Source organism: Arctopsyche grandis, chromosome 6 (assembly GCF_051622035.1).
Source record: "Arctopsyche grandis isolate Sample6627 chromosome 6, ASM5162203v2, whole genome shotgun sequence".
NCBI classification, from domain to species: Eukaryota; Metazoa; Arthropoda; class Insecta; order Trichoptera; family Hydropsychidae; genus Arctopsyche; species Arctopsyche grandis.
In genome coordinates, this window is record NC_135360.1 from 20,698,532 (window position 1) to 20,770,620 (window position 72,089).

At 33.4% G+C, this 72,089-nt stretch overlaps 3 protein-coding genes across 4 annotated transcripts; 2 read left to right on the plus strand and 1 right to left on the minus strand.

Annotated features, from left to right (window-relative positions):
* Positions 1-18,510: 18,510 nt before the first annotated feature.
* Positions 18,511-33,771, plus strand: LOC143913339 (putative inorganic phosphate cotransporter). Its single transcript, XM_077433059.1, has 11 exons — positions 18,511-18,786; positions 27,902-28,038; positions 28,863-29,042; positions 30,351-30,489; positions 30,562-30,782; positions 30,856-31,005; positions 31,297-31,429; positions 31,516-31,640; positions 32,435-32,554; positions 32,631-32,760; positions 32,833-33,771. The coding sequence occupies exons 1-11, from the start codon at positions 18,729-18,731 to the stop codon at positions 32,895-32,897; spliced, it is 1,458 nt and encodes a 485-aa protein (XP_077289185.1). The 5' UTR covers positions 18,511-18,728; the 3' UTR covers positions 32,898-33,771.
* Positions 33,772-35,597: 1,826 nt separating this feature from the next.
* Positions 35,598-44,613, minus strand: Eb1 (microtubule-associated protein RP/EB family member 1). The gene is made up of 6 exons (XM_077433060.1): positions 44,508-44,613; positions 39,749-40,031; positions 37,361-37,595; positions 36,549-36,640; positions 36,320-36,475; positions 35,598-36,246 (listed from the first exon to the last, which is right to left on the minus strand). Exons 2-6 carry the CDS (start codon positions 40,013-40,015, stop codon positions 36,178-36,180), a joined length of 819 nt encoding a protein of 272 aa, XP_077289186.1. The 5' UTR covers positions 40,016-40,031; positions 44,508-44,613; the 3' UTR covers positions 35,598-36,177.
* An 8,561-nt stretch (positions 44,614-53,174) lies between these two features.
* LOC143912695 (putative RNA-binding protein CG14230) lies at positions 53,175-57,966 on the plus strand. 2 transcript variants are annotated; one of them, XM_077431993.1, is made up of 10 exons: positions 53,175-53,370; positions 53,517-53,712; positions 53,799-53,923; positions 53,989-54,447; positions 54,524-54,697; positions 54,772-54,987; positions 55,066-55,283; positions 55,356-55,627; positions 55,713-55,964; positions 56,036-57,966. In XM_077431993.1, exons 2-10 carry the CDS (start codon positions 53,520-53,522, stop codon positions 56,197-56,199), a joined length of 2,073 nt encoding a protein of 690 aa, XP_077288119.1. In that variant the 5' UTR covers positions 53,175-53,370; positions 53,517-53,519; the 3' UTR covers positions 56,200-57,966. The 2 variants fall into 2 exon arrangements, with proteins under 2 accessions (XP_077288119.1, XP_077288120.1); XM_077431994.1 differs by having other exon boundaries at positions 53,299-53,374; positions 56,036-57,960.
* Positions 57,967-72,089: the final 14,123 nt, after the last annotated feature.

Below are 72,089 nucleotides of genomic sequence, written 5' to 3' on the forward strand. Positions count from 1 at the left end.
CGAGAGCGGCTAATTATCCAGTTGTTTCCTGACTTCCAACGGCTAGAATGCATCCATTCAATTCGGAGATCACGTAGAAGAACGTTTCCTCAATATATTTTCACGTACTTATCTGCTGGCCGGATCTAAGAACTGGCCCATAAATCACCGTTCGCCAAACTATCAACCGCTCAATAGATTAGTGTTACTCGCGGCCATGATCTACGAACTGGGTTCAACCTAATGATATATGCTTTGTTTGATTTCGTTTATATATGAATAATTACAATAATAAGTCGGCGCATTATTTGCACCAATTGCTTGCACTTATTGAAATACAATTGAAAGTCTTAAAATAATAATTGTGTTTAAATTCCCATTATGGACTTATGTTATTGAATTTAATAAGCCACGTCAATTTAAATGCTGTACATAAGAACGGTTGAATGTGAATGGATTTATTGTAAAGGTAGATTGGGTATATTTCTATACATGGTGAAGTAAGATATATGTACATATGTACACACTGAAAATAACAAGCAGGTATGTATTGTATATTAAATTAACAGTGCAAGTATACAATTTTATTTGATACAATTAGATAATTCAAGGACGTTTTCAGTTTGGTGCACTTTTATAATTATTAAAAAGACAATGCGATTTCATGTCATTGTTTGAATATTCGCAAAATAATTAAATATATTTAGAGAAGAAAAAAAAACAGACACTAAAAGCGAAAGTATGCATTTTGAAATTTTATGTAAAGATAAAAAGTAAAATAGTCTGCGTTGTGAGAACCCGGAAAATTCTGAAAAAAATATATGAATGTATCCGAAGGTCTAGGCAGTCAGTCAAAAGTGCAATTTACCGTTTACTCGGCGATTGTTGTTAAAAATATGAGATAATTAAGTTTTTTCGTTAGAAAACTTATAAATCGTAACGTAAACCAGGAAGTCGAATACATGCATGCTGCGTTTAAAATATGTAGACTGAATCCTGTTCAATATTAATCTGTTGTTATTGACATATCTTGTATAGTCTTTAGACATTAGTATGTAATTCAAAACAGCAACACAGCTCAGTGGTAAACGAATAATGCTATGAACTAAGGGGTCATGAGTTCAATTTCTGGCCCGGTGTTCAATTTCTGGCCATATCTTGAATATATGTATGTATGTGACTTCAGGTCGATCGTTTCCTATCAGAGTTTGCCAATTTATCTGATTTCATTATTGAAACGGTTCCAAACAAATTGGCAACCTATCCTCATTTGTCACCATTATTTGAATACTAGTGTTGTACCCGATGACATATCATCGCATGGGTGTTGGCATATTAAGTTATTAAATAAAAAAAAATAATTGTGTCGGCTCGAACCGCACATGGTCGAGTTTATATCAAATACCTTTTAAATATATTTAATTGTTCAATAAAAATAAAAAAAAGGTTAAAACTACCTACCTACCCGTACCTACATGTAAACAATATAAAACACTAGTAGAAAAATTAAATAATTAATTAATTAATTAAATAAATTTTCAGTAGACGGTGGTAGATTACCTGTCAAGAAGAAAAATTGCTAGCAAATAGTATATATAGAAGTTTTTTCTTTCGTTATTGTATTCGTATATACGTTTTGCCAGTGGTTTAGCTGTGACGTACATACATATGTATGTATGTCGAATCAAAACGACTATTATAGTACGGTGAGTGTTATCTCAGACAGACAGACAGAATAGCGATATTATATATATGATAATTTCAAATTTATAACAGTAATTTCATAAATGAATTATGTATATGTACAAATTTGGTCATAGGTGTCACCTTGGGGCAAAACCTGTAATAGTACCATTGATAAATATAAATTAAAAACAAGTATAAATAAACATAACTTACATAATATTGAAGAGCCACTAAAATGTACTATACTTTATTTATATTTTATAAATAGAAAGCCTAACTCCAATTTCTTGGTCAATTATAACCATTGATAAAAAAATTACAGAGCAATTTTACAGAGCATCATAGAGACATACGGATAAATTAGACAAATATTTTTGAATTTTTGCAGCATTTTATAAATTTGAGATGCTGATAACTTGAATTTTGTGAGAAATAGGACAAGGTTGCCAATTTCTTGGAACCTTTTCAACGAAATCAGATAAGTTGGCAAACTCTGATAGGAAACGATCGACCTGGAGTCACATATCCAAGGTCTGGCCAGCATCGCCAGACCAGGGATTGAACCCGTGACCACTAAGTTCAAAACATTACCCACTAACCACTGATCTATTCTCCTGGTTACAACGTTATACATACATAGTTACAGCAGCTTATACTTTTCTGAAAAATTTGATAAATTTTTCTATTCTAAGTTTATCTATTTCCCTGTAAGGCAATCTAAGGAAATGTTGTACACAGAATCACAATTGAAATATAACGAGCGATATTTTAAATTTACACAATATGTACATGGTTGCTAATTTAATATACAATATGTTGAGTATTTGAAGTTAAAATATTTCATTGCACTTAATTATCTTTAAATAAATATTCGCATCAATTAGATTATTAGTGTGGGAATTAAATAATAAAAAAAAAAACAAAAGAAATCTGGTCTGTGAATTTCACGAGTCCAGAAAAAAATAGTTGCTCAATGGGGTTGGGAAATAAGGAATGTGAATTTTACATTATCCGAGGTTCAAACTAATCTACCACTGCGAAAAATTGATCAAAGATAAACAGTAAAACGTCATACCTTTCGAAATGTGTTTTATAAAAAAAAAATTGCTTAGTCATCATCAGTGAATGCACGTGATCGATCCACCTTTATATTATATGTAAATACAGTGAAAGGCTATCAGGCTTAAAATTAGAAAAGTTCTTATTGAGCGCACAGGTATTCCCTCTTTAATGACGCACGTCATTTGTGACGTAGGCGCAACCTCGAGAGTCATTAGACGAATTAAACGTCACCAGTCATCAGGCGCGCCTCTCGTTTCTATTGACGTATGCAGATACGACTGGTACAGTCGCGAACTGGTTATAGACTTAACAAATATATACATACTATATATGTACTTTTTCAAAATGGGGCAGAATACTAGCCACAGAATTAATGTGTTTTTAAGTAACTTTAAATATTGAACTGACTCAAATTCCAAGAGTTTAATTTTAATTCTTTCTTGTTTAAAGTATCGCACAGGTGTTTTGTAATTTCATCGTTAAATAAAACGATAAAATGACAACTTGAGACTAGTCAACCGATCTTTATGTAAATTTAATGGGGACGTATTGTTAAGGAATCTTTCACACACGAGTAAACTGATACAATACGACGAAGGACATATTACATACATATACGATGTATATTATATTTATGGACATATATTATGGCAATGCAATATTAGAGAGGAGAACGGGTGAATACAAAGTTTCGTAGGTATTCAGGTTGTAAAGGGCAAACCTTCGGCGGGAACCGTGTAAAGCTTCCGTAAGATAGGAAATGGAGCATGCGTCAAATCGGCTTACGGCCGGAGAGCAGTGTCAAACATTCGGCGTAACGGAAGTTCCACTATATCAAAGTCTAATTATGTGTAATAAATAAATAGATAAATGTATTAATAAAAAGGTCGACTTGTGGTAAAAGTGAAAAGCGACATGATTTCTGATGTTTCGGCCCTTGACCATTCGCCTCGTACGAAGGTCTTATAACAGGCATCAAAATACAATTTGAAGCTATGAGTAATATCTACCCTAATAAAACGGCAATTAGAACTTAATTAGGCAAATTATTCATACAATATATACATACATATATAGAATTGAAAATAATACTAGTACATTTATATGAGTTTCACATTGATTGCATTCGTTTTGAATCAATAAATGACTCTCGATGACACTGAGCAAAAACAAAATCACTTTTTTACTTATCGGAGCGGATACTTATCAATCATTACTAAGTTTAAAACACTAAATTCGAATATTACAATTATTTTTGTTAGTTTACTCTCATTTAAGAGTATAAAAAAATGTGCAATTTTTACAGATTTTTAGCTTTTGCAGTCTATTACTTAAAATCTAGTATTGCTGGGCCAAAAGTGAGTATTGGAATCAATAGTCAGATGTTTTTCCTATTGATTGTAGGTTTTTATTGGTTTTTAATACGTGTAATTGATTATCTAGCGAATTTTCAAAGTAAAAAAAAAAAAAAAAAAAAAAAAAAATATATATATATATACATATATATATATATATATATATATATATATATATATATATATATATATAAATATATATATATATATATATATATATATATATATATATATATATATATATATATTTAATAGCTAATTTTGCTAATTTTTTACTTTACCACTTTTATAAAGGTTGTATATATTCAAACTATATATATATGTACATATGTAGGTAGAAAAAAATTTGACTATTGTTTTCATTCTCACTTTTGGCACAGCAATACTAGATTTTAAATTAAGTTATGCAAATTATGCAAAAGCCAAAAATCTGTAAAAATTGTACATATTTTTGAACGTTCATATCTCTGAAATGAGAGTAAGCAAACAACAATTATTGTCATATTCGAATTCAGTGGGTCAAACTTAGTAAATATTGATAAGTTTACGCTCCGGTAATTTTTTTCTTTGTTCAGTGTTATTATTTAATTGATTAATATATCTAATAGCATAGGATGCATTCATACAGTTTGATTTCCATTTTAAAATTAAAAGCATCGTAGGAAAAAAATGCATCGTATAAAAGATTTGAAATAAATTAAAATTCGTTATTGCATTCGCGATGTTTTGAATAATAGGTAGATTTATGTATAAAAAAAACCGGATCCACTTTTTTCATACCAACCGGAATCCGATCCAAAGCGGACGAAACTGTTTGAAAAAAGTCGATTGTACGGATTATCGAATTTTTTTTATCTCGTTTTCGAATTTCCAGCATGAGTCATTTGTGGTAAATTTGGGCCAATGAGGGAACCACCGAATACAATTTGATTATTATCGCTTGAGGCGTTTCGTTGTCTGCAAATGTGCACTTCGATAACCTTTGAACAATTTTCCAGATCAAACCTTGGCCTGAAAATTCGGAAAATCTTTCTTTGACGTCGCCTTATTTCTACGACTTTTACAATGTATCGAAATTTTACATTAAATAATGATACTCAAAATCAAAATTAAAACTTGATTCATAGCATTATAAGTCAGCAGTATGGCTCTGTGGTTGCGTTTATCTTTAGTACCGAGAGGTTATCGGGTTCGATCCCGTGCTAATCTTTAATACCGATGTTCAGACAGATATTTGTGACTCCAAGTCGATCGTTTCCTATCAGAGTTTCCCAATTTATCTGATTTCATTGTTGAAACGGTTTCTCCATTGGCAAAAACCTGAATTTCACAAATATCTGAATTTGATTCATATGCAATATGTAAAAATTTATGTGCAAGCCTAATTCCATATATGTCTCTATGGATTATGTCATTAATTAATTAATTGTTAATTTCGTGTTGTTTAGTCTCTCGAAATACAGCGATTAATTTAATAAAAAATGCTGCAATGTTTGTAATTAATATTCTAGGATAGCGCGTTGGGGTTTACCTGTTAGGCCTTCTTGGTATATATATACATATGTAAAAATAAAATAAAATAAGTGAAGCTAAGAAATATTTAAACTACGGGTACGGTTGGAAGTGTATAAATTATCCTGTAAAATATTTGGAATGTGAAATTTTGTCAGTCATCATCTCAAGCATTTTGTCAGTCATTAATATGACCGACAAAATGCTTGAGATGATTTCTGAGATGTTATAATTGTAAAAATCATGCTTTTTAATTGAGAAAATTAATAATTATTTAATCTGCATTACAAAAGTTTGAACATGTGAGTTTCAAAAATCAAATTATAACTACATATTTGTATCAATTATAACTATGAATTTGTATTCATACTGCATACAAAAGTAAATTGAAACACTATTTTAACAATATGCAAATTACTTAAACCGCAACATATACACGAGTATACATAAATAACATTAGTAATGATTTGGATTTTCCCGTGAAAGTTCGTCGAACTTACATACATATGTACATACTTAGTTACCCATGTCCAAATAATATAAGTTTCAATGTGATTAATGATATTTTCGTAAATTATTTTGACATTTAAATACATGAGATTTCGAAAATCGGCAAACCACAAACCACATTTTCAAGTCCGTTTATATTATCCAGCACTACACGTCACCAACTTGGCACACTGCTGCACGGAAAAGACTACTTCTATTCATGCTATACAGCACCGCCCGTTTTCGATACGTTCATGCTTGTTTTGGACGATTGCAAGGCAAAATCGACTTACATATACATACATACATACATACATTACAGAGTCCAACAATACGGCGCAATATTGCCTGTGTCATATCGTCGAGTCGATATTGTCACAATATGACGTTTTCGAAATTATTCATATGAGCATGTCAACACTTTCTATAGTACGAGTGCACTCGCCACTTAGAAGTCACGTCAAGCGTGAATATACACTTTCCACAATGGCTAAAGAAAACAGATTCTGCCTGATACGTTTCAGTGACATGTACTGCTGTATAATATGAAAAGATCGTGTCGGTTGCTGCTGTTTCGATACGCCACATACACATATGAATGTGTCCATATAGAAAATACTAAAAAATATGTTCGTACTGTTGTTTACGTGCAGTTGCCGGCTTGTGATGTGCTGATATAATTGCACTTTTAAGTGCAAATTATATACATATATGTATATAAAAACACACTGGACTAATTGCCTGTGAACACAAAGGCAATCAGAGTCAAATGGTCGAAGAGACGCAAGGAAGTGGGGGGGGGGGGGGGGTGGATCATCATCATCTGAAGTCACACCGAGCGAAGACAGGCATGTGCTGCGTCAGACCGAGCGACGGGTAACACATATATACATCCACGTAGACACACACACACATTCATTCATCATTTCGAACGGGTGAACGGCGCATTAATACGCGTGTGCCCATAGATCTAGAATATACTAGATCCGCCCTCACGTGTTATACTTGTCTCCCTTTTGGCGCATGCAAAATACATGGCGCATACACAGTTTCTCTTAGTAGGTAGGTAGGTACCGCTGCGTCGTAGGAAAAAAAACCCAACTTCCCCGGTAGTTAAACCCCCCGCACCCCTCAGTTAGTGAAGACAAGATCTCCGACCAAAATAACACGTCTGGGCCCATTTGGTGTATTATACATCAATGCGTGTGCCCCTATAAATTACCTTACACTATATTTATATATAACATATACCTTTATTTTAATTCGTGTATCAATGACTCACCCGTTGAGATCAACGGGCACAACACTCGTACAGTTTATAGTTTTATTTGGTTTTTCTAATAATTACGAATATTTCGTTACATTTTTCCATAAAAAAGCATCATAAAGACATGCAAACTGTTTAATTGATGCAGTTATGGTTTCTGATTGCCTTGTATTTAGTATATAATATTTAGTATATGCAATTTTTTTCGCGATACATAATTTATTATGGATAACAATATTAGTTGTGCGAGGTAAGCGAGATGTCTGAGGCGTGCAATTATTAACGTTCTAAGCGGCACTCAACGGGTTAACACGACACGCGACAATGAAGGCTTCTCTCAATGAACTATGTATGTATGTGGTTTGTTTAGCATCTACGCACTAAGTCTCTAAAATAGACTATTGTTTGGAAATTCCACACACAATTGTGTCATTTTGGGTCAACGATCTCGACTCGACTTCAACCCCTCGGATCTAAACCTCGTCATGCAAATTTTAGCAATTACATTGAACACTTTGCGATGATTGAGTGTGTTTGCCTTCTGAAATCGCCAGTTATTTTACATAATTGAATGTTATGTACAACGTTTAAGCCGCAGGTAATTTTTCCTCACATACTGTAACTCTCAAGTGCTGGTGGTTTTTAAGAATGTGGGCGTATCGAATCAAGCGTCCTTCGCTTATTGATTTCATCTCCTGATGCTGAATTTGGCATCCGCTTCCACGTTGCAGCTTTCGTTGTAGTTTAGGAAGTTGGGTCGACGAGACCGGAGCTGATGGCGAGGTCAGTGTCCAAGAGATCAGGATGCTGTCCACTTTTCAAAATAGGATATCGCAGACGGTGTGACGTTATGCACAATGATAATTATTGTCTTTGGAGTGTTTGCGATTGCTCTGGATTACGTCAGCCGTGCGGTCGAGACCTCGTTTTGACCTCCTCTGGTCAATTTCTAGTCTGTTGAACCCATATATCGATACATTTTTGATATTGTATTATAATAAATCGATACCTTTCAAGGCTTCAAACCGTCTCAAGCGCTGCCTAAAACCCTAACTCTGTACTTAAGATTTTTTTTAAGATTCGATTTTGAGACCTTGCTTCATCTCTTGGCACTCATGTGCTGACCGCTCACCTCACTTTATTTATTACGTTTGTCCATTATTTTTATTGTCTTAAAACGTGGCATTGAAACGGAATGGTTCCTGTTCGGCCATCTCGGTACTTCCTAGACTTCCTAGTCACCGGTGGGCAGCTGGTGTAATTAAATTTAACGACATTCTGCTAAACGAAACCGAAAGTTTCTCGGAATACGTAGCACGGAAGAAAGTGAAAGGAAGACATGTCAAGCCAAGTTCCAAAGGCCAAGTTCAAAATTGAGACTGCATAGTCGGTAGTGAGTGAGGATCGTTGACCCAAAAGGTAACAGACGAGTCGGCGTGCTCAAGGGCGTTCTGGGTATATTTACACGTTGAGATCAAACTAGGAAATTCTGCAAAATACGGTAAAACTGCTTTTGAAACAATATCGTGAATTATTATCGTGAGTTATACTATATAATTGCTATACACATGTATATGAGGCTTTTGATGAATATTGCGTGGACGAGAACGGGAAATCACACATGCTAATTGAGGGAAAAAATCTCATAGTCGTATATTAATTGCCTATTCATAAATAATCAATACTTAAACAAACAGGGCATTAGAAGGAAGTGCGGAACTGGAGCATCGAGTAACATTTAAGGCTCTGCTTGAATATCAATCGTATGTATGATTTACATAAATATGTACACTAGTGTTGTACCCGATGAAATATCATCGCATGGGTGTTGGCATATTAAGTTATTAAATAAAAAAATAATAAAAGAAATGCGTCGTTACTGTGTTCGATCCACTCGCGGTCGATTTTTTTTCAAATACCTTTTAAATATATTTAATTTAATATTTATATTTAATTGTTTAATATGAAAAAAAACTGGTTAAAACTACCTACCTACCTTTATATAAACAATATTAAACATCAATAGAAAAAAAAATAATTAAATAAATTTTCAATAAATTACGCTAAATGCTCAAGACTTATTTCCCTAGAGGAAAACTTGGTAGGAAACAGTGTATATATAAGTTTTTTCTTTTGTTATTATATTCGTAAATTTTGTTGGCAGTGTTTTAGCTGTGATGTACATATGTATGTTATCACATATGTACATATTTATGGCGAGCGTTATCGCAGATACACATATATACAGTGTATCTGCGTGTATATTTTACATTGAACGTTCAAAATGCGTAATCGAATTTTTAGAAAATGAAAAAAAATATTAATGTATGAACATATGTACATATGTATGTATGTATGGTCGCGAATGTGTAGATGGATCGCGCTCTGCATTTGCGAATCGAAATGGAAATTCGGGCGAATTTTCAGAATTTTCATATTTTGAGGTGAAGTAGTTCGCCAAATATATATATACATATGTGGATATATTGCAATCAAATATTTGCTTGAACATACTGGTTTGTTCATATACGAACTATTGATTTTAGTTTAAGTGCTAACAGTTAAAAACCAAATATACTCACCAGGTGTTGCATAACACTTTAGCATTGCAATGTTGCTACATACATATGTATACATATAATATGTATAATTCCCGTGTCCGCTAATATTAAAAATATTGCAACCCAGGGTGCTTATACATACATAGAGGATGGAAAAAACGAATGAGAATGCTTAAACTGATGCCTAATCGTTTGTTCATGTACAAACTAGTTCGTTTGTACAATTCAACTAGTAAATTAAAGCTCTACAAGGGCAAATACACTTTCAACAATGTGCGCCAGTTGTAATATAACAGTTGAGTTTTGGATTTGGAATGCTTTAAAATTCAATAATTAGATAATATTTTCTAGGTATTCCGAATTATTGGAATGTGTGTTGTATTACGATAACTAGTATATACATACATATGTATAAGAACGTGTTCAAAACAAAAATGTCACTTTCTACTCAATTTACTAGTCCAGTGATGTTTTCATAAAAACTTAACGTCTCCATCTAATCATATACCAACTTATAGCTAAACTGTATTTTCAGTTGTAATATATGTACATTTTCACCAGTTGGAATATAATTCGCAATATGAATCAACTTATGTGGGTTAGACGGAGTATATTCCGACTAGTCAAAATATATTACAATTGAAAATACACGTGATTATACGAAACTGGCTAGATTGATTTGTGTATGAACAAACTAATGCATACATATGTTCATTAACGAACGAAATGTAGACTTGGACTGAGCCAGATACACATAATCACAATACATATTAATTAATATATATCCGTATTTCTTCAACGCTTTAAAAATATATGCATGTACATATATTATTTTAATTTTAATTGATAAACAAACGTATTATAAAATAATTAACTAAGCAACAAAAAAATGCATAAATGTGGACCGCAGTATCTGGAACGCCTAAAGGAAAATATAAAATCGAATGATTGAGGATAAATCTCGAAAAAAATCCGTCAGGTATTTTCCCTTCGAAGCACCTATTGTTGCGATATTGAGAAAGCGAGGTTCAAATGCATTTTTCTCTTTTACCTGTTTGCTTTTTAGGGGAAGTCCTTTTTTCGACACGTTGTTTCGCTTGCACCCATTTGTAAACTGCATTCTTAACCTTTACGGTGCGGTGAATACCCTTCGCTTTAAATAACGTAATGAACATCGGATAATCTTTAAATTGATCATATGAGCCGTTATATTTGAAAGCGGCAGAAGTCAAATTTTCAGTTCCAAAAACACTATTTATGTATGATTTAATCCACAAATTGTAGTCACTTATTTTAATTCGATATGTTCAGAATCTCAGAAAAGCAGAATAAAAATATTACATACAGGCCACCAGTATTTCTAAATATTGTTAAACGCAAAACATTATATTTAATGTTTTGCGAGATATTTCTCTAAATGAAGAAAAGCGGATTTACGCCAATTTCATATATGTATGTATGTAGGTACATAACTAGGTGGTTGTACCCGGCTTCGCTCGGTATTTGTAATATAAACCGCGTAAACATGGCTAATCATAAAACATTTTATGATCGTAATTTTATTAATCGTAAACATTTTATTTAATTTATTTGAAGTTTTATTTTATTTGAATATTCATTTGTTTTATTTTAATTAATTTTAACGTCACGGATTCTACGAACCAAGAATAGTTACATATGTACATACAAAATCTCTTTCGAAATGATATATTAGATATACCGCGGATAATCCGTCTTTCCGTTCTTTTGTTCGTCTGTTATTGACGGATTCGATGTAAATACTTTTTCATACTTGAATTTTGCATATCGTGTAATTATGCGAAATAAACCGGCAGAGCGAGAGAGACAGCACGAGACACGGTACGTGCTCTGGTGGGGATGTGGCGCGAAGCATGCGCGCAATCGGACGTGCTTTGCGCACAGCTATACACTACAAGCACCGATTTTTGTGCATCGCGTTACTAGTATTTAATAACATGATTTTGTTTGTATGTATCAAATCTTGCCACAATTCTCCTGAGCATATGTATAACCATGACCATATATTGTAAGAGAAGTAGAAGTAGTAAATAAATGTCCGATAGTAAAGAAGAAGAACTAAAGAGAAGTGTGAAATGAGGATGGAGTGCATTTGGTCGAATGAATGTTGTTTTTAAATCAAAAATGCCATTCTGCCTGAAGAAAAAGATTTTCGATCAATGCGTTTTGCCAGTGATGACGTATGGATGCAAAATTTGGATGCACAAAGTTCAATGCACTCAAAGAATTATGGAATGCTGTATGCTTGGCAAAACTAGGAAAGACAGGAAACGGAATACGTGGGTGAGAGTATGACAAGAGTAGTGGATAGAATGAAGAGATTGAAATAGCAATGGGCGGGCCACATAGTTAGAAGAATGGACGAAAGGTGGGCAAAAGGGTACAGGAATGATGCCCGAGAGAATGCAAAAGGGTAAAAGGAAGACCACAGGGAAGATGGGTAGACGGAATTAGGAAAATATGTGGGGTGACATGAATGAGAGTTGTGCAAAACAGTGAAGGCGTGTTGGAGAGGCCTTCATCCAGCAGTGGATGGTGAGCGGTTGTAGGTGATGATGATGTAAGAGAAAATTCGTGCCCGGTGGAAAATTTAATTTGGTGACCAAAAAAAATTATAAATGTTTCCCCTCCAACAAAGCTATCTTTAAAGTTTTTCAACGTCTTCTAGAGTTAACAGAAGGCATGGATGGAAGTGACTGTTTACTTGGTTACCATTTAAATTAATCAAAATTCAGTCCTTGTATAATTTGATAAAAGCGTAAGCAAATGTGTTATCTTTTCCAATAGGCGGCGAAGCAGCGAAAATTAAAGCTGTGTAAAGAAAGAGTGTTTTCTCTCAAATTTATTTACTATTATTAGTAACGTAAGTGGACATTGACTATGAATTTGAAGATTAATCATCATCAATTCAAATCTGATAACAAAAACTATTAAATGAAGACCACGTTTATCGTCGGCTCATTTTGTGTACGCAATTACAAATTGCACTGTATAGTTTGCCCTCAACCTGCTTTTTTACAGCGCTATCTTTTCTCGGAGTAATTAAATGCTTCTGTAGTATTTGTTGATTGATTATGAAACAGATTTGACGCAAACACTATGCGGACATTTTGATCATTATATTATACATATTAAAAAAAAAATCAATGAAAACGTTAGCACGCATTTAATTAATTCAACGGTGCAGATTTCAATGACCTTTTGGGCTGATTTGCGGTCGGGGGTTGTGAACTCGGTGTTATAAAAAAAGTGATATGTTTGCAATATATGTATGTATATGCAGTGATTTGCAAATCCACACACTATGTATTACATTGTATACATAGGTACGTACATACATACATACATGTGTAGTTATGTAAATGTACATATGCTATTTCGAAATAGTTTCAAATTGAAAATAACGTCAAAGAATGATTTATTGCGGTTATGCATAAGTTGTTTTTACATCATTTAGTGTCACATTAAAATATAATAGAATTCCTAGATATGTCGAATTTATTGTTGTCGTAAAATTGTGGTGAATTTTGATATCAGCATTTATGTAATAAATAATTGGTCTGAGGAGGTCTAAAGTCAATTTTTTGTTAAATTTTTAACAGTCTATTAATAATAAGAGGAAAATGTTTTCTTCGTAATCGGAAAAACGATAGATTACTAGTATTGTATTAGATTTTCTAAGGAAAATTTAGTCAACGTATATTTTTTTCAAATTATTTATCCTTTCATTCATACATATGTATGTATGATTATATTCATTTGGATAGATGTAGAAATATTAAACATAAAAAATTGAAAAATAAAACTTTTATGAAATGGATTTAATTTTCAGAATGAAATAGAACTAATGATTAATTTTTAAGATAAGAGACAAATCAAAATGGAAATCCCCGGATAGACAATGATATTCGTAACCTAAAGTATGTACGTAGCTGACATCAGTTATGTTTTACATATCAATTGTGCATTATAAATTCCATATAGAAATCGATAGGCTTCTTTGAATTATGTAGACATACATTTTCTGAATCAACACGCATTTATAGTAATAAATTGTTTGAAATCTGCTAGAAAAAAAATTCAAAACATAAACATAACCATATCTACAAATTCATAATAAATTTAGAATATTAAATGGCAATCGTCTTCTTGCTGCTGCTTTTGTCCTTTATTTACTAAATTTAAAAAGGAAAATTTACATAAAAATCATAATATACGATTTTCCAGACGACTAATGAGTTTCCACGGCCGAAGCCGAGAACATTCGAAGATAAGAACTAGTTTCAAAACAGTAATTTCTGACGATAATACGTTCATCGCGGTCGAGGGACTTTCCAAGTGGCACGCTTCCGAAATTCTATTGTGTAATTTTAAAATGTCGATCATCGTCAATAATTACATTCCTACTAACGTTGCCTATCGGCAATAACAACAGAAAAACGAAATGACGAATACAACATAGACGAAAAACGAAATGACGAATAACATAGACGAAAATCCAAATCGATCAAAAACACGTGCAGATACATATGTATTATAATGATCGTGACGCTAATCACGTTTCAGCACGCATTCCAATGATAGACTCAAATCTACGATAGAGACGAATGCAATCCTGTGCATTTGAAAACAACTTGTAGTATGGTGATTAGTTTCTAAATGGTAATTCAAAAATTCTTCTCAATTTTAGAATTTAAGTTAATCGAGTTTGGGAAGGCACTAGTAAAGATCTGAATTATTGAATTAAGTATTGCATCATCGGGTGCTAGATGTCCATAGTTCCGTGAACGAAAACCAATTTTCGGTTTAGAAACTGTGACCTTTCTCCAACAAGGCCGTTACAGCTTCTATTGAACTACATAAGCTTTATGAGGACTTCGATTGAGGTGATAACGCGTTGACATAATAAATTGAAGATTACTTCACAATTCATTTTTTATCTATAAATATATATGTAGTAGTAAACTCTTCGCCATTAAAAGATTAAAGAGAGTTTTTGTCACACATAATATATATAAATATGTACATATATTATACAAGGAATCGTCAGACTTGAAAAAATAAAATAAATGGATAGTTATTAAACTAATTAATGAAAGTTTAAATTATCTATGTGTGTGGGTCTGCCAATCCCAATAGCACAATAAAAAATAGCTTTTTTATTACATACATTAAACGTAAAATATTGATGGTATAATTTGATGTTAAAAATATATTACAACACATCTATTATGCATGTTAAATATATGGCACGTAATAGAACTTAATTTATACAAGATTTATGTATGTACATGTATAGATGTCAAAAGTGAGTTTTAGTTGCTAGTTTTCCTTACGGTAAATGCTTTTCATAATCATTTACAGTTTTTTATACATTGCAGATTCTTTCGAGATGAATTGTGCACACAAACATATTAACATCGAGCTTTTACATTATTTTTTGCGTCAAAAATACTTTCTATAAAAGTCAACTTCTACGCAGCGAAGAGTGTGAAAACGTTTTCCTATTGTGTCGTAACTACATAAATCAGAAGTATTTAACACTGTAGAGACGAAAAAGATGTCCCGAAATTTAATTTAAACATCATATTGAGAAAAATTTCGTATAATTTAGGACTTAATGAAAACTTCATCGGAAAGCCTAATAAAGTCCAATAATGGGAAGGGGAGGCATTCTTTCGATATATGTATATATTACATAAATAAAAAGAAGAAGAGGTGCATTTAAAAACAACAAATATTAAGACCACTTTACATATTTCATTATTTTTTTAAACATATTCAGATATATGCAAAATGCATCGCATGCAATTTTTTTCAAACTACATATAAAGTTATACTTTGATTATTTAAATTTTAGTATTGACTTTTTTTATATATTATACAGAATTGAATTAAAAACAATTTGTTAAGTACCAAAAGGAAAAAGATGGGGAGGGGACTCTTATAACACGATAGATCAGTTCAGTGAAAAACGAAAAAAGATTTAATAATAACTGAAAATGTATGATTTTTTTTACATTTTCTTGAAATTATGGGATTGAGTACTCTTATGCATTTTCAGACACGCACCAGATCGACCATACCTAGCCAATATTTAAAATCTTATAGACTTGTACAAAAATTGGCACAATCAAATCTTCGCTCTATCAAGACAATCACAATCATAAATTCTTATAACTTTTCAATTCGAGTACTTTTGAATCGAGTGGTGTCAACCCAATTTTTGAAAACAACGGGTTTCTTTTTATAATTTTTATTCGTCCAAGGCACTATTACGTGAAAATTTAAATTTAAATTAAAATAAATGTGTATGTATTTCAATTTTTACGTAATAGTGACAAGATGAATTTTTTATTATATATCACTTGAATGTTATAATATTTCTAATGATTATTTGTATAAATCCACTAGCTGTCAAATTTGAGTTCAAAAAACATAAAAATCATGCAATAACATATGTATATAACACAATGATATAATAAAAACGAGTTTGAATTTTCGCATGATCACAAAAATTTATCTATTGTTACTACGTACATACATATGTATTTACATACAAAGATAAAGTAAAAATTGGATGTGACCAACCCATGATTTTATCTATGTATTTGAGGAATATAAGAAGATCACAAAACAAAATTCGACATTGAACCGTACAGACACATTCACACATACCGGCACCATTATGAAATACTAATAGCTATGACAGCATTTTCGATACAAATTGAGCGCAAATGTATGGAAACTTGCACAAGACAAAAGTTCTACTTCCGGTTGGCGGATTTTGTTCAATTTTTTTAATTACTTAAAATCACTATCAGTATTATACACAATAAATATCAAGAAGATTAAAATAATTTAAAAGGTCAAAATAAAATAATGAAATATTGTTTAAAAAAAATACTATTTCTGGTTTATGAATTCTGACCAAAACCTTATCAGCTCTAAGTTAGTACATAAAGAATACAAATATAAATTTGTATTCTTGTAAACTGCCACTTCCGTTTAACGGATGCTTACCAAATTTTATTAAGCTTAAACTTCTAGATATGAAATTTCAGTTCAATAAACCAAAAGTTTTTTATAAAAACATAAAAAACCTCGATTCTCTAGAGTAAAAGTACTACTTCCGGTTCAAATAAAAATATTTAAAAAATATTAGGTTATAAAATTTATAATTTATATTAAGTGTAAAAAAATTTCAGTCTGATTTAGTTAGCGGTTTGGGCGATAATTGAATTCAAAAACTTAAAAAAAGGGGGATATCTATAAGGGGAGGTATCATTTCCGGTCAACTTAAAAATTTGAAAAAAAAATTACGTCGTATCGATAAGAAATTTAATAACCGATACTAAGTTTCAGTTCGATAGGACTAACGATGTTCAAAAAAATCCCCAAAATACACAGACACGCATTTTTTCTAGATCATGAAAACGTGACCAGTGATCGATTCCGAGTTCGAATTAGTCAAAATCTCGAGTTCGAATTTTTGCATGATCACAAAACTTCATCTATTGTTACTACGTACATAGATAAAGTAATAACATAACTTTAAAAATAAAGTACAGTAAATCAACGGGTAAATAATAATTAACAATGGAATAATAACTTACAAATAATCTTATTTCCCAATCGACACTGCACTAACACAATAAAGATTAAAATATTTTGTCCTCTTAAATTTGATATAAAATTTAAATATAAATCTAAAAATCTCAATCGAGTAAAACCGAAATAAAAAAATACGTCCGTTTCGAATCGAAAAATGTGCGAAACTGAAAGACGAAGAATTTTCCACGTATTTGATAAAAAATTGGAGTCTTCGGCTTTCTTTGTGTATTTACTGAACGAAACATTTTTTTTGACATTTACTAGATTTGTATAATTTTTGACAGAAATTATATGAATTTTTAGATTTCTAACAACAAGTTTCCGGAAACCCATGGAAACCATTAGGGTGTCACCACTGCTTGAATCTATATGTAAATAACAACAAGACAATTCAATGGAAGATGAATAGAATTTGTCTTCAGAGTGCACGTCTAAAAAATCAAAAATAAATTACATATCAAAAGTTCGGTTCGGTGATTATTGCTCACAAAGCGCTCGACTAAAATCTGTATAACAGAACATCAGCCAGCCGAAAAATCCATCATACTAACGATAGCAAATATTCCGCATTCGCGTTTTTCATTGCGAAAATAGTCTTTTGGGCGATCGCAGTGTGCGCAATAATCCAATTACCCACAAGTTTATGTATAGCGCAAAGGTAAGTAAAACTTGTCAAAGCAGCGCTTTAAAGATTAGTAATAAGTAGGATGCATTTTCATGACAGTCACTGCAGTGACTGTCTTTCGATTGTAATTTTTTAGAGCTTTTAGCTTGAAATTTCAATGATTGATTGCGTGTGTGTGTGTGTGTGTGTGTGTGATCTTGTGACGCCACAGGGGTTGGGCCCGAGATCAAGTGGGGCTGCCCAGTGTGGTGAGGTGAGGGGCGCCGGCAAGGCAAGGGCGGGGGGCGGCCTCTATATGGGGGCGCTCGATCGCAGTTCGCTCAGTGCATGAAACAGTGCGCGCGCAACACGACCGGCGAGCTAGCTCGCGCTCGTGCGCAAACAGAAATCAATCGATCCACTGAAATCATCCGATTACATTAAAAAAATCAGTTCTGTGATAAATTTAAACCGAGTGCAAAACTACGTTACCTGCATATCAAGTCTGATTCGTTGTGTAGTTTTTAATTATACAAATTAAGTACCTACTAATTGTTAAGATGAATCCATCACGCAAAGGGGATTGCGAGTACAATGTCATCGGGACTACTTTACCCGGTAAATACACCTTTTTTTTTACTATTGTTTATTTTTAGTGATTGGACAATTTTTTTTTTTGTTAATTATTCAAATCTAATGAAAAAATGTTTAAGTGGTCAATATATTTACATTTTTTAAAATGTATAATAGATAAGAGTTTTTAAATCGTTTCTAATGCAAGTGTTTTGCTAATGGATCAACTCTACATATACATATATATATGTACATACATATGTGTGTAAAAAACGAAAAGGATTTAAAATTGAAAATGGATAATATTATGTGTACTAAAATTTTAGTAATGTGAAATTTTGATTAAAGCATAAATAGGATATTTTTAGAATCAAACTTCAATTTTTGTGCTAACTTTGAAAAGAAAGAGGTATTAAAGGTTCAGAAATATGTATGTCACACTCCAAAAAGATATTTCTCACAAAAAAAAATAATTTCTTTCTTTTCAAATAGAGTGGTTAAAATTTGAAATAGTCTATCAAATGAATTAGTAACTTCTATTAATATAAAGCTCATTAAAAATAAATTCAATTATTTCTTAAAAATGCGTTTTTTTTAGTCCTCTTTGGATTTATTCGTCTTGTATTTAATTATTACGTTTAGTTTTTGTTTTTGGTTCTTTATAATTATGATTCTTATTTTTTTTATTTTGTTTTACATTTCTTTTATAATTATTACTGACAAACTCCTTGGATCTGTCGGCTATCCCAAGTATTAATATTTATAATTAAATAAATTAAAAGAGGCTAAAACTTCGTAATGGTGATCTACTTACATATTACTAGACATTGCAAATAACAATAGACCATAATTCATCAGTGTTCAAAGCAAGATAGCAAGAAAGCTTTTAGAAATAAGGTTTTATACGAAATCAATAATAGCCTCTGCCCCAATTCCTATCCGATGTCTACTCATTACATGAACGTAAATATCAGTGGCGTTCTGTGGAAATCACCTTGTTTTTGTCGCAAAGCCTTACTTACGTGTGCGCGAGCAGGATACAAGGAGACTAGGTGACGTCATACCGAGTCCCCTTGTATCCTGCTCACGCACACGTCAATAAAACTGTGTGATAGTACAAATAGAGAGATTTCATACATATATAGGTACATATGTACGTACCTATGTATATATGTATATATGTAGTATCGTATTTACTGTCCTTTTATCTTTGAAAGCTACTGAAATCGATGTGAAACTATCAATTGCACAATGATTAGTTTAAATCATGTATTTCTGGTTGTAACTGTGAAATTCAGGTCAATATACTGAGATTTTTATATAGCCTACATACTTAATGGTGACCAGTATTCTGGTTGGGGATTGCGCGTAAATTTGCACGTCTAAAAGGGCTGACGAGTTTAGAAAGTGAAAATGCAACATTTGTGTTATATTAAGAAACACTCGTTTAGAGAGTAAATATATAAATTTTCAAAATCAAACAATAGTAAACTTTAGAATTTTATGATAGAATTATATGATAGAATTACAAGTATTTATCTATATATATAGCAATTATAACTGCGATGATTGTTACAATGTAGGGCAAGATTGTTATATACTTAACTGAATCGAATGATAGGTATTTTTATTATTGTTTTGATACTGATTAAATTTTGGGGGTCGATTGACTTATTATATTTGCAAAATATGTAAATCCATCAGGTTTTGACATTCGGGTCGACTCATCGAACGGTTACAAAACTTGATCGTAACGAGTTATAACGCGTAAATTTTATGGTACGTTTATATAATATAAAAATTTCAATGATCCCATAAAATTTGTGCATTTAGCCTACAATTTCCCGCGGGATTAGATATACATATTATGCAAAATGACTTGTAAACCCAGCTTGTTGTAAATGTATAATTTTATTGTTTACTGTAAGCTTGTAGTATTACATACAATAGTTACATCACTGCAATTAAATTGCACTTTAATAGCACGAGATGAACTTGTCTAGTTATGCGGAGGTCGTTCATATGAAAAAACTCAATTATGAAAATAGCTTTAGAATTAAAAATTTATGTAATATATGTTATGTCATGTAAATTTATTGAGATACATTGTAGCAGCGCGAATAGTATGCATATGATCGATTAATCTATACCGAAATTCAAACGGGTCTTAGTGTTTCTAAAAAATGCAAAGCAATTCGAATTTAGTAGTGAAAACAACAATAAAAACATAAGGAAATTATTAAAAATATTCTCACCGATGAATTCAATTTACACATAAGAAACTCAGTAGAACATTTAATATTGATTTCATTCACAATATTTATATATGATGCAATTTTTATATCAATTAGCTCTGAAGTGTTTCCGCATAAATGTATACACAATACATGTAATGCTAGATAGGAATCAATCAAAATACATACTTTTGCATGTTATTTATTGTAAATAAATACGGTTTAACATCGTTTATTTTACCAATTAAAAATTCATGAAAACGTTGATTCAATTCATTATAATTTAAACACAAATTTTGGATCTTATACATGTTATCTACATAATTATTTATATTTAGGGCAAATAACAGACATGTCCGGTAGTAAAGAAGAAGAAATAAAGAGACGTATGAAATTAGGATGGAGTGCATTTGGACGAATGAATGCTTTTTTTTTAAATCAAAAATGCCACTGTGTCTTAAGAAAAAGATCTGCGATCAATGCGTTTTGCCAGTGATGACGTATGTATGTGAAACTTGGACATTGACCGCCAAGATGCTATACAAAGTCCAATGCACTCAAAGAATAGTGGAACGCTGTATGCTCGGCATAACGAGAAAAGACAGGAAGCGGAATACGTGGGTGAGAAGTATGACAAGGGTAGTGGACATAGTAGATAGAGTAAAGAGATTGAAATGGCAATGAGCGGGCCACATGGATAGAAGAATGGACGAAAGGTGGACAAAAGAATTGCTAGAATGGTATCCGAGAGAATGCAATAGGGTAAAAGGAAGACCGCAGGTAAGATGGGTAGATGAAATTAAGAAAATGTGTGGGGTGAGATGGATGAGAGTTGCGCAAAACAGACGAGTGGTGAGTGGCTGTAGATGATGATGATGATGATGTACACAGGTATAATAAAATATAAACAATTTGGCTATTTTTCATATTATCATATGTACATCTTTTGCTAGTGATGGGGTATGGATGTGAAATATGGACAATTAACGCTAAGATACACAAAGTTCAATATTCAGTCAAATAGGTATGGAACGCTGTATGTATGTATACTCGGTTTGACGAGAAGAGATAGGAAACGGAATACGTGGGTGAAGTATGACAAGGGTAGTTGATACAGTGGATGGAGTGAAAAGACTGAATGGCAATGGGAAGGTCAAGTAACTAGTCAAGAATAATGGACAAAATAAGTGCTGGAATGGTAGCCAAGAGAATGTAAAAGGGTGAAAGAAAGGCCGCAAGGAAGATAGTGGATGAAATTAAAAAAATGTGTGTGGTGAGACTGATGAGAGTGTGTTGGAGACGAATGGAAGCGTGTTGGAGAGGCGTTCATCCAGCAGTGGATGGTTAATGGCTGTAAATGATGATGATGGTGATACATATATAAACAAATACATACAATACTAGATTATACTTAACTTTGTAAGACAAAAATTTACAAAATCGCCGTTTCGCCTGAAAGTCCCAATACAAAGCACACAATGGGTGTTTGTATGGGGGAATATTTCATTTCAGAAAATCGTCATTTTTTTCATGTTCCCTTGATTCTTTTGAAAATAAAAGTCAAAATGATCTATTTTGACGACAAAATAAATCAATCAATCGATTGGTTGGAGGCACAGAATATTGTATAAAATCGATGAAAATTTTTATTTTACGTTCCCTAGATATGACGAAAATTTTGCACTAGGTCCATCGATGGAAATTCAATGCACATACATACCTAATTTACATACCACAATAGACAAAATGTACATATGTACATATTATATAAGGCAAAAGAAATCCACTAAATATATATACTTCTTAAAAAAAGTCAATACAAAGTATACATAGTGTTTTTAAAATAAGCACAAAAAATACTATAGTATATAAAATTTGAGCAAATAGAAAGTACATATAGTAGATTTTTTCGTAATTTTAACCTTTATATATATTTTATATAATACACAAGTTGTACTCAATTGGAACTGATACTATCAGTTTACGAATAAAATTCTTCAATGAAACGTGCCGATTGATAATTTATTCGATTCGACTAATTCTACTGCAATTAGCGTAATTTCTCTGTAAACACTCAACCGATTTTGATAAGCGAATTATTGTAATAATAATCAATTCGATATGAAAACAGCAAACTCAGCACGTTTTTTTTAAATAAACAAACTCACGAACAGTAAGTGACGGTTCCTATTTTGAGCAAATTAAAATGTTTGTTTAACAATCGGAAATTTACACTAAGCCCAACGGTCGCAAGCCACTTTGACGAATTCCGCTGAAAAACATGGTAAATCGTTTAGATAGCTTTGAGCGACTCGCAAAAACGGACGAATCTGCTTAATTTTAATGCAATAAATGACACGGATAATTAAAGACTTTTTGTGTCCATCGCTCGTGATGTATTTACATAGCCGCCGGTGTGTTGAGCAATCGACCGACCTCTTGAGTAATTTTCAAGTTCAAGAATGAACGCGAATCATACGACCATTATGTTCTGTCCGACGATTTATTCGAATTCACCTTGCGAATACTTGTTTCAAAAGAAACGTAATATAAACTCGCTGAATCTTTAGATTATAATATATAAAGACGCATTAATATCGTAGGTTACACATATACTATTTACATATATGCAGGTGTGCATTCATTTGTATTATACAAATGTATGCAAACAGACACCGGTGATCTAACGTTAGGTGGAGAGGTGCTAGAAATAGTGAAAAGATTCAAATACCTGGGTACCTGGCTGAATGAAGAGATGGACCCAGATGAAGATCCAAGAATCCGCATCGAGATGGCTAGAACAGCATTTATCAAAATGAAGAAGGCGCTTACAAACAAGCATCTCAATCTTCGTACGCGTTTGAGATTCGCGAAGAGCTACGTCTGGACAGTGTTACTACGTGGATGTGAAACGTGGACTTTGAAGACCAGGATGATTAGCCGCATCGAAGCTTTTGAGATGTGGGTCTACAGGCGTATGCTGAAGATCCCGTGGACCAAAAAAATATCAAATGAAGCTGTCCTCGCCATGATAGGGAGAGTTAGAGAACTTATTTCTGTCATCAAGCGGAGAAAGATAGAGTACCTCGGACACATGATACGGGGCCCAAAATACGAATTTCTCCGTTTGATAACCATGGGGGAAAATAGAAGGTAAAAAATGGATTGGCAGGAAAAAGTTGTCTTGGCTTCGAAACATGCGCATTTGGACCGATATGAGCGCCGAAGAACTGTTCCGAGCCGCTGAAGACCGATGCGGATATTTTCAAATAATCGACGAGGTGGTCGCCAACGTCAGGATGCAGACAGGGCATTAAGAAGAAGAAGATGTAGACCCCAATACGCCTTCCTAGACAGTTAATTACAAACAATGCAGCATTTTAAATAAATCACTGAGGCTGAAAAACCGAAATTAACAATGAATTAATCCATTGAGACAGATGTATATGGATTTAGATTTTTACATACATTTTTATATATTGTACACGAATCAAATTCAGATATTTGTGAAAGCAGGTAGAATGATTTTTGCCAATTTAAGAAACCGTTTCAACAATGAAAATTAGAGAAATTGGCAAACTCTGGTAAGAAACGATCGACTTGAAGTCACAAATATCCAAGTCTAACCAGCAGTATTAAAGATTAGCACGGGATCGAACCCACTAATCTCTCGGTGCTAAACATAAAAGCAACCACCGAGCCATACTGCTGGATACAAAAAATATGTATAACAGTTGAAGTGTATTTTCAGTTGTAATATATTCCAACTGCCGTTTTAGGTCATTCATGTTCGAATACAATTCGACTAGTAAATTATAACTCAACAAGGGCAAATACACTTTCAACAATGTGCGCTAGTTGAAATATAACAGTTGAGTTTTGACAGCTCTAATGTTTTTACGAATGCTTTGGAATTCGATAATGCGTTAATATTTGCTGGATATTGCGCATTATTAAACAAAAGTAATGATTATCGTATTACGATAACTTTAAGAATATGATCAAAACAAAAATGTAACTTTCCAACTCAATTTACTTTACGAGTTACTTATGTACTATCCATCTAATCAGGTACCAACTTGTAGTTGAACTGTATTTTCAGTTGAAATATATTTTGACCAGTTGGAATGTAATATTACGTGGGTTAGACGGAATATATTCCAACTAGTTAAAATCTATTACAACTAAAAATACACTTCAACTACAACGGTAGTTGGTACCAGGCTAGATGCAATATATTCCAAATAGTGAAAATATATTAAAACTAGAAGATACACTTCAACTGTGACATATTATATTATATATGTATGGTGCAAAACTTTAATAGTCGCGTAAAGTTTTTGCAGATGCGTAATGCATTTAAATGCAGTAAAAAGACGGCAAAGAACTGGTTTCAAAACGTGCATTGGCCGATTTCAATGTCTTCGAGTCATCCTATGGTGTCTTTGTGTGTGAATTTAGCGCGTATAAGCAGATGAAAATGATAACTTCCGATTGCGTGTCTATTCATACAACTGATGCTGGGAAACTCGTCTCGTATGAAAAAATATCCAGGCCTAATTAAATGCGAAAAAATTAGACTACATTCCAAAGCGAGTTTGGATTCTCACTTCGACGATTGTAAAAAATAATATTATAAATATTTATTCCAAGCCGTATAAGTACATGGCCTATGTATTATATTTGTTAGTCACTTGTGAATAAAATTCCTTAATACCGGATTGACACGACACGAGTTGGTCACTCGTACTCGGTGAGTAACCAAAGACTCGGACTGAGTGTACTAGTACGTGTCAAACCAGTGTTATGAATTTATAATTGTATAATCTATTAGTAAAGCAAACATTTATAAATGAGATATAATGAGGGCTTATAATGCAAATTGTGTTATAAAGATATTGTGTTAAAAAGTTATAGTTACACGCGTTTAAACAATTAAAATCTGACAAAACGAGTGGGGGGGTGGAAAGTCAAATATATATCAAGCTACAGGCTAGTAGCATATTTTTAGCTATTATCGTCTCCAAAATTTATGGATTATTTAACGTGTTTATATTTTACCATCGAATTAGCAGAAGCAATTTAAATCTCTATTGGCGGCCAAACCTCGCAAAATGGCACAGTTTCAAAGCGATAGGAAGAATTTAGGAAATATTGTCTGACCGATAAGCGAAGAAAACCTAAAATAAACCGTGTAATAATAAAACATAGTGCAACATTTAAAGTTGAAATAAATTTCCAGAAAACGTGATGCATTCCCTGGTGTAAATTTACTTGTCTTTGGGTTTGTACGTATTGGATCAAAAATTATTTATTTTTTATAAAACTATTTCGTGCAAATTAATAATTATTTAAAGTACAAAGTTATATTTTATCTTATTTATAAGTAATTTAATAGCGCTATTTTGTGTGTCTGCGATAACGCTCGCTGTAGTATAATAGTCGTTTCGATTCAATATATGTCCGTCACAGTCAAAACAATGCCAACAAAATGTACGAATATAATAACGAATCAAGAAAAAGCCTGTATATATATTGTTTACTACCAATATTTCCTCTAGGAAAATAGTTTTACATTTGGCGGCATCTATTGAAAATCAATTATTCTATTGGTTTTTTATATTATTTATATGTAGGTAGGTAGGTAGTTTTTACTATATAATACACCCTAAAATTATTTTTTTTATATAATACACCTTGAAATTCTCATCGGGTCAAAAACCACCCGTTGAAATACCAACGGGCACTAATGTTAATAATCAAAACTAGCCGAACCCGGCATGCGTTGCAATGCCACAATAACGCATTCCCGTTCCCATTTGTCGGAAAAACGCAGGCGGCGAACACATTTAAAATTATTGCGTTGCAATGACACTCACTCCCGTTTTTCCCGTTTCAGTTCCCGTTTTGGGGCGATCTTTTTTCACAGTAATCTTCCGGGACATGCATACAACAAATCCTGAAAGTTTCATCGTAATCGGTTCAGTGGTTTAGAAGCCTATACGAGACACACAGACAGAAATTCAATTTTATATAATCAAAACTAGCTGAACCCGGCATGCGGTGCAATGCCACAATAACGCATGCAATTCCCGTTCCCGATCCCGCTCCCGTTCCCGTTCCCGTTCTCGTTCCCGTTCCCATTTGTCGGAAAAACGCAGGCAGCGAATACATTTGAAATTATTGCGTTGCAATGACACTCATTCCCGTTTTTTTTTTCTCACAGTAATCATCCCGGACATGCATTAAACAAATCCTGAAAGTTTCATCGTAATCGTATTGGATTCTAAACCACTGAACCGATTACGATGAAACTTTCAGGATTTGTTTAATGCATGTCCGGGATGATTACTGTGAGAAAAAAAAACGAGAAAAACGGGAAAAACGGGAATGAGTGTCATTGCAACGCAATAATTTCAAATGTGTTCGCTGCCTGCGTTTTTCCGACACATGGGAACGGGAACGAGAACGGGAACGGGAACGGGAGCGGGAACGGGAACGGGAATTGCATGCGTTATTGTGGCACAGACAGACATCAATCAAAATTGAGCTATTTATGAGTGAAACTTAAAATCAAAAATAAGTAGTTTATAAGTACATACATATGTAAAATCATTTTAAGAAGAGTATCTTCCGGATTCACTTGTATTAAAAAAAATAATAACAGCTCCTTATTTAAAATATTATAGCTGTATATTTAAATGAAATTTAAAATCGCTTATAAATATGGAATGTAAGACACAATTTTTTTTCAAAATACATATCCAGGGTGGAATGTTGATCGAATTCAAGGATGTGAAGCTTCGGTATTCCGTTTTTAAAACAAGTTCTTACCGTATTCACAAAAAATATCGATACAATGATAATAAAAATCAACAGGTTGCGTTTTTAATTTATGAATTATTTAAATATGTTTTCTTTTTCAGGTTTAGGATTAGGAACGAGACATGTACAAGCGTTGCTATTGTTCGTCGGTTTGGCCATCAGCGAAGCGGCTGGTGTGAGCTTAAGCTTGGGAATAGTGGCCATGACAGACATGTACAACACTAATGCAGACGTTGAGGTACGTTAACGTTGTTACAATTCATCGCTTTGCTTCATGAAAAAAGATAAAAAACTACACAATTGAGCGATCGAAAAAGAAAAAAAAAATGGCGCCATTTTGTTCGTCGAGATGCGCGCGCCACCTATAGACGCGAAGCGTGAAGCTTCTGCAAAAACTCATGCGTGTGCATTTAAATTCATAAATCTGCGCAGAATTTGTCGCCAATAACTTTTACTATGCAGCACGTTTCAGATCATTGTGAATTTATAAATAAATTTTAATTTATTGATACGCGTCGTCCATGTAAATTTTGCCATCAATAAAATGCATTTAAATAATTCCTTTAGAATCAAATACCATTGCTATGTGAGTACGGTTTACAATTTACGTTGTTGCTTCACTATTTAATTATCACAGTGGATATTCATAATTTGCATGATTTCCATAATAAACTTAATACAATATAATTGTATAAAAAACGCACTATGATAACTTTTTAATTAATTTCCTTGATTATATTTAAAATGTTGACTCACTTGTATTCATGTTGAACAGTTTTATATTGTGTTGAATTAAAAATAAATTTAGACCATTGCAGTGGTGGCGTGCTTGAACTTTAATGATCACTTTAACTGGAGCTTTTGACGCACCTGCAATCGATTAAATATTCATAATAAATTTGCATGCAATGTGAAAATTATGTTAAGCGATTGCCTTGGGTACACTCACATCATATGCACGTGCGAAAATGCCTCGCATGATCCACATATCTCCATTTAATTAAATGATTAAACGCTTGTTGACTGATTATAATATTGTGTTTGTGGTTTGTACGTATATAGATATTCACGTGGGACAAGCAGACTCAGGATATAATCCTCAGCTCGGTGTTATGGGGTTATACCCTGATGCAACTTCCTGCTGGACAACTCGCTCACATGTATGGTGGAAAGAATTTGCTGGTTTGGGCTACGCTACTAAGTGGTGTGGCCTCTGCTTTGATTCCATGGTCGGCTCATGTTGTAAGTTGCAAAATACTCGATAACTATTATGACACATATATTTAGATTTTAGCCAGTACCACTTCCCTGTTCTTTGGCCTTTCTATTACAAGTTATCTATAATATAATTATAGCCAGCAGTTTGGCTCGGTGGTTGCGTTTATGTTTCGCACCGAGAGATTACTGGGTTCGATACCGTGCTAATCTTTAATACTGCTGTTTAGACTTGGTTATTTGTGACTCCAAGTCGATCGTTTCTTATCAGATTTTACCAATTTATCTGATTTTCATTGTTGAAACGGTTCCTCAAATTGACAAAAATCATCCTACCCGCTGTCACAAATATCTGAATTTGATTTAAGTATAATATGTAAAAAGTTATGTACAAGTTTAAATTTTATTTAAATAAATTTAAAATTTAGATGCTCAATGGATTTTTAAAGTTTTTGATGGCAGAATAATATACTAATGAATGTATATTTTTATTTATAAAAGAAAAATAAAATTATATGTAAGCTTTAATACAAATTATTATGTCATACTATGAACCAAAATTGGCTTTAAATGAATGCGATGATCTTTAACTGAAAAATTTTCTTACATGTTGATGACTAATGTGTACAAAAACATGTGAGCACTGACCGTGAAACTCGTTCACATTGATCTTGTCGTTTCGCAATGAACTTTCGAAAGAATTTCCTTATATAATTCATATGCAAACTATCGAAAAAAATATTGAAACGCGTAAATAATATAAACAATAAAATATGAAATATTATTATAGCGCTACTGTTTAGTAAATAAAATGTCTTGATGTATGTTATTGAATACATTACAGTTGCAAACCCATATATATATATATATATATATATATATATATATATATATATATATATATATATATATATATATATATATATATATATATATATATATATATATATATATATATATATATATATATATATATATTTATTATTCTACCCAAACAAATAAACAAAATACCAAGGTGGTTTTCTATGACGTTCAAATATAATAATTACCAATTATTATATTTACATATTAAATATTTAAAAAATAAGGAAATTCAACAATACGCATAAAAAAGACCTTAGTCTTATTACAATTACAGAAGGCTATAATATGTAATCGATCAAAGGGCTTGAGGGTCGATTGATTGTAGTGTTCAAAAAAAATAATAATAGTAGGTTAATGACTTCAATTACACGATATTTGTATCAGCTGTTGGCCTTGCTACTATGAGGAATTTCCTTACATTTTTAGAAACTTTGTAGATATAAGCGCTGAAAAAAATCTATTGTCTTTCAGGGAGGATGGCAAGGAGTGTGCGTCTGTAGGGTATTCCAAGGTTTCGCTCAGGGAGCATTTTTGCCAGCTCTGCATACATTCCTTGGGAAATGGGCGCCGGTTAATGAAAGATCCAGATTCGGAGCGTGCGTCTATGGAGGTAATGTTTCAATTTAGTAAATATATAATTATTTTCATATACCATTTGACTAACATTACATTTGAATTTTAGGTGCACAAGTCGGTACTGTAATATGTATGACTATGTGCGGCTTCTTAGCAAGCAGTACCTATGGATGGCCTGCAATATTCTACTCACTTGGTCTTGTGAGTGTTGTGTTTGCAAGCATTCTGTATCTCTTCGTTGCTGATAGTCCAGCTCAGCACAAATCTATTTCGATTGAAGAAAAGTTATATATTCAATCATCTTTGGGTCAAGTTAATGTTAAAGAAGTATGTATTGAAAATGTATTTATTTTTGTTTTTTGTATTTAGTTTGTTTCTAAAGAATTGTTTTACATTCTAGTCGTTGAGAATACCGTGGAAAGCAATTTTGACAAGCATTCCTGTCTGGTCCATCGTCGTAGCTCACATTGGCTGCTTTTGGGGTTATGCTACCTTCCTGGCTGAAATTCCATCATATATTCATAAAGTATTAGGAGCGAACATACAAGAGGTATATAAATAAACAATTTCATAACAGTATAGTGAAATCTCCTTGAAAACTTGAAATTTATATATTTTATCATTTTAAAATTGATCCAGTCTGAATAATTATTTTCCAACGATAATTTTATCAACTTTAGTTCAAATTTGAATAATTTTATGGCGTTGAATAGTCTCTCAATTGAAATGAAAATCTGTATAAGTGAAAGTAGAAAATCTTATATCCAGGTTCTGGTTTTAAGGTTTTTCCATTTACTAAATTATTGAAATTTATTCCAACCAGCAATTTGCATAATTTCAGAACGGAGTATATTCTGCGTTGCCATATTTTGCTATGTGGATAATGGGTTTCATCTTCAGTTTGATCTCCGACTATTGCATTAATAAGCAACATTGCACCATAACAACGGGCAGAAAAGTTGCCAACACTATCGGTGAGTTCGACCATTCAATATTCGACCATTAATGATATCTATAGAAAAATGTGAAACCTAATTGAAATATTGCAATTGAATTATAGGCACATGGATACCTGCTCTTGGAATGATATGCCTCTCGTATGTACCTACTAATAATATAGCATTAGCGGTGACAGTGCTAATCATAACGAATGCATCACTAGCGAGCACATTTGTAGGATTCAGTGTAAGTAATATTACAAATTATATAGGTATATTCAATTAATACAACTGAAATATTTATATAATTTAATTTTTAAAATTATTTGAAATACTTAATAAAATCGCTATTCTATCTGTGTGTGTGTGCGTTTAGATAACGCACGCCGTACTATAATAGTCGTTTCGATTCGAAATGTATATGTACGTCACAGCTTAAACACTGCGAACAAAACGTACGAATATAATAACGAAAGAAAAAAACTTCTATATATATACTGTTTGCTACCAATGTTTCCTCTAGGTTAATAGACGGCTCTAAGTCTCTGAGCATTTAGCGTCATCTATTAAAAATCTATTTAATAAATTTATCTATTGGTGTTTTATATTGTTTATATGTAGGTAGTTTTTACCATTTTTTTTTCATATTAAACAATTAAATATAAATATATTTTAAATATAAATATATTAAATATAAATATATTTAATAAATTATAGTGCTACATGGCAAATATTATATCAATTTTTGGCCATCAAATATTGATACAATGTAGTTGAAACAAAACAAAAACAAATGAATAATTCATAACTTTTAAAATGCAAGTAGTTTAAACATTGACAGGATTATAATTGATAAAAATTTAATACTTTTAGAATATTTATTATTTTCATAACTATTATATGCATTTTGATTAACAAAAAATAAAATTTATTATATTTTCAAATTATTTATATACTTGATCAAAACAACTTTACCAAGATTGAGAGCTGTTTTCTCTGAATGTTCATTCACTAAATAGTTTTCCATGTTTACATTTACAGATAAATATGATAGATCTTACACCGAACTTTGCTGGTACGTTGATGAGCGTCAGTTGTTTCTTCGCCAACCTTTTCACCATAATGACACCGATAACGGCCGGCCTCATCCTAACCGACGATGTAAATTTGAATTTACCAAACTTAAACTCACCACAAACACAGACAAAGGAATTAATGGTTGACTTTTTATTTTCAGACGGATCAATCTCAATGGAGGATAGTTTTCTTTATAGCTGCCGGTATGTTATTCTTCACCAATCTTTTCTTCATACTGTTCGGATCTGCCGATATGCTACCCTGCAATGAGCCTCACTACTTCAGAAGTGGTGTGTATACCATGATCAAAATTAAAAATTTATTTGCTATAACCTTTTTTACATTCTGACTAATTTTTACAGAAAATTCCATAACACCCGACGATTCTGCTGATTTGAAAAAAAGTGAGACAGAATCAAATCGATGAGGCGCTACTCTTGTCAAGATTCAGACGGTATTACTAATAATACAGAGACTAAATGATATTGTTAAGAGTCATCATCGATAGGGCTGTGCCGATATTTAATTAACTATTTAAAAAAGATAAATTATGTGTGTAATGTGTGATTAACTCATTGATTGTGTGAATTTTCAATAAGTGTTGTATAATAGTGATGTTTTTAATATAAATCCCCGAGTTGAGATTTTCAGTGTAACTGAAAAAACATTCCTTGTGAGATTCGTTCTATATTTGTTTACTACACCAAAAATTTATTGTATGAATAAAAACAATCTATTTTAGGATATCCTAAAACGCAAGTTAGAACAAGGTATTAGATAATTATAGCAAAAAAGTATTTTTGCCATGGAAAATGTCATTTTGAGCTAAAAAAATAAATACATAGTATGGACTAGTCTGATGCCCATTTCTTGAGTAGAATTCAGTAAGCGCAAAAGAGAATGTACAGGTCTGTCCCATTCTGTTCTACGGTATGAAGTAGAAATGAGGGAGACAAAATGTGAATTCCTGTCTGTTCTTTTAATCTTATTTTTTTTTTGTGTGGCTGTAAAGTGAATGCTCAAAATAACATTCTCATATATGTTCAGAATAGTCTTGTATGTCTTCCAGTTGAAAATCACATACATATATTGTGAAGTTAAACGTTGCCGTTATTATTATGCGAAAAATAAATTATTGAATCTAAATTAAATATGTATATGTAAACATTTACAATGTCTGTGATTTTTAGTATGTAAGAAATACACAATTAGCATACTTAGCGCTATTAATTATAATCTGTAAATACTTAGTTATATTTTTATACATATTGAGTTAAATAAATGTTTTTAAATAATACTCTTACATTCACCTTTTATTTAAACACTATATGGAGAATGGTTATAAAATGAAAAGAGTTGAGTGTTGCTTCCGACCTTTTATTCAACATAATTGTTTTTTCTTCTTTCAAATAAGACATCAAATAGTCAAAAAGATAAATGCAAAATGGTCAAATATGTCACATATACATTATGCAAATTGGAACCAAGGAACCGAAAACACAATAATAATAATAAAACACACGTTGCATACTTAGCATAAATACTATACTATCAATGTTTGTTCTCAAAGGAAAAAAAAAGTCTCATGATCAATTCGATATAAATAATTTTGACAAAAATTGCAAACCGTAAATAACCACACAGTGAGATCACAAACACATACAACATTGATGCGAAAACTTGCAAAATTGGGATACAATAAATTAAAACAAAAAAAATCTCAATACAATCGATTGATTTAAAGACATGCAAATTCATTACCATTAATCAGTCACGTGTACTACTAATTAAAATGTAATGAAACGGACAAGCTCGTAATTTCATACATATAGATTGAAAGTGTACTTTACAAAAATTCCGTAAAGCTAAGTATACACAACAATTGGTGTCATACATGGATTGAAAGACTAAAATTATATAAATTTAGCGGCGAGAGCATAATAGAGCCCGATACCCACTGAATTGTCGGACACACTGAAAACTTTTAATAAAGCACCATTGTTTCCATCAAAAACTTCAAAACAACTCGACTAATAGAATAAAATATCTGAGAGCCATTGCTGCCGAGAGAAAACTTGACATTGGTTGTGTATATTTATGAAAATTAATTAAATAAAGAACAAACTTGAAGTAATCAATTACACTAAAAATAAATAAGTATTGATATACCAACAAAATAAAAAGTATTGCCGAATATATAAGTATCATATCTAAGATGGTTTCAATTATTAATTGATGTAAAAAATATTTATCCATATAGCGCAGAATTTATTACACAAACGCAGTAAAAAAAAAATTATGAGATTGGATTGGAATACTTTTTAAAATAAACAAACTGAAAATTTTTATCCTTCACATACCACACAACACGAAAATGTACAATTCCATAATCGTTTAATCACATAGACATATTGCTAGCTTAAATCATTACTAATTAATATATTTAGAGAGATGTACAAGTCAACAATCAACGAGAGCAATTTGCGATAAGTTCGCATTACAATTATCAACATTTACAGGTGACAAAATTTGATTTAATATATATATTTTTTTTTAACATTTACAATATTTTTTTTACACGCAGCGATCAGATTCTTTTATTGCTACAACATTATATAGAATCAAAAATTATTTAAGCACCATAAAATATAGACATTACTATACGCAAATGAAATAAAACCGAAAATTATTAAAAAAAAAAAAAAAAAATTCATTAGCAATTTTACAGCTAACGCAGATGCGAATCAACTACTTCCGGAAGTATTAGAAAAATATACTTATTTAATAGCACGTCAAATATAGTATGTATTTACGAAATTTTGTAGGTAAATACATTTAACATTGAATCTCATTTATAAAATTCTAGCAATAATAATAGCATTCCAGTGAAGAGATTTGTAGATATAACTTGGAGACATACAGAAAATAATAAATAAAAACATTAAAATAAGTAATAAGATACTATACAGTCGGTTCCAGGTTCCGAACACCCTTATATGCGTACTTACAAATACATAATATATATGACAAAACTATATTATATATATATAAAATAATTCAATAATTTTAATTTTAAATATACACTTCGTGGCTTAATTCAATCTCAGTTCTTTTAAGTGTTAGTTTTGAGCGGCTAAGCTTGGTCTGCGATGCAACAGAAGACTTTTAACATATTTGCGTATATTCACCGATTCTGTTGGCCAGATATCCCATACCAAAGCGTTTAATAAATAAACAAAGAATATAACTGACAAAATAACTATTTTTAATCACCTTTTAATAAGATTTAGCACATTTAAGAAAATCTAAGCTAATATAGCTCCAATGATAACTAACAATAAACATTATATTTCCTTATGTCCAATTCAAATTGGCTATGTGAGGATAACTGATGTTAAAAAACATGTTGATCTAAAGCTAGCATTGTGGATGTTGATAAAGCAAGTTTACAATAATAACTAAGCACATTGTGTTGGAACCACACAGCCGTGTGCAATTATGGTACTCGATTGTTTCTTTAAATTACTCTAAAACAATACACTCTTCATTTAATACATATGACAAAATATAACTATAAAAAAATCTGTTTTCAGTTAGTCGTTGGTTTTAGGAATATTCACTAGATTGATGACGAGAAGCTTCATTGGCAAAATTTTTACTGAGTATATCGGTGTGGCACGAGCCAAATAAAGCGGTACAGAATATGATTAATATTCATCTTCATCTAGACCAGGACCACCATCACCATCGGCTTCTTCGGGAGGTGCAAAACCATCCTATAAACGGAACTCATTACAACTTTTAACCAAATGAACAATAATTATTTTTAATAACATCTTATGCAGTAACCTCAGTTGCGTAGAGAATATCAAGTATTTTCCGAACTAAGCCTGTGGCATCATGCTCTTCCGCTTCTTGACACAGAACCTCAATGTCTCGTAATTTACCAAAATAGAAATCTCTTTCTTTTTCAAGACCTTCTACTGTGACTTTCATATTATGCATCTGTTGAAAAAGTTTAAATAAAATAAACAAAATACAGTATTAAAACCAAACGAAATATATAAATGAAACATACTTGATGTGTAAGTTCGTCCATTTTCATATCACTCTTAGCATTTCCTACAGCTTTAAGAGGTGCAGGTCTACAAGTTCCTTGAACTCTACTCACTGAAAGCCAAAAATAAAATAATAAGCACTCTTCGCTATTATTAGAAATTTTTTCTATCTAATGTAGCAATTTAAGATGAGAACTACATACATTGTTACCATGCAAAACATAATGTTTTTAATAGCAAAAATCATCGTATTAACTACGTATATTTATATTTCATGAAACATATTTTTAAGAAAAATGTAAAAATGATTTTATTAAATTTCTATAGTTTATCAGTGTAACAGTGTAAAAAACACACAAGTCAAATGATCGAAAAGTAGCATTGTGGTACTGCACACACAATAAAATGGCAATGTGGTACTGCGCGCGTATAAAAATAGTAAACATAATTAATTAAATGAAAACTATTTAGAATAATTAACTACATACATACACACAAAACACATAATAAAATCAACGATTAAAAATTTGTTGACACAAGCAAACCAAATCAATCAAAATAAACAATCTAAAAAACACTATATGAAATCTAATAAAAATAAAATGTGTTTTAATTCATTTTTAATGATACCGGGTCCAGATAATTTTGATTGCCAAAATTTTATTGTTATTTTCAGTGTTGTTATAATAAAACGTAGGTATTTGAATAAAGACAAAAACTGAAGTTTCTTTAAAGAACTATGAAATTAATACGAATTAAAATATAATAAAAAAATAACACATTGAACAAATAAAAACTCAAGTATACATTAAAAATAAATAAAAAATTATACTATTGGAAGCTTTTGGTGGAATTTTGGCTGGTGGCGAAGTAGATGGTGGCTTCTTCATGAGGCCACCACCGCGAGGGGCAGATGCACCCCCCATACCCATGGGGAGTCCTTCTCGTTGGCTAAGGGCATCGTATTCGGAACCACCGTAATTGGCGTCAAAAAACTTCTTAAACCACTGAAGAAACTCGAAGTTATCCTGAAAGCGGCCCTTTACCAATTTGTCAATCGGCACGATCTACACAACGAGCAAAACAAAAAGAAAACACAACTATGTAAAATGAAATCGTGACACTACAACAAGAAGCTTATGAAAAAAATCAAATGAATGATGCTGTTGAATATGCTCAGGAGTGCACTTGTCCAATTCATGCCCTCTAGGGAAAAACAACTGAAAAGAAACACAAAAAAATATTCAAGACAGAACGTGACCAATATTTATTAATTCCTTGAATAAATTTTTATTTTTCTGTGAAACAATAAGGTGAAACAAACGAAGAAAATATTGCTTAAACAAGAAAGTGTCACACTAATTTTATTCAGTGCCTTGCGTACGTTGCGATGTTGCATTGAGAGCCGGTCTTTGAGCGGGGGGCTGACGCTGCGGCGGAAGCTGCAGGGGCAGACCTAAAGGAAGTCCACCACAATCCATACCACCGGAACCTATTACGAGACCGCCTCTAGCTTCTATACCGTCGTACTCTCGACCGTCGTAATTAGCATCAAAAAACTTTTTAAACCATTGCAAAAATTCGAAATTGTCCTGAAATCGCCCCTTTGTGAGTTTGTCAACTGGTATTACCTAGAACGAACAACCCTTGGAAAATCAAAATATAGGAAAACATAAAACTATCAACAGTCTTATTTGACAATATTTTATACATTCCAATATTATCATATGTATGTGATTTAAACCTCCAGCCTGATACATTTTAAAGGGGATTATATAATTGAACTTTAGTTTAGATAGTATTCACTAAATATGGTTCCATGACAAAACAGTGAACGACACAACATCCCAACAAAATGATAACGCAACATAATGTCTACAGACAAATCGATAACACGACATTATGTCTACGGACAAAACGATAACGGGACATAATGTCTACGGATAAAATGATAACGGGACATAATGTCTACGGATAAAATGATAACGGGACATAATGTCTACGGATAAAATGATAACGCGACATAATGTCTACAGACAAAACGATAACACTACATAATGTCTACGGACAAAACGATAACGGGACATAATGTCTACAGATAAAATGATAACACGACATTATGTCTACGGACAAAACGATAACGGGACATAATGTCTACGGATAAAATGATAACGCGACATAATGTCTACAGACAAAACGATAACACGACATAATGTCTACAGACAAAACGATAACGGGACATAATGTCTACGGACAAAACGATAATGGGACATAATGTCTACGGATAAAATCATAACGCGACATGTCTACAGACAAAACGATAACGGGACATTATGTCTACGGACAAAACGATAACGGGACATAATGTCTACGGATAAAATGATAACGCGACAAAATGTCTACAGACAAAACGATAACACTACATAATGTCTACGGACAAAACGATAACGGGACATAATGTCTACGGATAAAATGATAACGCGACATAATGTCTACGGACAAAATGATAACACGATATAATGTCTACAGACAAAATGATAACGCGACATAATATAATCAAAAACTAATTTTTTAACTAAAAAAATGTACAAGAATTTGTTCTTGAAACGTACAAGAAGTTGTTTGACACATTAATAAATAAAAATTAGATAGTCCAGTCTAATCGAAATTTAATCGTAAATAACAAACCGTATCATAAGAACATTATCTAATCAAATCTAACTTAACCGAACAGTGACATATGTGACAGACAGACAAACATTGATTTTTTTTATATATATAGATACAATCAACTAAAGTTGAATAATTAATTTTTCGTTCGATATATTTGTTGAGTGTTCATTATTTTTATGAATATGAAAGTTAATATGATCTAAACATAAGTTCAATTAATTATCACCCCATTTTAAAGTTGAAATATTTCACATTTACATAATAAGTACAAGGTTGTGGTCAGTGCAAAGGTAATGTCTTGCAATATTGATAAGAAATTCAAACAAATTCTTAAGATAGGACAATATCATACTAACAAAAACAAGAATTGTATGAATAGATAATGCGGAATAATGAGCGTTGTCAGGTTACGGCATCTCCATTGAAAGAAAGGTATTCTATACTGATAACGACGACAAACAGCAGTCCACACACACTTGGCTGGAGGACCTTACTAAAAATATTCACACAAAAAAAAAAACAACAACAACATTGAAAAATGGCATACCTTATCGACATTCATTTTCTTGAAAGAGGCTTGCAATATTTTGAAATTCTGTATATACTCGTGCTCCAGATTTGTTTTGAATTTGATTCTTCTCATGGGTACGCTGCCCTGGAACAACATGTCCATAAACTGACAGTACGCGGCTCCCGTGCACAACTCTTCAATTTTCGAAAAGTTCGACTGTAAGCAATCGTTGACCCAAGCGAGCATGTCATGCCTGGACAAGTTCTCCGAGGTGACGTTCGTTGAATACACGTTGACGGCCATGTTTGTGGATGATATTCTGCAACGGAAAGAATATGCAAAATCGATCAGACGTTTGAGATCGAAAGTGGCGACGGTGTCCGTATGTGGCACGTTGAATGAGACAAGACGTTCATTGTGCATTCAATTTTCGAGCGCTTTTTACAGCATTGTGGCGTCTCGGTCGAGCGAGTAAGTAAACTGCATATTAATTACGATGACTAATACGACGGTAATTAGATATTGTAATGAGGTGTTTCAAGTGCAAATCTAAGAAACGCACTCTGTATATAAGTATGGAGGCAAAATTTTGAATAGAACTTCTAGCACAAAGTTTCGATACGAGTTATATTCATACATTTAATACAAATCTGATTAAGTATTACATATATAAATTATTCATAATCAGATAAGCTTTGACATACTTTTATTTTAGAACTCCATATTACGTTTTAGCATTGTGCGAGTACTTTAGTGTATGATTTTTCGAAAATTAAAAAGATTAAGAGTCAAATTAAGGAACATTACATTAGACATATGTCCAGTTTAAATGCAATGCATGTATGACACATTGTATGTGATTATACGTGTTTTAAATGCAGAAAAGTACACAATATATCATGAATCACATCCCATTGACAGCTTATGTATTAGTACAATTGATAAAGTTAGCATTGATGTGAGAAATTCTTCGAAAGTGTTAATTATAATGATAATTTTTTACTAGTCATGTCTAGTTGCAAAGTATTTTTTTATATTGGAGTTTACTTTTCTTTGTGATCGTATTATTGATAAGTACATATAGTAGTAGTGTTACCTAATGAAATTAACATTAAGGCAACATTGGCTGCAATATATTATTTTATTATCATTATATTATAGAATTGCTCCAAGACGTCATTATGTCTAAGCAAAAGAAAAAATATATATACAAGCATAAATATGGTTACAAAAACAAAATAAGATGTAACAATCCCTCAACCAGATCAGCATATTTTAGATGAAACAAATCCAAGTTAACAGATATCCTGTTGAGGAGCTTGATGCCTCTTTCGACAGGTGATAAAGCCATCAAACTGGTACATGCCACAGGATAAGAGAACAAACTGCAGCATTGAATGTACCCAAATTGGCTGGGAACAATAAAGTTCAATTCTGTAAGAAATGGTTCCCAAATATACTCTTACGTCGTAACTTAGAATTATAACCTAGTGCTCCCAGCAGGTAGGCTCTATGATAACGACTGTAACTATCATTAAAGTTTATGTAAGAAATCTCCTATGCACTCTCTTAACTCTTAAGCAATGGACTCTTATCACTAGGGCTCCATATGTGTTTATATTATGCATAAAAAGGACTTACAGAGTCGAAAGTACAACATAATACCCATAAGTAGGGTATTATGTTGAGAGCCAACTCAGGCCATGGGAAAACAATGATACCAAACCTTTTCTGTGGAGGAATGGAAATTTTTTAGAATTTGTTTAATAGAATATTTCCCTTTTTCGAAGTTTTAAATAATTATGAACGAAAAAGCATGTCATTTCTATATAAAAAAAAGACTTTTTGTTCTCTTGCTTTGGAGCAAGAGAACAAAATGAGACTGTTACCAATGTAACAGTCTATTGTTATTATCAATTGCCCTGACGACTAGTCTAAATCTAGTTATCATCTTCTCCAGAAACGATAATTTTTCCTGGAAAATGGTTCCGGGCCTTATGACAAACTAAAAAAAAAGATCTTATAGATAAATTTTTGATATGCTAAAAAATCCATCAGAACTATCGGAAAAATACTTATATGTTGGTTGTTATTTTTTATAAGGCTTTTACGTTTCACTTCGCTAATGGTTCAGGCAATATTCCTACATTCTTCCGATCGGCTTGAAACTTTGCCATTTTGTGCAGTTTGGTCACTGATAGAAATTTAAATCGCTTCTAATAGTTCGATGGTGAAAAATAATGATAATAAAAACGTTTAAGAATGCAAAAATTTTGGAGACAATGACGTTTATTAAAATAATTGAATAAGAAAGTATGATATAACAGGTACGATTTCATATGGAAACAAAGAATACGTGGATCGAAAAATAATGAACATTTACCATTAAATAAATACATGTATTTTTATGGAGAATAATATAAAATATCAATATCAGTCAATCAGACATCCTGACACGGGGTCTCTCGAGTAGTCTGGGCCGAGGAAATTAACTCTGGCTTGCGTTTGTATAATTTGGCAGAACAGTCTATCTGAATCTTTCTCAAACATTAAATGTAAATAAAAATATATAAATGAGAGATAATCAGAACCTATAATGCAAATTTTATAAGATATAGTGTGAAAAAGAAAAAGTTATAGACGCTTAAACAATTAAAATCTGACAAAACGAGGGAAAGGCAAATATATAAGGCCATTTACCATAAGACGTCCAGATGGTTAAAATTGTAGCATTTTTTTTTTAAAAGTATCTATTACGATTATTTATCACCATTGAACTGGCGGAATTGATTTGAATATCTATTGTTGACCAAACCGCGCAAAATGGCAAAGTTTCAAAACGATCGGAAGAATTTAGGATATACAGTAGAACCTCGATTAACTAAACTAATTACGGATGAAGGTAGTCCGGATAATCGAAAAAATCACAATCGACAGGGAAAGACGTGTACATTCAGTACGAATTTTTTTTGTGTAAATTTACATACATGAAAATCAATATTAAATTATTCTTTATGAAGAAATTCAATTATGGATTTTTGATTAATTAAAAGTCAACTGCTCTTTTTGAAGCTGCCAATTCGCGAATACTTTTCATACAATAATGGACCAGATATTGGCTGCCCAGACGATCGTCTTTGAATGAACCACATAAAACACACTCTTCGACTTCTTTATTTCCCGATTTTATCACAACCTTACATTCTGAGCTTGAAGATAGCTTCCGACATAAAAGATTCAGTACACTTCGATCATTTTTTTTTATATCCGAGATCGTCGACTTTCCAACACCATATTTATATGACAAAAAACGCCCTAAGATTTTATCTAATGTGTCTTTCAATGCTAATATTTTATTTTCCATATTGGCATTATTAAAAATACATATTTAAATCGCGATCAAGTTTTCATGAAACAAACGCCCTTTGAGTATTGAATTTTGAAGACAACCGACTCATTTCTCCCTCTTATTTTCGAAATTTTATGTTATGCATTTCAAAACAGCAAAATCGTAAAATTTGTGTTTGTTTTTAACAATCCGGAAATCTGACGTTCTACTTTAATATAAATATGTTCCGTCAGACCGGTGAACTATAGAAGAGCTTTGCAATAATAAAAGTACACTTCAATAGAATTCGAATATTTTATTTATTTTTTATTTTTTTATTTAATTTACACCAAGAAAGCCTAACAGGTAAACCCAATGCACCTTCCTGGCCAAAGACAATTATATAAACATATATGTACACCATCCATATATACACAAATTCTTACACGTATACACAAATACACATACATTCATAAATATAAAAATACACATATATTCACATATACATACATACACACCTACTCATATATATATATGTATATATATATATATATATATATATATATATATATATATATATATATATATATATATATTCACATATACATACATACACATACACATACATCCATAAACATATATATATATATAAATAAAAAATAGCATACATATATAAATAAAGATAAAACCAACATACATACACATTATGCTAAATAATAATATGTAAATAGGGATTGAGATTGTATGGAAAATGATGAAAATTTTGAAAAAAATCATTCTCCGTATAACAATGAATTGAAGGTCAGGGCATATTTTATATTTGAAAATTTTACACAATTTGATTTTTGTATGTTGAAACTATTCATGTTGTACAATTTAGACAGTTGAAGTTTCTTTGCCTCATACACTCACATAAGCAGGATAGAAGTGCACAAGTGAACGAGGAATAATATGACGGTTTCGTTTTAAATAGAAATATGGTCACCTGGTAAGCCAGATGACACGATAGGAATTCGAGGAATGCGAATGAGCAGTGAGCAGTGAGTGAGAGCAGTGGTAGTGGTAGTGGTAGTGGGTCACATCTGCAATGTAGGTTATGAGCACAGACGACCGGCACTCGATACGGCTATACTAGTTTGAGTGCTAATGCGAATGCGAATGCGAATGCGAATGCCAATGCCAATGCCAATGTAAGGGAAGACGCCATGCCGCACGCGCACACGCCCCTGTCTTCGTCTTCAATCGTCACCTGTCATCGGATGAGTCACGGTAATGCGATTTGCGATTTGCTACGAGTGGGTGGGGGGTGGGGTGGGGTGGTTGGGTGGTGCAGTGCAGTGCGGTGCGGTTTGCATCGCAACGGTAGCGCTATTAATAGTCGAATGCGCCGGTCGAGTGGAAGTCGAGGGTGCGGTGGGGTGGGTGGGAGTGGGTGGGGGTTGGCGAGAGGGTGGGTTCATTTCTTACCGGTGGATCCTTCGAAAGCCGGCGAGAACGAGTGATGAGCGATGAGCGATGAGCGGCGAGTAGTGGGCGGAGAATAAGCAACGAGCGCACACACGCCCGACTCCCGACTCCCGACGACCGGCTGCGGTTGCCAACTGCTTTCGGTCAGGCGCGCCAACTCATGCCTCGCTCGATTTATACCCGATCATGGTTGGAATTGGCGTTCATATTGCGTGTGACATTTCAGGTTAATTAAGCCCGCTCCGCCCGCTTAAGATGGACCCAGATGAAGATCTAAGAATCCGCAACGAGATGGCTAGAACAGCATTTGTAAAAATGAAGGTGTAGGCATATAGTACAACAAACAATGATCTCACCAGGCCACTGCGACACATATCCTGAAAATCGTTTACTCGTGGCAATCATTTACACGTGTTCGTGGAAACAAAGAAAAAGCATTCATGTGTGGCGCTTGAACCTATAAAACACGCGCCTCGAAAATAGTTCGACACGTGCTTCGTATACACGTGTCTTGAAAACAAAGGAAACGTATGACCCCATTCTCTTATGGACATCGTCCTGGCTTTGACCCCAAAGCTATAAAACTCTCGCCCTGAGAACACGTGCCCTGGAGAACAAAGAGATCTTTTGCACACGCCACGCTTAGAACTTCCATATATAAAGCAACGCAGCAACCTCCACCGGCAGAGTGAGCCTCTAGAGTTCAACTAGATCACATCTCCGAAGAAACCTCTTCGTACATACAATAACCATTGTACCAATTGAACTATGGAGGATGAACGAATGAGACGACTGGCATGTTAATGCACGTGTTTATTATATGACAGCTAAAGGCAGAGTGAGTAGTGACTCTCCGAACCCAGCCGAGTTGGTTCCCACTCGCAGGAAGGCAACCAAACTCGACCATGTCGTATAAGCGAGCCGCCACATCACTCCCCCCCCCCAGCATCAGCGATACCAAAATTACAAAGAAACAAATTTTACAAAAGAAAAAAAATATTGTTACACAAAGAGAAAAAAAATTATTGAGTGGGGAGAAAAAAATTGTTGACGTTGATCATCCGCTGTGTAGGTGTACCGCCCTGAATGGTACATTCGAGGGCGGTGACGTCGCGAGCAGGACGGTGGCTGGTCCGATGGTCGCGCCGATGCGATGCTGCGCCGGCGCCGCTCTTCCGAGGCTGATGTCGGTTGGTGGGGCGGCGGGGGCGGCAGGGGCATCGATGTGGTTGATGATACTCCGAGCTGGACCGTGAGTCGTTGTGGCTCGTGGAGGTGTTGTAGCGCTACCGCCCGTCTCGGCGTGACGACGCTCGTGGGGACGGACGGGGCCTTGATGATGATGATGATGATGATGGTGCTGAGGTGGTGTATGTCTTGTGGTGCTGGATGACCATTCTATGTGTACTGGATCACGCATGACTCCACATCCAGCTGTCAAGATCGTCGTCTCATTCGCTCCCCCATTTTTTTTTAGCACCTGTCATCGACGTTGTGGCTGGACTTCAGTCGGTAGGTAGGTAGGTAGCCGTGTCTGCTCGTTTATTGTCACCCGCGGGCCGCGACGTGCTGTGTCGATGGCGATGGCGGCGCGGCGGGTAGCTTTCCCGCCTGGCTCGGCGAGGCAGGGATGAGCGGCATGTTGAAATTGATCGAGGCTGCGTGGCTCGATGTCGGGGGTCACCAGTTATGGGGATGAACGTACGAGACGACTGGCATGTTAATGCACGTGTTTATTATATGACAGCTAAAGGCAGAGTGAGCAGTGGCTCTCCGAACCCAGCCGAGTTGGTTCCTACTCGCAGGAAGGGGAGCAGGTAAATTGGTCGAATGCAATACACCTAAATCAATTCACCTAATGCAATTCCACTAATGACGCTTTTACCGAAAATCTATTGACCTAATGGTAAATTCACCTAATATCTTTATACCGAATGACACATTCACCTAATTTCGAGTTTCAAACCAGCAGTAGCCGAGTTTCAAACCAATAGTAGTAGATTTTATTATTTAGTAATTTTTCGACGCGATATCAATAGATGGCGTAGTAACATAGACAGATAAATGTTATAACATTTCTTTGCAAATAGCCCTTAAACTCTATATACACCATATTGCGCCCGACAGAAGATTTAAAAAGGATTTCCCACCTAATGGCGAGTGAACTAAATTAAGGACATTGAAAAAATTAATTGCTTTTGTAGCTTTGTATTATCTTTTGCTATATATACTATACTATATTATATAGCAAACATTGTACATATTTACAATAAAATTTATGATAAAACAAAGTAATAAAAAGGAATCAAAAAAGATATACAGATTTTTTTTACTGTACATATATTAAAATTGGCTTTCCAATCATCAATATTAAAAGAAGGTGAGAAGAAAACGCATGTATAATAGACAGACCAGTACAATTTCTACGATTGATACAATTTCCATAATAAATAATTAATAATTTTAAATATACGTAATAAATATAAATTATGATGAATACATAACAAATATAAATCAGTTAGTAATTTATACGTAGATTGCAAAACACAATGAAATATAAACAATAATAACAAGACAAGAAACAAGCAATACAATAAATAATAAATAATTTATTAATCAAGTTACAGAAATAAACCAATTTATAATAAACATTTTCATGTAATAAAAACTCATGAGTGGTATTACAGATGGTCAACTTATTACAGACAACACAGAACACATATATTCTTTTCAATATATGAATAATCAATAAGTAAAACAACTAACGTTAAAGAAAATTGACTATTGTATCAAGTCATGTAATAAAAATACTCTTGTGTGAAGCTATAGAAGTTTTTTACAAAAAATTTGGTACGTATATAAACGAAAAGACGTTTGCTAATTTCAATGACCATCTCTTCTCCACCGATCATGGTATTTGGTTGTTCTATTAGTGACACCACACAGACCCTAAGTAAATAATGATTTCAATCAATATGTTCAGACTATGTCTGATGATCGGCTTTCGTGGCTTTACGACCCACGATTTGGCCGATATATTTTTGTGCTGGCCACCCTGAGACAGCGGTTGGCACACAAACTGACAGTTGTCAATAGCGGTTTGGCGCGTAAACACCCCGTTTTTACGGGGCCCACCTCGCCACCGAAATCACCAGCTAGAGGCTGGTGAGGGTTGTGACGATACTTGGAGACCAGCTCCAGTATCCGTCCGGTGTGCACCAGAGGAAGCTTGGTCTGTCTTCGTCCAGAAGGCAGACAACTGAGCTACGCGTGGCCAACCTCAAAAGGCACGCGTGGTTACTTTGTTACTCCCTCCCCCCTGTCCCCTCTGCTTGATCTCTGTATATATATATATATATAAAATACAGTCACCATACAAACAGAATTACAACCTGTTTTCATTATTATACAATTTCCTCCCTTTTTCCACATCACGCATCCCACGCACATTACGAAGGAGAAAGGGACATAGCAGAGCAGCCGACATCAGCAGAGACCAGACCACCGACGACGAAGGAAGGCACCTTGAGGAAACCAGCCCCGCCCAAGCTTACCACTAGCTATCTCACAAAACCGACTTCCGGGGTGCTCTCGAGTTGAACATCCCTGGAGTCTGTACACAATAACTGTAGCTTGTGACATGTCTAATTGTTTCGCACAAAATATAATGCTTATCAGCTCATTCACACAGCGATAAATAAAATTTAACATTGGAAAGAGTTTAAAAATTTGAAGCCGCATATTTTTTCGAAATCCTTTTTTAGTTCAGAATTTAATATCACATTTATAATTGGGTTTCAAGCATGGAGCTAGGATTCTAAACGTACATTAAATCCAAATTTCAGTTCTAAATATACTAGAACGAAAAATTTAAAAATAGCATAGTATAAGTAATATTTATCAATAAATTATGGAATTCAGCATTTTTAAGTGTTTTCGCTGATTTCCGAATTGATATGTTGTTTTGAATTGTTGTTATTGTGGAATGAATTGTTATGTAACGACTGCCACTTAAAATCAAGTTTTGCAAGTGATGTGTCACCGCTCATGGTTATTGTGTAGTGAAAAGACTGCCAATAAATCACCACCCCATGAGTTTTTTTTATATTTTAAATATTTGTATACCAGACCATTCATTAAATACTGTGTTTTCGTGTTTATTAATATTTATCATAACTATTGTGTATTAAAAAAATTTCAAAAGACTATTTCTTTCAATTTTAAAAATTTTACTGTGTACTTTTTATTCCCATTATTTAAATAATTAATATATATTTACTTTTTCTTTATAATTTTCAACTTCAGCAAGTGGAGACTCTTGTCATCTACAATCTAAGACGAATTGTCGCCGGAAGATAAAGAGTGATATATATTTTCTAGTTTATTTCCGTTCGATTTCTTGTTTGAAAATAGATTTGAAATGTTGTTCAGTAAAACTCAAAGATTGTTAATGACAACAATGTCAGCTGTTCTCTAGAGTAAGTATCAAATGAAACACAATGTTTCCACAAATCTTTGACTTTTTCTAGTGTTCGGGTAAAAAGTATATATCTATATAAGAAAAATATTAACAGAGTACATATGTATAGTAAAAGTGTATTTACCTGTTGTAATATATTCTGATTAGTCACAATATGTTTCATCTATCCCATATATAATAATTATTTCATATGACAATGGATTTAAAATATGACTTATCGGAATTAGTCGATATGTAAAATGGTAAGTGTTCATCGTATGACATTTCTTCGCTGAATTCCGTTTCTTCTATCTACTTAATGAATATGATTTATAGAACCTAGGCTTTCAATGAATGTAGCACAGTATTGCTTATCACTTAATAAAACGGCACTTGACTTGCAATTCGAGTCGGCATGACACTATCAACTATTAGTTTAATGTGAGTATCCAATAGTTTCGAAAAAATCAGCAGCATCGGCAGCAGCAGTCGCATCATTTTTGAGATTTGTATGTAATAAAAGGCTCGTTTCCGGTTTATAAAACTTATTGATTATTTATTATTTATGTAATATTAATTGAAGGATTATATTTTTTCGATAAGAGTAGACATTTAATTAATAAGTCCAAAAAATAGTGTAAGTTCGAGCGTACAAGTTAATACGAGTTATAGATATAAAATTTCAGTTCGATACACGGTCTAGGATATATAATAATTCAAAGAAAAATAATGCTACTTCCGGCAGATTTGAAAATGAAAAAAAAAATTATAGCGCAACGATTAAAATTTTATTACGCAGTAAAAAGTTTCAGTGTTTCAGTTTCAAAGATATTTAATGGTGTTTGAATTATCACTAAAATACACAGCCAAACACGCACATTTTTTAAAAACAATAAATACGTGCCAGTGATCGACTTCATCTATTAATAAAATATAAATTTTAAAATACAACTTAATATTTTATTTTGTTTTAAATAATCTTGAAATTATCAATGCAAAAGTGCCATCTATCCGTCAACGTAAAACAACCTTCATTCGATCAATTTGTATTTAGGTAAACTGCAGTTAGGTATGTATGACATTAGGTATGGTCGTCGTTAGGTATGTTGATATTCGACCAACTCGCTTAGGTATACTCGAATTAGGTGAATTGCATTAGGCGAACTTACAGTGAATCGCAGGAAGGCAACCAAACTCGACCATGTCGTATAAGCGAGCCGCCACAGGGTCTATAGGCGTATGCTGAAGATTCCGTGGACCAAAAAGATATCAAACGAAGCTGTCCTCGGCATGATGGAGAGAGGCAGGGAACTTGTTTCTGTCATCAAGCGGAGAAAGATGGAGTACCTCGGACACATGATACGAGGTCCAAAATACGAATTTCTCCGTTTGATAACCATGGGGAAAATAGAAGGAAAAAAATCGATTGGCAGGAAAAAGTTATCTTGGCTTCGAAACATGCGCATGTGGACCGATATGAGCGCCGAAGACCTGTTCCGAGCCGCTGAAGACCGATGCGGATATATTCAAATAATCGACGAGGTGGTCGCCAACGTCCGGATGCGGACAAGGCATTAACAAGAAGAAGAAGCCCGCTCCACAATCTCGGCAAAACTATACGAGAGTGAAGTGAACATATTCGTTAAGTCCCGCCTATATTCGTGCAGTCTCCGTTTCGTGGCGGGGTATTTCGGACCCGAATCAAAGGGCTCTCGTGTAGTTTTGTGTTTGCACGAGACCCTCCCTCCACACTCCCGTCGCGTCAGTCGGCCGGCAGTAACCGCACTGCGCGCTCGTCGATTTTATTAACAAAAATGCCTACGCATTGGACGCACGATCTCGAACTAACATTTATGGAAATATACCAGTGTCATCCTAAACATCGGGACCATAAAGACAGAAACAAAGTACACGATGCGTGGAATAAAATTAGTGAAATAATGAATATACCTCTCAAAGAATTGAAAAGCAAGAAAGACTCCCTTATGACAACTTATAGGATACATAAGCGAATAATAAAAGCATCGGAACATTCAGGCGCCGGCACTGATGATATATATATACGCCGATATGGTTCGCTTTTAGCGTGATGGATTCTTTTTTGGAGGATATCGTGGATGGCAACAGTAATAAAACATTCCAACGTCTCTTAATAACTACTTTTTCTCGAATTAATAAAAAATTGTAATATGCTATTGCACGTAATGCTACAGCGACAGACGTTTTTTAACACGTCCATCTTGTATGACTACCGAACAGACAAATGCGCGAGCGAGAATGTGGTGAGCTACTTTCAGTCTCGTGTTGTTTCGGCGAGACCCGAGACCGAGAGTCTCGACGAGAATGTGGAGCCCGCTTTAGGGGGTATATTGGACTCGGGTGCACCTCACGGGATCGAATGTGAAATGCACGAAAAACTAAATATCGGAAGGCAAAGATCGAAAATCGAAAGATCTTAAGTCGAAAGATCAAAAAAAAAAGGGTGCATGATAAACGGTACATACTCACTTAATTTGCGCGCGCAGAATACGGGAGGAAAAGTCTGTTCTTCTTGTTCCTGTTGTATCCTGCTCGCGCAATTTAAGTGAGTATGTACCGTTTACCATGCACCCTTTTTTTTTGATCTTTCGATTTTCGATCTTTGCCTTCCGATATTTGGTTTTTCGTATATTTCACATTCGATCCCGTGGGGTAGACTCATTAGCCCCCTTTAATATATCATTGCCATAATATACCCTTTAATATATTTAACGTTCATACCTAGTCAGCACGTACCGACTTCAGCAGGTATCCGGCCGTACGAAAAGTATTCTTTGGTACATTTTGTATGGGTATATTCATACCAACCGTCACGTTTACGCCACGGCAGGCTTACAGCAGTACCCGACATTTCCTGTTCATACTTTACAGCAACATCCGTCAACGTATCGTATCCGTTTTTTTGGCCATCGTGGAAATATACACGCGAATTACGTGCCATGAGTCTGCCGCTTTGCTGTTTTGGAACAATTATCGATAGTGACAGTTGACAGCTGTTCAATCTTTCGACATGGTTTTGGCGCAAATATTTAAATTTTTTACGGAAATATTTAAAAGAATTTTGTCCATCATCCACAAGCTCCTTATACAGTGTCCAAAACTCTCCTTCGGTTTTTCTATTTTTTAACATGGGATGCACATCAAAACGCCTCCGTGCTTTTTTATTGCCTTCTTGAGCTTCTTCTTCCAACAATAGCGCGATTATACATAATTTTTCGTTCGATAAACGTCGACACATTTTTGCTGACTTGTATTCTGACGCGTAGCTACGAATGCACGTGTATGCATTTAAATTGTAAGTACTCGACAATACGACGTAAGCAATATTGCGCCGTATCGTCATGGCCTCCAATGTATAAGTAAGCCGATTTTGCCTTGCACTCGGCCAAATTGCTGTAAACGTGACGTGACCGCGACGTGTAGGTAGATATGAATAGAAATGTAATAAAATGACATATTTGAAACGGAGTTGTGCAGTGCTGAAGCCGTGCAGTACTGTTAAGTATGAACAGACCTTTACACAGTCGTTCTATCAATGAAACAGATAATTGTGCGCGAAAGAGTGCGCGTGTAAAGATCTTGAACCGAGAAGGGATAAACCGCGCGATAAACTCAGCAGTCCTGCGCGCAATCGTGTGGCTTGACGTTGTCTTTACACAAAAAATTCTTTCGGGCGCGCTTTTGTTACAAGATGGCGGACTTACGCACGTGAAGTAAAGAATTGATTGTGGAATTACTTTTAATGTACCAGTCTTTTCCGTGCCACTGGAAAATTAAGTCCGAGGAATATAAAAACAAAAATCTGAAAGAGGAAGCTTATAAAAAAAATAGTTGACTTCATTAAAGAAAAAGGATTTTCTAATGCTAATCGAGATTTTGTTGTCAAAAAATTGGTTCGGGGATTACTAGTCAAATGTGAACCGGTCACAGGACAACCTGTCGCTCTAGATCGGTCACACGTGATCACTCGTCACACTAAAATTGGTCACGAGAAAACTAGTCACACCCTAAAACTGGTCACCAGAAAACTGGTCACACCCAAAAATTGGTCACGAGAAAACTGGTCACACCCGAAAATTGGTCACGAAAAAACTGGTCGCACCCAAAAATTAAAAATTGGTCGCATTTTTGGGTGTGACCAGTTTTCTTGCGACCGGTTTTAGTGTGACGGGTGACGACGTGTTACCGATCTAGAGCGACCGGTTATCCTGTTACCGGTTCACATTTCACATTTGGGATGTAGTCACTGAGCCAATTTTTAGATGAAATCGAAACAAATATTTTTACACTGGCAACATCACATGGTCCGTGCTTCGCGCACAGTGTGGGCGCATAACCTAAAATATTGGCTGTCACGCGTGATAAGTAGGTGTTTATATCTAAATAAAAAGAGCCTTGTAAATACAATAATTTTTGATTAAATTGGTTTCAAATCACGTAATTTATTAAATACGCAAGTATCTTTCTTCACCATTCATGATTCACAATAACGAGTCTTATTCTTATTTCAGAAAATGTCGACGCGTTTGTTCATTGGCAACATTCCTTCAGGAACTCAAGAAGATGACTTGAAAAAAGAATTCGAGTTTTATGGAAAAGTAGTAAAAGTTGATTTAAAAGAAAAAAACGATTTGAATGATAGCCAAACTACCAATAAACTTTTTGCCTTCATTACTTTGGAGTCAAATACTCTCAATGTAAACAAATGTATGTTTTATAGTTTTAAAGATAATATTGTTTATTTCGTAATATGCTAATAGATCTTATTTATATTTAATTTGCAAAATCAACAGGTATTCAAGAGTTTTCTGAGCAAAAATGGAATGGATCATTTTTGAAAGTGTCCATTGCCAAGGAAAGCTTTTTAGAAAGATTAAAAAGGGAAAGATCTGAAGCAGGATCCCCCAAAGAAATAAAGGTTAGTGTTTTATTAATGCGAAATTTGTTGTTTTTCCAGAAATTGAAATTAATTATTTTTTAAAGGTCGAAGAATCACAGTTACAAATTCCGAAGTATGACGTTGAAACTAAAAGAAATTATAACAGCTATGATGCTCATTTTGAGAAAGGAAATGATCACCAAAATGAAAAAGAAAAACGCAAAGATTCATTTAATAATATGAATATTAGTACAGATGATATAGTTGTTGCACCAAAAAAAAATTATTACAGCTATGATGATCATTTAGAGAAAGGCGATGATCACCAAAAGAAAAAAGAAAAACGCAAAGATTCATTTAATAATATGAATATTAGTACAGATGATATAGTTGTTGAACCAAAAAAAAGTTATTACAGCTATGACGATCATTTAGAGAAAGGAGATGATCATCAAAAGAAAAAAGAAAAACGCAAAGATTCATTTAATAATATGAATATTAGTACAGATGATATAGTTGTTGCCCCAAAAAAAATAAAAATTTGGAAGAGTATTGACCCAAATGTGAGTATCAAGTCTACAAACTTTTTGATATTGTGTAAGACTAAACTACAATGAATGTTTCGTTTTTTATTTACAGGTTTCTAGTAAAACAACTACAAATGGTTTTTCGAACGTTGCACATTCAAATAAAATCGAAAAGGAAAAAGGAAGTTTGAATCCTTCTGATAAGAAAAGATTGGAGTCCATTCAAAACATGAAATCAGTATACAATGAAAAGAAATCTCTCATTAAGATGGCTCTTTCTGGAGTTGTTAGTCATTTTATGCATTTTTTTTATTTAATTGTTCTATTTTATACATTTTTGTAAAGGAATAAAGTTTTTAGGATACAAAAAAAAATAATAAAATAATTTTCAATGATGATGAAGATGGTAATGTCGTAAGTAACGAGAACACCAGAGACAACAAGTGTGCAGAGAGGGTTTCAAATGTGAAGTCAAATAAATCCAAAGCAAAATTATTTGTCGACGAGTCTGATGATGGGGATGACACGTATAATTTTGAACTCAAACAACAATTTGAAGGTGAATCGGGTCGAAAGGTAAAGCAATATATTTTATTATGTCAAATAATTAATATTTTAAATTTTCTGTTGATCTAAAATGCACGTATGTTTTAGCTTTTGGAACTTCAATCACGCTATCAATCTGACAAAAGATTTGTTTTGGATGAACGGTTTTTGGATGTTGATGACAAAAATGATCTGGAAATGGAAAATAATGACGAAATCGATGCTATCAATGACGACGAAAAATTAAAACAATTCCAAATTTTACAAGGGATTGTTGGGGATTCCAAAGTTATTTCCATCAGAACCGAAAATGCTAATAGTAAAAAGTAAATATAGTTTTTTTTTTATTTAGAAATTTAGAATACTGTAAACTTTAATGCTTTTTTTTATATTTATAGATTACCTTTGAAGACCATGTTACGCTTTGATCCATCTCGTCCAGACCATACCAAATTTTTAAATAAACCGTCAGAGAAGTCTGCAGTATCAAAAAAATCTAAAAAAGAAAATAAAATTAATGAGAAGGAGAGACCTGCAATAAATGCTGCACCTGAAGTTTCGCATGAGCGGTATTATAAAATTAACGAATTTTATAATATCTCTCAAGCGCAGTCAACAGATACGCAACCATTTAGTATCACCAGCCTTTTTAAAAATAACAATATTGAAGGTGTTTTATTTATTTTTATTTAATTATCATAATCAAAATAATTATTCGATAATAAAATAAATATATACATTATATTAATTTATAGATATTGAAACGCCTGGTGAAGAATATAGTACAAAACCAATCGAAAAAAGCAATAAAAAAGTCAAAAACCCATTGGGTGGGGAAAAAAATCCCTTCTTTTATGACACATCTGATAGTGAAGATGAAAGTAGTAAGAAAGAAAAAACTAAAGATAGTAAAAAGGCTAACCCCCCTCTTAACGGTGATTCAACAGTAAAATCAACAGCTATTATAGAAAATTTCTTTTTTTCTGATAAAGATGCACGATTGATGGGTGAGCTTTTATAAAAGAATGGAATCTTAAATAGCTTTGAAATGTTTATAAATTTTATTTTTATTTTTTAGAGGGTCTAGAATTTTTCTTAAACACTAAACCCAGCACGGAGAAATTAAGAAGAGAGCTTAAATCTGTTGTGAAGAAAAGGATACAAAACAACAAGCGAAATTCTAAATATCAACCGAAAAAAGTTTCACATCATTCGAAACCAAGAAGGTTCAAGAAGAGATAAAAAAAAGAGCCTTGTAAATAGCTATTTTCTAATCAGCCTGTAGGATCCCAGGATTTATGAGAATTTATTTGAAGTATCGCTGCGGTGCTGCTGTTCAGATTAGGATATTTGTGACAGTTTGCCAATTTAACCGATTTCACTGTTGAAACGGTTCCTAATCAAATTAGCAAAACCATCCTACCCGCTATTTTAATATAAATTTATTTATGTAAAATTTTAATACCATGGGGGCAACCCATAATGGCACCATGGAAAAATATAAATCTTTAAATAAAATAAAAAACTGAGTTTTGTCGCCCTTTTTGTGAATATGAATTATCATCGTGGTCTCTTCCAATCTTCTGGTATTTTCTATTTCAATAATTCTGTGGTAGCTCTACATTACATTACATCCAACCATTTATTACTGTAAAAAGTAATGCATAGCCTACACTGTCGTTTCATAATTAGAGCCCCCATAATTCTATTGAATATGTTTTGTAACACTAAAATTATTCCCTTTCCTTCCATCTACAGTAATACTAAATATCTTTACTATGTGACTTTCTATTTTCAATCTTATTAAGAGCTTCCTTGATCTCATACTTGCTGACATCAGTCAATATTTCACCATGTTTTGTTATCTTTGCTTCTGATGTCAGAAATTAATGGTCCAGTTTCCGTTTTAATCAGATATCTGACTTCTCTCCTCATCTTCACCTCTACAAAACAAGTTTTTCTCGGTTATCTTGTCTCTGAAAAGTCCAATACATTCCATTTCATCAATACGTGTTCCAGTTCTTATATTTTATCATCACCGAGGAGAGTTTTAGTTTTAAAGGTTTTGCACTTCAAATCCAATATTTTACAAATTATATTCAATATTTTTCATTTCAAATTAAATATTTTACATTTCAAATTAAATGTTTTTCATTGCAAATTAAATTATGTATAAAATAAATAAATGATGTATTTTAAAAGTGATATGTAATATTTAGTTCCCTCTTTCCTGTTTTATGTATTTTCCAGTCACCAAATTTCATAATAATGATAACATGTAAAAATGAAAATAAATTTATTAAAAACTAACCAATTATTTGATTAAATTTTTGAAATATTTAATTTTAAATGAAACATTTAATTTGAAATAAAAATATTGAATTTACTTTGTAAAAAATCGATTCTGAACTAAGACGGTTAGTAATAAAATATTGAAGTCGGAGTGAAAAACCCAAAGAAATGTTATATTAATAGAAGTGGCTCTAGGCGTCATATTGTTGTCAAGTGACGATTGTCCACAGACAATCCTAAATAATTTTAGCATCAGTCGTATTTGATGCTTGGACTCGACGTATGTCCGATAAAAACATCTGTTTGTTTATATTACTTGCAAGATGGGCAAGCACCGGTAAAAATTGCACAATGCATTCAAAAACATACAATAAACAACATAGGATACATTTTTATAAGTAAATTGATCCGATTGTATTCCGTGCGAGCGTATGTATAGAGACGTACCGCGTAATATTGACAACAATTATTTATTCATAAGGGCCCTTCTATTATTATTACATTTCTCTGGAAAAACCTGTATATGTCGCAATAAACAAGTGTTTGCTATGTCGTCATTTGTGTAGACAGCCGACTTTAACCCAGGGGTTCTTCGCACCCTCTGCCTCACCTCTACCCTGGCGGCTGTCTTGGTCAGGTACGGTGGAACCACTAGAAATTAAGGAACATAAATACATTATATGTAATGTTATTAATAAATGTCTTGTTTTTTAATTGACTCAATTTCTATATTTCTTTTTCCATCTCTGGTTTGATAATGTCAACTATGGTTTGTATTGATCTCCATTTTGAAATTGAAAGTTCTACATATAATATGCATAGATGTACCCGAAAGCATGCAGAGCTGTGAGTAATGCGAATCTGTCTTGCTTGTGTAATTTGTGAGTGGCTGTCGAGGTGCACGTGTGGCGACCCATAACAAATGCTTGGTGGTGCACTGACCCTGGGCAACAGTCTGCCAGACAATGGTTAACCATCAATTTGGGACATGTCTGCATCGTGACTCATTATACATCGTACTATAAGGGCGCGATCACACAGCGAGGGAGCGGTATGCTATACGCGGGATATTTTTTTTAGATAGTTTTAAACACACACAAATTGTAGGGTCATACCCGGTACGATACGCCGGATCTTACGGGATCGTGCGGGATCGGAGCGGTCTCGTTGAAATTCTATAGAATTGTTTATACTAACTTGACGGTGATATATACCAATTCGTCGACGCTCGGACGACGCTTGACAGTGATCGATAACGGTGTATCCCATATTTTTTTTTACATCTCCTCCCAAGCTTCATTGCGAATGTTTTGGTCCTTATATTTTACGGATCTGACGTCATAGACACATTCGTACTGTCGCACAACTTCTATTAATTTTTCTGACATTATGAACTGCGATGTACCGATATTATGAACTGCGATGACCGAGCTCAAAAGACGAACTGTTTGCAGTCACCACTTTCTTGAGTATAAAAAGTATAAATAAAAAATACTTTGTTCTTGATATAAAATAAAGTAAAAATGGGCTCTCTTCAAACGAACATGTTATTGTATCGACATGTACATACATTCATACGGAAATGCATTCAGTATCAATTAGTTACAGTCCATATTGAGTGCACTATAGCCCTTTACGTAAAAAACATCTTTGTTCGTTTATCTGTTGATGGTATTAGGGATTTAAGTACGTATTTAGTTTTTGTACCAAAAAACTTGAGTCCATTGTCTAGTCATTTCTGTTTATTTAGTAACAATTGGTTCCGGTAAACAATTAGTGTACTACATAAAACCCTTTATGCTGAATACATCTTTGTCCGTGATCGCAGAGTTTGTTTATGAAAGTATCGAATGAGTATTTAATTCTTAAACCTACCCGGAAACATTAGTCAATTGTTGTTATAAACCGGACACTTGTTTGTCTATTTTTGTTAATTGTTTACTAATTAAGTTTAAAACTGAATTATTAAACAATAAAAGCTTGAAATCCTTAATGTAATTTGTATTTTCTATAATCTTATTATTCCGACAAGTTCTGCTATATTTTTTTGCAAATATGGGATACACCGTTATCGATCACTGTCAAGCGTCGTCCGAGGGTCGACGAATTACTATATATCACCGTCAAGTTAGTATAAACAATTCTATAGAATTTCAACGAGACCGCTCCGATCCCGCACGATCCCGTAAGATCCGGCGTATCGTACCGGGTATGACCCTACAATTTGTGTGTGTTTAAAACTATCTAAAAAAAATATCCCGCGTATAGCATACCGCTCCCTCGCTGTGTGATCGCGCCCTAATAGTCGTAGTGCTCGTCGTACTATAATAGTCGTTTCGATTCGACATGCATATGTACGTCACAGCTAAAACACTGCCAACAAAATGTACAAAAGAAAAAAACTTCTATATATGTATACCGTTTGATACCAATGTTTTCTCTAGGCAAGCCTCTGAGCACTTAGCGCCATCTATTGAAAATTTATTTAATTAATTATTTTTCTGTTCGTGTTTTATATTGTTTATATGTACATATGTAGGTAGGTAGGTAGTTTTTACCATTTTTTTCATATTAAACAATTAAATATAAATATTAAATTAAATATACATAACCCAGAAGTGGTGGCAGTCACCGCATCGAAAGTCGAAAAATCGAAAATGTTCGTTTACCATGAATACATATGAAAAGCCGGTAGTATACATATATGTATGTATATCAGTGGCGTGTGGTAAAAGTCTCTCTCCCCCCGTCGTACAGCCTCACTTAATTTGCGCGAACAGGATACAAGAGGAACAGGTTTTTCCTCCCGTATCCTGCCCGCGCACATTAAGCAAGGCTGTACGACAAAAGGAGAGATAATTTCACCGCATCCCACTGATATATATTACATATATATATATATATATACATATGTACATAGTACCGTTTACCATGCATACATTCTTTTCGATCTTTCGACTTAAGATCTTTCGATTTTCGATTTTTGCTTTCCGATATTTGCTTTTTCGATCTTTCGACTTTCGATGCCGGGATGTATGTATGCAGACCCATTTAAAAGGTATTTTAAAAAAATACGACCGCGTCCGGATCGAACACAGGACCGACACATTTCTTTTAATTTTTTTTTAATTAATAGCTTAATATGCCATAACTCATGCGATGATATTACATCGGGCACAACACTAGTGTACCTATACTGCTATATAATACTGGAATTGATTGATTTACACACATTACATTTATATTTATTTAAATATTCAGATTTTTCTTGGTTTTTGCTTACGTTGATTTTGAAGAAATGCTATTTTTAAGAGCTTTTTTATTTCTGAAATAAACTACATATATACAAATGCGTCTGTATAAAAATAATTTGGCCAAAAACAATGTGTTATAAATCATCAGTTGTTGTTCACTTGAAATTTAAAGTTGAAAATAGTGTTTATGTTCTCTATTGCAAAATATTGATTTGCTTTCAATAGCTTTTAATGTACTACATATTTTAATACTCTATCTGGTTGCTACATAACTACTATATACCATGATTGATAAATAACTACTGTATACCACGATTGATACATAACTACTATATACACCACTGATTGGTCTAATTTTTTTTTCTTTTATTGACTTCGGCTTGTAAAATAATACCATTTTTTGTGGATTGGCTCTACAAAGCCCGATTTTCACATTGGAAAATGAAAAATCGCGCTCTCAGTGGAAATAAGTGGAGGGTAAGATCTTCTGGACGGAAAAATTCCCTCGTGAGTTGACTTCAAAGTGAGAATTGTTCCTTTGCTCTAAGCGGCTGTCTCGAGGACCCCAGTCCAATGGGAATTTTTAAAAACATGGAAAACACGACGAGGAAAATCTTCCTTATCGTTTGCGTCTGAAGTTCAGGCCATAATATAGTCTAGTCGAGCTTTTAACGGATGAACGGGATTGTCTAACTAGTAATCCCGATACGTAACTAGTATAATAATTATTTTCAGTTCCAAAAACACTATTTCTGTTTGACTTAATTCACCTAAATTGTTACCACTTCTTTTAATTCGATATGTCCAGAATCTCGTAAAAATAGGATAAACGTATCACAAGCCACCAGTATTTTTATATATTGTTAAATGCAAAACATTATAGTTTAATGTTTTGAGAGATATTTGTCGAAATGAAGAAAAGTGCACTTATGCCACTTTCAATTATATCGGTTCATATATTTTTTCAAATCACGTATGTATAAATTCACGTAATTCGAATTCGACGATTTACTTTATTAGAAATATTTTGCTACTGAGTAGGTATGTTTATGTATTATGTAAGTTATTAGTTATATGCACAATGTTTGTAATACATTTATTGAATTGAAAATTTATATGCACACGTATGTACATACATATTTATAGTTTGATTTCAAATTTCGTGTTTGAACGAAACATTCGACCGCAAACGGTACGAAAGCTTTTCCATTTGTTGAAAGCTCGTTGGTGGCTTTTGCGGTTATTCGGAAAAGTCCTTTGCGTTCACTCAAAAAATAAATATAAGTGTAAAAAGATTTAAACCATGTTCATCGGTATTGCAAATCTGAGGGATTACTGGAAACTCACGGATATTGCACGACCACGAAAATTACTATTAAATATTTTGATGAGATATGAAAATTACATTCAGTCATATCTACATTTAATCATTTCGATTTTGAACTGCATACACTTTTTCAATTCTAATAAATCTGAAAATTATTATTATTTTCTTTATAAAATTACATCTTGTATATTAAATTGTAGAAGTTTTGAATGTATAATATTATTTTTATTTTTACATATGTAGATATATACCAGGAAGGCCTGACAGGTAGACCCCAATGTGCCTTCCTAGACACTTAATTACAAACATTTCAGTATTTTTAGAGGCTGAAGAACACGAAATTAACAATTAATTAATTAATCCATTGAGACATCTATGGATTTAGACCTGTATATAAATTTTTACATATTGTACATAAATCAAATTCAGATATTTGTGACAGCGGGTAGGATGAATTTTATCAATTTGAGGAACCGGTTTAATAATGAAAGTCAGATCAATTGGCAAACTCGGATAAGAAACGATCGACTTGGAGTCACAAATATTCAAGCCTAACCAGTAGTATTAAAGATTACCACGGGATCGAACTCAGTAATCTCTCTAGGTGCTAAATATAAACGCAACCACCGAGCCATACTGCTGGTTATTATATTATATGAATTATATAACTATGTATTAAATTGAATGACAGTATGAACATACGATATATAGAAAGATATAATTTTGTAGCAAACGGGATTGAAATTTAGAATTTATAATTTTTGAATTATTTAATTGTCGTTAGGTAGTATACATTTTCAGTTTTCAAATGGAGTTTTAAAACTGTAATTTTTTTGCAAATTTAATATTATAAAAACAATTCCAAATTAAAACTTTAACAAAATATATTAACGATTTAATTGTCTTTTCTATATTGATTTTATCACATTCGAATGAAAAAGTATCTTTGTTATACTTCATATTTCATTTGTTTAATATTTTAAAAATTGTTTAAATTTTGCATTTGGTTTTGTAAGTCAGTTGTTTCGAACGTGAAATTTTCCTGAATGCAGACAAACAGGCTGAGCAGGTTGGTTATCTATCTTCCTATATATAAAAATCAATGTTTGTCTGTCTGTTACGTATGCGTTCCTATACCATTCAACCGATTGCGATTAAACTTACATGAGTTATTGTGTGCATGCCCGCGATAGTTTCACATACATACTTGCATATAAATTCATAATTGTGCATCTCTTCATCGATTTCATGTAGGGTCTTGTTGTTTGTGAGCATTTCACATTTGATTTTTGTTCAATCTGAAAATCATTTCATTATCATTCTTCTGTATGATAATGAAATGATTTTTATACCGCAGTATGGGGTTTGGTGCATCCGCTCTAAAATCGCCAGATAAACGAACGACAATTTATCAGAACGGCAGCTTTAAACGTAATTCTCGTTTTCTCGAATGATAGATTGCACATGAGATGACGAGTAACCTTTCGATGTGCACAGATGCAATTATTAAAATGGTAATTATTAAAATTGAGTTGGATCTTTCTGGTGAGTTTAATAAGGCAAGATTCGGAATTCATCGAAATTATTATTATTCGGAACTTGCCTTATTAAACTCACTCTTTCTGGTGAGTTTAATAAGGCAAGATTCGGAACTTATCGAATCTTGCCTTATTAAACTCGCCTGAAAGATCCAACTCAATTTTAATAATTACCATTTTAATAATTGCATCTGTGCACATCGAAAGGTTACCCGTCATCTGATGTGCAATCTATCATTCGAGAAGACGAGAATTGCATTTAAAACAGCCGTCCGTTAATCTGTCGTTCAATTTGTCTGGCGATTTTAGAGCGGATGCACCGCATCCCCCAGTATGTAACACTGGGTTGGGCAAAGTCCGGCACTCCTGTCATTGATAAGGAAGGTACATAACAATATACATATACAAAGTCTCTTTCGAAATTATATATTAGATATTATTAATTTAAATTGAATATCTCATGACGTATACATAGAATGAATTGTTAAAACTAATTAGATGAGAGTTCTCATACGAGTGTTGAATAGTTTTGAAAATTGATCCCGCCTCTCAATAGTGTGATTTAAGACAGTAGCAAAGCTTGAAAAATTGGGTGACATTTTCAATAAGGGCGAACCGGTTGCTTGTTTGTAACCTTATCGGTCAGTTTTCCGCTCGCGTAAAAATATCAAATCCTCCGTACAAATAATGATGATTTATGGCAAAAAGCTCATATTATTTGCCGCGAGTTTATTCGACTAAAAAAAAAAATAAAAAAATATCCATCGAACTTTTTTTAATATTATTTTTCCGGCTCGTCCGCGCTTTGACCACAGGCGGAACTAAATAAAATGGTGGCGGCTTGAGTCAGCAAGATGTTCGGGCCATTAATCAAACCGCTCGCTACGCCGGTTCTCAAACTTCCAACGTATCCCCTCGTCCCTCCCCAGCGCTTCTAAACCCCCTCTTTCGAAAGGTTCGTCCTGTGACATCTTAATTTTACGGCGGCGTGAGTTTTCAAGGACTGTTGGAAAACACGTGAAAATTTCTATCGAGCGTGAAAGCCTTAAGTGCGGTTGAACGACGATTCGAACTCGGTTAATTTATGGACTGTAGCGATTGTTCAACGGCGCTCTGGAATAAATTAAAAATAACATTTGCATTAATTAATCGAAATTTTCCTCTTTCTTATCTATTATAAAATGTTCATATTATGTATGCCTCATCTTTTCAGGTTAGGGCTGGAGGCTTTATTCTTGGTTATCAGCCCCTATATACATATTTCTATTTATTTATTTAAAAAAATCTACATATGTACACAGGGGAGAGGTGGCACAGCTGATGGAATCAAGAAGTTTGTCAATAATAATAACAAAATAAGATAACAAGAAACAAAAAATAACAAAAATGAGATTGAAATGACAAAAAAAAAATACAATAAGAATTAACTGAAATATAAGAAATACAAAAACCAATTAGGTTGCCAGAAGTTATTAATATATTTAATCGAATTTTCCACATTTAACCACTCTATTTGAAATGAAGGAGTTTTTAATTTTTTTTTTGTAAGAAATGTCTTATAGAGTCTGAGAATATGACTCCTCAGGTGAGTGTTTTTGTTAAACGTTAGGAGGTTAAGAGGGCTGTACACCCGAAACCATAATTTTGTTACCGTTCCTTTCTTCGATATATATATATATTGAGTGTATGTATATATTGAGTGAATGTGACAATATATATCAATATATATATATTGAGTGAATGCGACAGTTGCGCTTCGACCAGATAAAACGTATTTTAAATTGACAAAATCGAGGTTTCGTATTCTCCTATTTTCTCCTCCAAAACTGGACCAATTTTTAAAAAAATTTCATCATCGGTATGAGAAAAATACTTTCTGTGCATCTATCGGCGTATTTTTTTTAAAATCGACCGTTAAATAAGCACACTGGACTCGTTTCGTGGGTGTAAAAAATAGGCGATTTTATAGATGTTTGGCGGCTCCTAGCTCCTATAAAAAATAACTAATCAAAAAAATTAAACGATAGATGCATCCCAATGGTAGATATCCATAGCATATTAAAAAAATAATTTCTCTAGTGGCATAATTGAGGAAGGGAGAAGTATAGTACGTTTGTATGGACAAGGCGCTGCTGTCCAGCCCTCTTAATCATGGGATGATTGTGGTGGCTATTTATAATTTTGTAAACTTCGAATATATTGTTGCGTGGACGTGAAGAAGCGTTTTTGAGATCGGAGTGAGTAATGAAAATAAAGACGCAGAGAGTTGTAGTAGAAGTAGGTTATTGTTGTTCCGTCGGTGATCCAGCTCCGAACCAAGCACGGAACAGATATTTTGAATTTGTATACATAGCACAGAGGTCATTGATCGATGGATCGCGAGACCTTATTGGTTGTGTATGTGTAGTATACGGTTTAATATTACGGCGAGAACTTTTTGGCGCGAACGCGAGATCGTTTGATATTTTATTTTTTGGATATCAAATAGGTATTTTATGGTGAATTTTTACTGAAAAATTCGTTTATATAATATGTATGTATGTACATATGTATGCACGAATGTACCAATTTAAAAATTAAAATTTATCGAAATTTTTAATAGATGTCTGAAATTTAGAAATTTAAAGTTATTATGTATCTACTAGTGAATAGCCCGATGAAACATCATCGCATGGGTATAAAATTATTATATATTCGTATAAAACTAAAAAAAAAAATCCGGAACCGGAACCGTTATTTTCGTAGACTCTCATAGATAGTTTTCAATTCTTTATTTGGAATAATTTTCAATTCTTAAAAATACGCAGACTCCCATAGAGAGTTTTCAATTATTTATTTAAAGACTTCCTATTTTTTTCTATTATTATTAGCTATCGCCCCGAGCGATACTGCAAATCGAAATCGATTCACTCGATCCATGACACCCGACCACTCCCGACCTCTCCCGACTACTTCCGACTTCTTCCGACAACTACTGAAGATATGACTCCGTTTTGATTGGTTGTCCATACGTTCTGTACGATTACTGAATATTAACGTTATTTAGAGTCTTTATATCCGTATCATGGTGTACTGGTCAGCGTATATTGATCTGGGCGCGATGGGGGTAGGTTCGAGTCGGCGTCCTGGTATTGATTTTATTTTTTCAAATATCGCTAAAATTTAAATTAATTTCAATTTCAATAATTTCAATTAAAAATATATATTTAATTGTTTTATATGAAAAGAAAAAAAAATGGTTCAAAACTAAATGAAATTATTAAAATTACGTATTTTTATATGGCGAGAAGGAATATTTCAATAAATGTTTAAAAAAAAAAGGCGAAATGAAAAATTGGATTTGGCGCGATGTCCGAGACCATTAGCTCATTAGATCCATATTCAGGCTATTTGGGGTGATCGGTTCGAGTCGCGACAAAGTCGTCTCGTCGAAAAATGAATTAATCGATTTTTATCGATTCGTTCATTATGTTCGGCGAGAGTTAGGACACACACACACACCCACACACACACACACCCACACACACACACACACCCACACACCCACACACACACACACAGATTACCGTCTTTATATATATGATGTATGTATTACATACATATATGCAGGCGTGCATAGGAAACGCGGCGCTGCAGCACCCCCAGAAAAATTACAAAAAAACGCATTTACAACTTGAATTTAGATATATTTGACATATATCTAATCATTCTAATCATTCTCAAATATCTAATCATTCTTATTTAAATTATATTCAGAAGTTGTAAATGTATACAAATGTGTTTTTTTGTATTTTTTCTGGGGGTGCTGCAGCGCCGCAGTTCCTATGCACGAGCCGCGCCTGCATATATGTACATATGTACGTTTTATTCAAAACTGTATATGTTAGCTCGATTTCGAACATAAAAACGTGTCGTCTAATATTCTTACCGTTTTTAAGTCTTCTTGAAAAAGGAAGATTTAAAGTGTCACTTTTGTCTAATTTTCACTGCCTTTGGTGGAACGTTCGGAATTTACATCGCCACAGTTTAAGGGGCACTCGATAGGTCCACTCTATTGACCTGTGCCAGGGGCGCGTTACATCACGAGCAACGCGCGTACATTTTAACAAGATTTATCGCTAAAGTTTTTAATCAATTTTCCTCCAGCCAGGAACTAATGTTTATCTTGTGTGTTTGTGTGTGTGTGTGTGTGTGCTTGTGTGTGTGTGAAAGTATACCCTGACAATTCGAAAAAAGCTCACTCGACATATTCTCGCATATGATGAAACGATCAGGCTTGCGTTTACCGTCTCGCTATTTTATTTTTATACGCATATACATATGTATTATATGTACATATGTATGTATACATGTGATATGACAAATAGTTTTTCCTCGATATCATAATATAATTTTAATATGAAAGTAAGTGGATACCTTATGGGACAATAGGGCGTTATTCTATATTTTCTTGTACATGTGTATGTCTTGTTCGTGGACTGTTGCCAAATTCCTCAAAGACGACGAGGTCTTCGAATGGTACGAATGGGACTTGTTCAGGATGTAAGGAATTGAGAGCACCTTTGAGAGATGATGATATGATGGGGTACTTTGTTTACATATGTATATTAGGTGTGGTATTGTAGTGTAAAATACACAGTATCTAGAGGTCAATAAGAGAAGAGTCGGTGTGTAAGGTACGTATGTAACTATCGAACAAACTTTGGACGTCCTTTGATGTCAAGATAAGCATCCTCACAAATTGAAGCGTAAGACAAATTAAAACTTTACATCGGGAAGATTTAGTTGGAGAAGTGGGGATTAGGAGGAATCCGATTTGAGCTCGAACTGAATTTATATCCAGTTAACGCCCTTTCCTATAATGGATAGACCTATAAAGAAAAAGTAGGTGTCTTTCTGATGAACACTGTAGTCAATAAGTTACCGAGATCGATTTCAATCTAATCTAACCGCGTTGAAAAACCGTCTAGAAAGTACTTTTGTAATTTATTCGATGAAGTACATAAATGTAGCTACATATACGAATATGTAGGATTTATAATATATACACATATCTACTGTATGTATATCTACTGTATACATGTATGTACTTATGTGTATACGAATCAAACAAATAACGCGACAAGGTTGAAAATCAGTGGATAATAAATGCAATGGAAATTTTCTTCTGTTTGCGAACCGTTCGAACACACTTTTTCTTTTTGTATTGATTTTTTTAATTATTCAAGATTTTTTTGTCTCGAATGAACAATCAACAGTCTTTATGACGAGCATATCATTATATTTACATTTATTATATCAATCTAAATAGACAATACAAAAAAAAACAATAACAGCACGTCAAAAATCGTTCATTGGGGTTTTTTATCATAAAAAAATATGGCATTAACCAAAAATCACAAATATTCTTTCAATTTTATTTTTCGGTGGTGTTTCATAGTGTGTGTATGCATGAATAAAAACACGAAATAAAAAAAAATCCGGTCGAATTATCGGCAAAACACTTTTCACGGGGCGAACGTCAAACGCAACGCAAGATCATTTTTGAGCGTTTGACAGTAATTGCGAAAGATAGGGAAAATGTTACGAAGAAAATTCTCGGCAAATCCCTTTGGAAGTCTATCGTTTGCATGTCAAATTTGAGCGACGCAAAGCAAGTAAAAAATAAGCGTTCAAATCAAACGTAATAAGTACACAACGTGATCTTTGAAGTGTGTCCAACGTAATGGATGTTTTTATTATATAACAATGCAAATTGTGGGTACATATGTAAGCGTACAGGTAATAAATAAATATATGCTTATGCGGATTCGATCGGAAAAATTAATCCTTAGCCCCCAAGAGCAGGTAATCGAGAGCTGTAATTGTGTTTTTGTTCAGGATAATAAGAATTTCCGTAGTATGGAAATGCGGCCATTACGGTTGCGCTTTTTAATAATTATTTCTACCTAGTGGCTCTGGTTATTTAACTAGCATACTACGAGAACCTGTCAAAATGTAATAAAGACTGTTTATTAGTTTACCGATTCTACGGTCAGTTGCCTATCTCTTCATTTTTTTCATTATTTAGTTTTCCTTCTTATCGTTGCCTTTTCTTCTCGTCGTTGCGCCGCGGCCGTCTCATATCCATTCCTCTATTTTTTCTTATATCTTTTGTACCGTCTTTCCCTTTTTATCCCATCCCCCGCTCGATATGCAAAAAAAGGCTCTCAAAATATTTGAGCTCTTTCCGCCATTCGGGCAATTGTTTGCGAACAAAAACGTTTAATACACATATTAGTACACCCACGAAGCGTTTAATACAGACACACAACAATCAAATTTAACGACATATTATAACGACGTCGCCATATCGTATACGTATAAGTAAATATGGAAATCTAATGCGAGCCAAATGGAAAAGCGCGCCATTGTTGACTCTCTAGTCTTATTGTTGGAATGAATAGGTGTATCGGATAGATTTTTTTATTTATTCAAAGGGAATTGTATTCGAGAGCATTCCCATACTTATCATAAATGTTTCACATTATTTTTACGATAATCCGCGACTTTTATGGCGATTTTAGTACCGATGATACGGTTGGGAATCGAACGTAAGTGAAAACGATCGGCTCCATCAACCGCAGTGAAGCTGTTTTACATTTTAAGTGCGTTTATTTCAAATTTATTTTATTGGTTAAGCACGTACGTAAATATTATCGCGTATATGTATTTCGGTTATTAAACAGAAAACGATAATTTTTTTCGTTGTTGTGGACTGATGGACAGAGAGCCGTCCGCGGGGGAGTCCAGGCACACTGCCAAATCCTGGTTGATGGACGATAGTCATAACAGCCGAGTTGTGAATAATTGAATCGTTGTGTTAGACGTTTATGTCCATCATTTAACCGTTCGGATGAAACCCCGTTTGCAGTTCGAGAGTGTATTAAAATCAAAATAAGAACGATTAAAATGATAGTGATACCTATATTGCTTTTGTATGTACATATTTTGCATGTGAGGAAACGTAAGAATGTTAGATGAATTGAAATGGTTGGATATTAGAAATAGTCTTAAATGAAGTACTTTAAAATTTGTATATAAAATTAAAATTTGTATAAAACTTCGTAAGAAAACATTCTTTAAACTATTGACCATACGCACTTGAGGATAGATACAATGAGGGAACTCAGCTTAAATGAATGGTCATCTCTAAATTCACATGTTAAAATTTGATAGTTTTTTGACATATGTATGTATGTACATGATTTTAGCATTGCTAAAAGCAAATATTGCTTTTGACACACAAACACGGGCTTTGCAAAATCACAGATGTTGAAGAGGATACATTATGGAAGTTTTTATAAAATATAAAAAAATACATCATAATTTCACCAAGTAAGAATATTTGTTAATTATTGTTTGATTTTTTTTTGTTAATATTTGAACTACCAATATTAGGATACAACTTTTTTTTAGTAAGGAAAAAAGCGGGGGGGGGGGGGGTAAACACCGACCTGGTTCTTTTTTATTTAGCACTACTCCACTGGAGATATGCATAATCATAGAACTAGAAATAGGAATAATTTAATTATAGGTAGAGCTAAGAAAGTAAGAACTGCAGGTTTTCCACAGAGGTGTTCAAATCTATTATACCCTTCCTGAAGGCATTAGAGGTGCTAATAGCATTGGTGCATTCTTGAAGGGTGTTAATGCATACCCCTGTGGAAGATGATGTAATTATGTATATATGTAAGTTTAATACAATTCAATGTTTGGCATTATATAATATTATGTTATGGTTACTAATTATAGTTTTGTTCATTATGTTATATTATAGTTATTAATTTTAGTTGTAACTTTGTAATTGTTACATATTCCTTCTTATAGTTGAAATAATGAATTGATGATGATCTTGTAAGGTTTGAATTCATCTGCGTGACTTGACAATTGATCTGACTTCCCAAATAAGAACCTCTAGCTTTAGGTAATAGGACCTCTACGTAGGATATTACTGGCGTAAGTTTTTTTTAAAGCATACAGTTTGTCTTCTAAATTAACCTTTTTACCATCATCATCACCATCCACCATCCATTCCTGGATGAAGGCGTCTCCAAAACGCTTTAATGCGTCTCTGTTTTGCGTAACTCTCATCCATCTGACTCCATACATTTTTATAATTTCGTCCACCCATCTATCTTGCAGCCTTCCTTTCACCCTTTTAAATTATTTCGGGTACCATTCAAGTGGTGGCGTTGCTAGGGTTGGTGTCACCTGGTGCGGTAAGTCAGGGTGTCACGCCTCTCCCCTTACCTGAAATCATAAATTTACAGAGGAAAAAATTAGTAATAAACCTTGTTCAGTGGCATATTGATCCAATCTTGGTTTGGATAGTCGGAAATTGGCTGCTACTTCCTTATTGGTTATTGATCTGATCTGGAGTTCAAAATGAAAACGGTTAAGCATTCAAACATCGCTCTCTTGTTTTTTTCTTGAGTGAGTTCAGCGTCCCTTGTTTGCTTCCTTGTCAACATATTTTTAACCCTAGATCTTCTCTCAATGGCGATTTCATAAATTTATATTTAAATTTACTTATAGATTCATACATTTACAAATTTGACCATAAAAAAAATGTCTGTGGATATTATCTGATATGTATTTATTGAATTTCGCTTAATTGTTTAAAAATTCTGCGAATTTACAAATTTTACCATAGATGTCTGTGTGGATGTTAATCGATAT

Excerpts from the sequence above, each read along its gene's own strand:
- Eb1 (XM_077433060.1), bottom strand. The coding sequence starts at position 40,015 with ATGGCCGTCAACGTGTATTCAACGAACGTCACCTCGGAGAACTTGTCC. Across the intron at positions 36,641-37,360 it reads TCCACCAAAAGCTTCCAATA|TGAGTAGAGTTCAAGGAACT; the intron begins GTATAATTTTTT and ends TTTGGCTTTCAG. Across the intron at positions 36,247-36,319 it reads ATATTCTCTACGCAACTGAG|GATGGTTTTGCACCTCCCGA; the intron begins GTTACTGCATAA and ends TTCCGTTTATAG.
- LOC143912695 (XM_077431993.1), top strand. The coding sequence starts at position 53,520 with ATGTCGACGCGTTTGTTCATTGGCAACATTCCTTCAGGAACTCAAGAA. Across the intron at positions 54,448-54,523 it reads GGAAGAGTATTGACCCAAAT|GTTTCTAGTAAAACAACTAC; the intron begins GTGAGTATCAAG and ends TTTTATTTACAG. Across the intron at positions 54,988-55,065 it reads AAGGTGAATCGGGTCGAAAG|CTTTTGGAACTTCAATCACG; the intron begins GTAAAGCAATAT and ends CGTATGTTTTAG.
- LOC143913339 (XM_077433059.1), top strand. The coding sequence starts at position 18,729 with ATGAATCCATCACGCAAAGGGGATTGCGAGTACAATGTCATCGGGACT. Across the intron at positions 18,787-27,901 it reads CATCGGGACTACTTTACCCG|GTTTAGGATTAGGAACGAGA; the intron begins GTAAATACACCT and ends TTTCTTTTTCAG. Across the intron at positions 31,006-31,296 it reads TAGGAGCGAACATACAAGAG|AACGGAGTATATTCTGCGTT; the intron begins GTATATAAATAA and ends GCATAATTTCAG.